The sequence below is a fragment of the Blennius ocellaris genome (genome assembly GCF_963422515.1).
Source record: "Blennius ocellaris genome assembly, chromosome: 16".
NCBI lineage: Eukaryota > Metazoa > Chordata > Actinopteri > Blenniiformes > Blenniidae > Blennius > Blennius ocellaris.
Genome location: NC_137665.1, coordinates 1432361 through 1502934, shown reverse-complemented (window position 1 = coordinate 1502934; position 70574 = coordinate 1432361). Strand labels below are relative to the sequence as shown.

Genomic DNA, 70574 nt, shown 5'->3' with positions numbered 1-70574 from the left:
AAAAAAAAAAATAATAATAAAAAATCAGCACAAAGCACAAGATGAGAAGTCACGTGACCGTCGGGTTGAGATCAACTGTTGCTTTCCGGTGGAGGTGTGACGCAGCAGGCGCTTCGTCACCGCGGATTTTATCCAGATGAGTCCCGGTGTGACTCCGGTGTCCGTCAGTGGTGGGGGGGGGAACCCCGCGGTGGGAGGCACCGTGAGGGTGGGGGGGGGGGGGGGTTGGGGGTGGAGGGTGGGGGGGCTGAGCACATAAAAACTGCGCACCGGCGCAAATGACGGCTGAGAAGAAGAAGAAGACCTGCGGACACACGCGCACCTACTGACACGCAACACAGACATGGACTCTCCAACAGGTACGTCCGGGCCGTGAACGCCTCACGTGTCTACTTCCGTCAGGTGGGGTTTAGAGGAGGGTCCTCACCTGCGTGTGTGGGGGGGGGGTAGAAAACTTTGCGGAGGATCCAAACAAAAAGTGTGCGTGCAAAAAAAAAACCAACAATATTACGCGCGCACACCTGCACGAACTTTCCCTCTAGAACTCACATTCTGCCATCAATGGTTCAATTCAGAACCTCGCGAATAGTTTCTGCATGAATAAATGACGTTTGACGCTCCAGCGAGGAAAAGCAGTTCCCTGGAGAGCGGAGTGATCCGGGCGGCGGTAACGCGCAGTTTGGTCTGTTCTCCAGATGTTAAAAATGGAATATTTCAACGGGGGACTTGTGAAAAGGCAGAGAGGACGCGTGTCAACTCGGGACCGGTGGAGGTTTCCTGTCCCCACGGCGACGCGTTGCGCGCGGCGCGGCGCATCCACACTGCGGCTTTACGCACGGCTCTGACGCCGCTGTTTATATGCTTACTCAGCAATTAGACTGATTGTTTCTCACCTCGTCACAGAGTCTCATCAGCGACTTCTGCTCTGTCAAGATATTAAGTGTGTGAGAAACAATCGGGCTTCGATTCACCACTTCAACCATCCGCGTCTCCAAGACGCGCCTGCGCAAGCATCAAAGCCGGCGTTCCGTTGCGCGCACGTTTTTGGTGCGAATGCCGGCGTTTATAAGCGGGCTGCTGTGTGCAGGCTGCATGGTGCCGAACCGTGCCGTACCGTACCGTACCATACCGTACTATAGTGGACCCTACCGCTCCAAACCTGTTTATATGTGGATTGACGTTGTGGAAACTGGGGTATATTTTGGGGGCAGTGGTGGAATTGAGCAGACCTGGGTCCTGAGGTTCAAAGGTTCGAATCCCACAGCTGACCCTCGACCCCCCCCCCCCCCCCCCCCCCCCACACACACACACACAGATTCTACAAATAGAATTTGTCAATTGAGATGATTGACAAAATATGACAAGTTATTTAGTTATCTGAGGTTCTTAAAGTTTCGTGGTGAAAGAAAATGTTTGGGAATTCCAGTTCCTGACCGCCATCTATGCCCGAGTCTCCGCTCTCCTGATTGGTCGGTTTGGATTCGGTTCAGTCTGGGAGAGTCGTCTCGTGATGTCATCTCGATGACATCACTGCATCGCAGCCAGCAACTTTGTCGTCGTCGTCGTTAATCCAACCTGAAGCTTTTCGAGTCATCAATCCCAAAAAGTTGCTGTCCTAACGAATCACCCCCCCCCCCCCCCCCCCCCCCCCCCCCCCACAGCCGCCATGCTGCTCTGCTTCCTGCTTCCAGCTCTGGTCCAATCAGCTCCGCTCGCATCGGCGCCGCCCGGCGCCTCGCCGGCCTTCAGAGAGGCGGCCGACCGAGCCAAGCTGCTGCTGGAGAAAATCCTCCGCGACGTCCCGGCGGTTCACGCGGCAGCCGTCACCGCCGAGGTAACCGAGGCTTCTGATTGGCTGCTTCCCGTCGCCTCCTTCCCCTTTCCTTTTTTTCTCCTCGTAACGAAGTTTGTTTGTTTGTTTGTTTTGTTTTTCCCTCTCCCAGGGTTTGGCTCTGGACTCCAGTCAGGCCTCCGGCCTGCAGATGATGACGGTGTCGTTGGGAATCGGCCCCTCCCCCGTCCTCAAGCCGCTGTCCCAACACTTCACCATGGTCAGTCCACGCACTGGCTATTTCAGCCGACTGTGCACTTTTCTTCTTCTTCTTCTTCTTCATCTTTATTCTGTTTTAGTAGAACGGGTGGATTTTTTATTTCTTCGTTCGTTCTTCTGTGATGTTTTCTCTCTGACCTTTTGGTGTCAATGTGTGTGTGTGTGTGTGTGTGTGTGTGTGTGTCGCCCCCTACAGGACATGTTAGTGGGCCGTATGCTGGCCGGCTGCAGGCAGTACCAGGGGCTTCTGGGAGTTTTGTCGGACCGACTGAGCGGGCTGACGGGGCTGAACGCTGACCTCAGAGACCTGCTGGCTCATATCGCCAAGGTAACAACCCTCAACACACACACACACACACACACACACACACACACACACACACACACACACACACACACACACACACACTTGACTGGCCGCTCACCGCTCTCCGTATGCTTCAGCTGCAGGAGGTTGCTGAACTCGCCAGAACGGATGAAGCCGCCGCCTCGGACCTGGCGTCTCGTCTCCACGGCGACTACGAGGTGCAGGTGGCCGCCCACGTGACCTTGACGCAGCTGCGCTCCTTCTGCCGCGACCTGATCCGCAGCCTGAGGACCGTCGCCCCCCAGAGGCCGCGAGCCGCAGGGGCGCACTAAAGCCCCGCCCACGCTAAGCCCCGCCCCCCCGTCTCCCCCCCCACACACACACACACACACACACCGACAGGTTCTGCATGTAAGGACTCGCTGGAGCGCCGGTATAGTGCAGCACACGGTGAGGGGTGACGGCGGGAGCCGCAGCGCCCCCCCGGAGGCTTTCGATGAACTTCAGGGCGCCGACCTTCAGACGAGGACGTCTAAAAAAGTTTTATTTATTTTTTATAAACAAAGTCTGTGAGGACGCAGGATGGGACAACGAGCAAGACGTTTACCCAGAAGAGCCACGTTCCAGATCCCAGCAGGAGACAGGAAGTAGCGTTAGTCTGGAAGTATAACGCTGTTTATCGCGTCTCCATGGCAACCACCGAGCGACTCACGAAAAAAACCCTTGTCTTGAAGACAACTCTGGTTTTTACGTAAAAGATTCAAGTCGTCTGTGAAAGAAACGGCAACAACATGAATCAACCAACGTCAATACCATTTTTTTTTTAAAACAACAAAGTTCAACTTTAAATTGTAATTTAAACAGTAAAGCTCAAGTTAAATTGTCACAAAAAAAACAAGAATAATTATCATACATTCTAGGTATTTATTTAAACCAAATATTGCAACACAAACTGATGCAGAGCAACAAGTTTTGAAAACTTAATTAAGTTTTCACATTTAAAAAAGAAAGTTTAACGTTAAGAAACGTTAGAAAGTGACTTGTATATTTAACAGTTATCAAAACAAAAAGACATTTTTTTTAAAATGTAGCAAACGTTTGTGTATTGCAGTTAAAAATATTGTTTTTGAACTTTTAGAAAAAAAATCCAAAAACGACAAAAAGAAAAAGAAGAAGGATCCTTGAGGATCTTTTAGGACCTCGAAGTTCCTGATGCAGAATCGACTTCACATTGAAGAACCACGTCTTGTATTCTCATATTTTGGGATTATTTTGAGAGAGACTCTGTTTTTGCTGATGTTTGTTTGTTTTCCTGTGAAAACATCCTTTTGTGGATTTTGTTTGTTGAGAAGTTCTCTTTGGGAAACGGTGAAGCACATTTTCTATTTTATTCGGGCAAATGGCAGAGCCTCGTGCCCCCGAGTGTTTATGTCTGGAGCATATTTATTGCTTATTTATATAAAGTACTTTATTTATTTTTTAATTTGTCTCAGGTCGTTACATATGATCAGGAGTGTTACTCCTTGTGCCTTTTTTTTTAAACTGTGTTATTTAATAACGGTTTTAATGGTTGTAATTATTTATTAATTATTGAGTATTTATCCACAGAGATTTTATGGTTCGAAATATTTTTCTATCTGAAATAAAACAATGTGAAAATTATGTTTTCCGCTGTTTTTTTTAAAAAAAAATTCAAAAATCTAAATTCCGTGTGTTCGTGCCCCCCCCCCCCCCCCCCCCCCCCCCCCCCCACCCACGGATGACATTGCAAGCGACCCGACGGAAAGCACCCAAACTCTTAAATCGGATGTGTTACTATGGCGACGACAAACGACAACAACAGCAGCAAATATTCAAAGGTTTGTTGTTTATTTTTCTGAAACTTTTCATGTTTTGTTTTTTTTTCTTTGTTTTTGCTTTTGTTTTGGGTTTTTTTTTTTTCCCCCCCCAGGCGAGATGTGTTGGTCCTTCAGGGCACCCATACTCAAAATGTAAACAAACAAACGAACATAAACATCAACGTAAACCGGTTTCCGCCGCGCTTCTGATGCGATGAGCCGTAGCGTCACTCTGACTCCGCCCCCCTCGGCCCCGCCCATTTATATTTCTCCCCATATTTTCTCACCTGTGTCACCCTCAGTTAACACCCCCCCCCCCCCCCCCCCACCCACCCACCCACCCTCTTCCAGTCCCCCTTTCTTCCCTCACTGCCTCCCCCTGGTGGTGTGTTCAGGTCCTGCGCTGCTCCTGGTCTTTCCGCCTCTGTTTTTCTTTCTGTTTCTCCAGTTTGTTCAGAGCTTTCTTCTCCTTCTCGGCCGCACTCTGGACGTCTTTGATGCGCCGCTTCAGCGCGCTGCGGTCCGACGAACTGAGCACGCCCAGACCCTGCAGGGGGCAAAGGTCAAAGGTCACATTGCGTACTCACAGGTCGACGAAGGACGACAAAGAAGATTTAAGACGTTTGATTGAAAATCAACTTTTTCCATCGTAGGCCAGTGATTTAGATTGTCCCCCCCCCCCCCATCCTGCTGCTCCTCCCCACCGTCCTCCTGCTGCTCACTTTCAGCTTGTTGCCGTCCAGCTGCAGCAGCTCCTGTCCATCGATGTCCCGCGCACTGAATTCTGGGACGTATTTCTCCATGTTGAGTCCCTGCAGCCACTGACAAACCTGTTGAGTTGTCCAAGAAGACATGAGGGAGGACGACTCCTCGCAGGGCTGAGGAGGAGACAAGAGGACGGAAGATTTGTTTTTCTAAAATTACTTTATTGGGCCTTTATTTGCATACAATAATTTAATTATTTATATTTTTGTAAATGTGCCCAAACGCAGAGAAATATCCCCGTTATTTCAGAAATCCAGGTAAACGTGGCCTAAGTGTGACGTGGTTATTTTATTTTCTTAAATTGCTTCTTGCTTCTTGCCGTTCCAGATATTGGTGATACGTTTTGTTTCCTTTCATTGAGCATTTCATTTTTTTCCGGCACACCAACAGACCTTAGATATTTCTCTGTACCAACGTGTCTCCGTCAGAACAATGCAGGTCTGCGCTGCTCTGGCTTGTACTTGTGGACACAATCGGAAAAGAATTCTAAAAATAAAATACCTTCCCCGATAATCCACGAAAACTAGCAACAATTCAAGAAAGGGAATTGATTCCCACTATCCAATACCGCCCATATCAATGTCAATAATACAGACATCAATAGTACCAACAGCTCCTCCACCACCAACATCAATAATGTCAACATGACCAGCAGCACCGCCGCCACTCACAGGAAGTGGAGGGCAGAATGACCCTGCGCCATATTGCCATCGTGTCCAATTACAGATCTTGGCGGTAGAGGTCTGGATGTCGCAGACGACTTTGTGTCGTGTGGGTAGAGCAGGTGAGAGCGTTACCTCGTCCGAGGACTGCGACAGGGTGTGGTATGGGTGCGAGGCCCTGGAGGAGGAGGACTCGACAGGAGGGGAGGTGGAGGAGGAGGTGTGGGGGGGGGGAGTACTCCTCGCTGAGGGCCGACTCCTGCAGGTCAAGAACACAGAGGCAGAGTTTCAGACACGGGAGAGTTTGTCAAAGGGATCCTGGAGTTTGACGGACCGACCGGGGGAGGAGGCGGGGCTACCTGGGAGTGGGACTTGCGGGGTCCGTGGGAGCCCAGCGGGGGGATTTTGGGCGAGCAGGGGGGTGTACCGGACGACGAGAGGGACCCCCGTCCCTCGGTGAACCAGGAAAAGGAGACGAAGGATCCGGAAGAACGGGACGGACTCTCAGACGGCTCCCTGAGGATGAAGGATTGGGTGGGGGTGGGGGTGGGGGGGTGAGGGGGTGAGGGGGTGGGGGTGGGGGGGGGGGGGGGGGTCAGGACCGGCTGAGGCTTCTGACAAGGGTAGCGACGGGTGATGGACTAACCGGCTGCCCACTGAGAGACGGTTCGATTTATCCTTCCTCACCCGGATGTAGGAGCGTCTCAGCGTCACCCTGAGGGACACAGATTGAGTCCAGAATCGTGTGTGTGTGTATGTGTGTGTGTGTGTGTGTGTGTGTGTGTGTGTGTGTGTGTGTGTGTGTGTCTCACCCACCCCAAGTCCAGGAAGCGTCTCTTGGTCTTCTTGTCGAAGACGACCGTTGGACTGCGCTGGTCGACTGGACTGGTGTCCCGACTTGTATCAGAAACCAGAACTGAGACACACACAGACAGACGGACTTCACTGATTGGTCGAGGGGGGATGGTCCAGAACTCTGCTCACTCGGGAGGGACGGGAGCCGAGGATGTCCACACCTTCATTGGGCTCACGTTCTCTTTCGAGACCAAACCGCCTGGAAAACGTCACGCGGTTGCACCGGCCGCTGGCTAGGGGGCGCTGTCGCCCCAAAAACGAAACTCTGACCAGAGAGGAAGTGAAGAAGAAACACGGCTCATCGATTGGTCCGGAACCGAAACCGGAAGTCCCCACCTCTTTAGCCCGTGGTGGCTAGGCTAGTTAGCTCATGACTAATGGGTATTCACAAGCAACCGCGATATAAAGTCTTCTTTTTTTTTTTTTTAACTACCCAGAATGCATTGCGCTACGTCACGTCCTCTCGTACCGCCCGCTGGGAAGATCTTTTGTGAAGGAACTGAGACCCGCGTTTTCAAGGCGGATCAGAGATCTCTGGTTTGCTCTGGTTAAGACTTCGTGTCCTCGTCGTCCAAATGGAACAGTTTTTCCCCAGAAGAGAACCGGATGGACCAATTATGTGTGTGTGTGTGTGTGTGTGTGTGTGTGTGTGTGTGTGTGTGTGTGTGTGTGTGTGTGTGTGTGTGTGTGTGTGTGTGTGTACCTTCACTTTCAGGTCTCCTGCTCCTCCTCAGGTAAACCGGCGAGCATTCAGACGAGGGGCAGGATTTGGACGGCGAGCTACTGGGCATCACCAGCGGCTCTTGAGACGTGGCGTTGGTCAGCTGGTGGTACCGTCCCCGCGGGGGCGTGGCCAATGACGCAGCCCCATCCTCTGGAGAGCGACGCCCCTAGAGGAGATCGAAGTCGTCACGACGACGCTCTTGCCCGTTTATCGCGGGCCGCGCCCGTACCGAACTCCGATCGGTCTCTCACCAGCGACGTGTCGAAGGAGAAGGCGGGGCTTCGGGCCGACCGCAGCGAGTCGGGAGACGGGGAGGAGCCTCGCTTCGCCACATGAAGCGGTGAGCGGGCTGAGTGCACCGGACTTTCCTGGAATCGGGAAGAGACTTTAATTTTGGCGTCAACGGTCCCAATGGGATCGAGGGTTCGGGGGACCGTCACCCCAGACCCGTCTCCCTCGTGTCCCAGACGGCGTCGCTCTGGAGGTCGCTCCACCTGACGGTCGCTCAAATAGGGACGGTCCCACACATGAGAGCCCACATTACCTTCTTCTCCAGGTTGTCTTCACCCTCCGTGGAGCTCACGCTGTCACGGTAACGGGATCTGGAGGGGCGCTGCCTCCGGGCCTTGACGGACAGCTGGGCGCGGCCTTTCTGGATGCTGTTGTCCAGCAGCTCCGTCTCTGGGATCGCCTCGTTTAGGTCTGAAACCAACTGCAGTTACTCCGAGGAGGGACTGTGGTCCTCATCATGACCCGACAGTGACCCTACAGTGACCGTACAGTGACCCTACAGTAACCCTACAGTGACCGCACAGTGACCCTACAGTGACCTCAAAGTGAAACTGTCAAGATCTGATAGTGACATTGGATGGATGGATGGATGATGGATGGATGGATGGATGGATGGATGATGGATGGATGGATGATGGATGAGACATTTTAATGATGATGCTACACATTCGTCTTCCTGCCACTCACTGCATCAAGGCTCCATCAAATATTGAACATGCTGACCAAGACACACACACACACACACACACACACACACACACACACACACACACACACACACACACACACACACACACAACACACACACACACACACACACACACAATTTTCTTAAGAGCCTTGTGCTGATTCAACAGTTTTTACTCGGAGCTTTGTGCTTCCTGTTGGTTTATTTCATGAAGGGGTTTCTTGTGTTTAAAGGATTAAAGGAAGTGTATCTGGTCAGTTGTTCTCCCCCTTTATTGCATGTGTGTGTGTGTGCGTGTGTGTGTGTGTGTGTGTGTGTGTGTGTGTGTGTGATGTGTGTGTGCAGTCCTTTACCTCCTCCCCCACACTGAACTGACAGCACTTTATTTCCCAGGGGGCGGAAGGAGAGGAGGTAAACACTTAAAAGCATGGAGGAGGGGAGTAGTGGGGGAAGCCTCAACGGGCAAATTATATGGAGGGAGGGGGTGGAGGGGTGGAGGGGTGGAGGTGTGGGGGGGGGGGTAAAGCCATAAATGGGAGGAGAGAGACAACAATCAAGGAGACGTTGGGACAAGAAACCTGCAGTTGAATGATGATATTAGTGTATTATTACTGACTTTTGCAGTAAACGAACCACAAACACACGTTTCCTCCCTACATTGCTGCTGTCATAATTACTACCGCCTCTAGAGGGAGACACACACACACACTGCACCATAACCTGATATCCATGAGAGCAGCAGATATTATATAGTATTTACTCTACATTCAGCTGATATGAGTGAGTATGGTTCAGAGAAGGGAAGTGGATCTTCATAGATTTGAGAAAAAGTTGAATTTAAATGTGCGTTTGAGGCTCACCGAACACGTTTTCTGTGTCGTCCAGGGTGGTAGACATGACTCAGCAGTATCTGTGAACACAGACCAACATGGAGAAGAAGGACAGAGACGAACATGAGGTCATAGCAACGTTGACCAATTGTAGAAAACGACACGCGTCCGAGGTTTGGCTCAAGTTCTTCTTTTTTTTTTCTGTTTCACTCTAAACTTTTTTTTCCGTCTTTCCACCCGCTTGACTTTTAACACCGAGCCGAGTCGTCGCTCAGATGCTGATTTTGAGAAGCGATTTCAGGCGTCGAGAGTTTTCGGGAGGCTTCGCCGTTCGGCCGTGTTGACGGACGTTACCGTATGGCGGAGTCTTCTGACATGCTCTATAATCCAGATTATAGAGCATCTTCCTCCTCTAATAAAGGGCGACTGTGGCACAGGTGGTAGAGTGGTCGTCTTTCGGAGTGAGAGGTCGGAGGTTCGATCCCAGTCTACACTGGTCTATGTGTCGAAGTGTCCTTGGGCAAGACACTGAACCCTAAATTGCTCCCAGTGGTCGACTAGCGCCTTGCATGGCAGCTCTGTCCCATTGTTGTGTGAATGTGAGCGTGAATGGGTGAATGACTGATATGTGAAGCGCTTTGGGACTGCACTCAGTGTGGTTAGAAGGCGCTATATAAATCTAGACCATTTACCATTTTACCATTTAATCAAGATTATAGAGCATCGTCCCCCTCTAGCATCAGATTATAGAGCATCTTCCTCCTCTAGCATCAGATTATAGAGCATCTTCCTCCTCTAATCAAGATTATAGAGCATCTTCCTCCTCTAGCATCAGATTATAGAGCATCTTCCTCCTCTAGCACCAGATTATAGAGCATCTTCCTCCTCTAACACCTGATTATAGAGCATCTTCCTCCTCTAATCAAGATTATAGAGCATCTTCCCCCTCTAACATCAAATTATAGAGCATCTTCCTCCTCTAATCAAGATCATAGAGCATCCTCCCCCTCTAGCATCAGATTATAGAGCATCTTCCTCCTCTAATACCAGATTACAGAGCATCTTCCTCCTCTAACATCAAATTATAGAGCATCTTCCTCCTCTAACACCAGCCTATAGAGCATCTTCCTCCTCTAACACCAGATTATAGAGTCTCAAGAGTGTTCACCAGTGACTGGTTCCAGGAATGTTCGCCGATGGCAGCTCCCAAAAGCCGTTGTTTTCATCCTCCGCCTTCACCCTCCACCTTCACCCTCCACCTTCACCCTCCACCTTCACCCTCCACCTTCACCCTCCACCCTGCTGTCACAGACACGAAGGTGCGCTGTCGTCCTATTTGTTGAAGCGCCGCCTGACGTCCTCAGAAGGAGGGGAAACGTCTCGCCGAGACCCCACGTCTCCCGAGTCCGGGAACGTACGGAACTCGCTGGAGAGGTCCGGCTCTTAATTCGACGGAGGACACACTCTCTCTGTCTGTCGCTCTGTTTCTCTCTCTCTCTCTCTCTCTCTCTCTCTCTCTCTCTCTCTCTCTCTCTCTCTCTCTCTCTCTCTCTCTCTGAAAAACACACGCACACACAATTTACTGAAAGGAATACAGCTGATTCTCAGACGACTAAAGAGGAAAATGCAGCGTCACACTGAGGTAGAAGAGGGGGAGGAGGTGCAGGGAAGGGTGACGAGCCGGGGAGAGGATGAGGAGAATGAGGAGGATGGAGAGAAGAAGGAGGAGGAGGAGGAGGAGGAGGAGGAGGAGGAGGAGGAGGAGGAGGAGGAGGACTGTGACAGGAGGAAATATGTGAACAGATGGAGGCAGATTGAAGCGGAGAGGTGGAGACAGGAGGCGAGGTAAACACAAACAAACTAATAGACGCACTCACCTCTGTGTGCGTCTGGCTGCATGGTATGTCACCCTCTCTCCCTCCCTCTCTCCCTCCCTCCCTCTCTCTCTCTCTCTCGCTCTCTCTCTCCCTCGCTGCCTCCTCCAGCAGCTGATCAGCGACTCCCAGGGTTCCTCGGAGCGTCTCTGCAGCCGCAGGACGGAGGACGGTGTAGTTCCCTCACACTGAGCCGACAGACGGAGGCTGAATGCTGCCTCACCACTACTCAGCAGAATACTGCAGCCTCCATCTGAGAGCAGCAAGGGCTGCTGGGAGGAGGAGGAGGAGGAGGAGGAGGAGGAGGAGGAGATGATTGGATGAAGGGAGAGGGGAGGGAAATGATGCGAGATGAAAGAGATGCAATGAGTCCAAAGATGTAAAGACGGCTTGGTGTTTTGATTTTGATTTAATTTACCGATAATACAACAACATCTCATCTTCAGTCACAACCATCGCCACTAAATCATTCTCACCTTTGCTTTTCTGCTCAGGAATATCCGACGTCTACGTCCAGCGCTGCCCCAAACCGACAAAAAAACAAAAAAGGAGTTACTTTCCACAGCAACAGTAAAATTCTTCTCCTGCATCCTCGTCTTCTGAGCTTCTTTATTTGCTGACCAAGCAAAACATCGTTCTCCAACTTGTGAACATGTGTTTTAACAGCTTCTCTACACACGCAACCATAATCCATTACTATCCACTATTATCAAGGAAATATAGATATATATATATATATATATATATATATATATATATGTGAAATAACTTTTTTCATTGAGCTCTGGCTAAAAATTCCTGTTGTGGTTTGTTATAAGTTAATTTAAATAAAACAAATGGACGAGTCACTGTTTATAATCTATTATCAGATTGAGAACTTTCAACAGGGAATTTCTTTCTTTTTTTTTTTACAAAAGCCACTAAACTAGAGACGGTGATTCGTTTATTCCTCTCGAAGATTGTGGGTATTGTTTGTATTTGTGATGTTTTTGCCATGAAGCCTGTGGCGTTCCCCCTAACATTCCAGTGCTGGACTTTCTCTTTCACTTCGCACGTCTTTTAAAAGACGAAGCCCAAGGAGGAGTGGTGGGTTTCGCCACTGGCTCACCTGTGCTGCTGCGCTCCAGGTAATGCAGGAACATTTGTCTCTCTTCACTGATGTTTGATTCCAGTCTGGAGCTCCGGACTGAGGAGCTGCGACATTTATCTGAATCAATATGCATACGTGAAGAATTTATCCCAATCTATTTGTTTTATTTGCTGCTTTCAAATGATTCTTCTTGTATAAAAATATTAAATATATATACTCTATAAGCGTCACTGAAATACTCTATGATTAAAATGTGCTTCTGTGCCTGATAAATATTAATTTCCTTGTTTAAAGGCTTAGGCGGCGATAATGTGTGATATAAAGTTCATTTGGATTTGATAACAACCGGATCAAATATTTCATATTCTACACCAAGACATAATTATGTCCCTGAATTTATTCCAAACATAAGATTCTTTGCTCACTGGATGCATTTATTAAGTGCTGCTCTCATGTGTTATTTTACAAAATAGTAAAACGTCATTGTGTTTGTGTGTGTGTGTGAGGGGTTTTCCAGCCACCATAATAAAGAAGCGTGTACTTTGTTCTGTTGCCTCCTGCAGTTTCACTTTCAGTTTGCTGATCATCTTCAATCAAACATGAACAACGATCAGACAGTGAAGAAGAAAGAGGAGGAGGAGGAGGAGGAGGAGGAGGATCTCGCCTTCCACCTGATGTGAGTCTCAGGATCACAAACATCCTCACACTTACATTTCACTGCAGGAATCAGTTAACAAAGGCACACAGCTGCATTATGATACATCTACGATGACAATCTAATCTTCAACCTCGTGGTTCGATCGGGATTTAGCGATCAGCTGCTTCTGTCTGTGTGCCGATAATCTACCTTGACTGATGTCCAGGTTATAGACTAGGTCAGGGTGTCTCAGGGAAATACACCAAATATGTCGGACACTACTGATAAAAACGCCGTTCCGGTCCGGTTAATACCCTCATGTCCAAATCTTTCATTGATCACTGTGAGGGCTGGACGTTAAGGCTTGTCTGAATGTCCGGGGCTAGTAAAAGCTTTGCTCGGGCAACTGAATCATCGACCCACATTGCCCCAACGGGCTCGTGGGGTTTTTTGGGGCGATATTTTGACGGGGGGGGGTTTTTCAGATTCAACCTGCTGAGATTGCAGATCCATGAAGCTTCGCCTGCTTCACTGTGTTTCCCTGCCGCTGCTCTGCAAAACGTGGACTGGATTTCCTGAACGGAGGCGGGTCTCAATGAGACGCGGAGTGACAAGTCGGGAAATCCATTCCACAGTTTGCGGCCAGCGAGGAGGCTAGGGAAATTAGCATTGCGGCTATCCAATGTATGGAGGATGATGACGTCATGCAGACCCCCACATTGTTGACATGGAACTGAAATACTTTGTACTGCTTCCCTTTCTGACCTTCTACTAAACATGATTACTGGACCAGTGTCCGGTAAGAGATTTTGGCATTTCGCGATGCCTGGTGTCTTCATCCCAACGACTGATGTAACTTGAGCTCACAGGATAAACTTGAAACTTCTCTTGTTATGTTTGAACTGTGTTTGTTGAATCTGTTGCCGTCTCTTCAGATTGATGCTCCACAGGATGGTGCGCAGCGTGGTGATGGGACCGCTGCTCAAGTCTCTCGGTCAGCTGTTGATGACGCTGGCAGTGGTGAAATGCACCAACGTAACAGTTCTGAAGTGGCTGGGGGACAATTTAGAGTCCGACGACTTGTCCAACCTCGCCGAGCTCTTTCAGTTCTTTGAAGAAAAGATCAAAGAGGAGGAGAAAAAGAACCACGACGACAGAGTGGACATCATACTGGTGGCTCACGGGGCCATCAGAGGCGCGATGATCCCGGCCTGCTGTCTGTTGCCTCTGCCGTCCGTTACCGACGTGGTTCTCTATTCTCCCTGGAACTGCGGCACCTCTCCCGATCTGATGTACGCCCTGGCCACAGGAAGACTCAGACCGTCCCACAGAGTTTTTAAGAAAGACGGCATCTGTCAAACTCCTGCTTCTGTCAAGCTGCCCAACAGGTGGAACTCCATGAAGGAGGTCGGCGAGAAGATGATCCCGAACATCACGGTCAGCCCTTTGCTGCCCAACGACGGCGCGTGGAAACGCTACCAGACTCTGCGGCAGAAACACGGGTCGCCGGGGAGAAACCGCATCGTGATCCCCTTCAAGTTCCCGGAGGTGACCGTTCTGACCGTCCCGTTCTCCGTGGTCAACCTCGCCCTGTGCCTGGCGCTGCGGTCCTCCAGATTCACAGCCACCGTCCACTTGGTCACCTGCCTGACCGACAAGTCCGACGGCCAGAAGTTGGACCCAGAGTACCTGAGGAGCCAGTACGCCTACACCCCCGACAACACCGTGATGACGGTTTCGCCCGACATGTTCACTGAATCCTGGATTGACCGTGTGAGACGCTTGTTTGGGTAAAAGTCTCACATCTGTCCGTCTCTCAGCTGGACTGTAGCATAATGTCTTGTCTTTTGAAAAATCGAATATGAAATGAGAACGGCCGGAGTGAGTTTGGCTCAAGATCGGAAACTCAGCAGGCGACTCAGCGCTGCCACCATGTGGTTGTTTGGATGACCGTTTCATACTTTGTGGATAGAAAACTGACAAAAACACGTAAACCATTCAGGAAATGAATATATGTAATGATTCTAAAAAAATTACGACAATTATTTCGACCATTAAAGCTTTGACTCTGACAAGGTTGTGAAGATGCAGGAGATTTTCTTGAAGAACTCACGACTTACAGAAGCTAGAAAACACAGTATTTTATATAAACTAAAGGGAAAAATAAACAAGCCTTTCTTATTCTGTTATTACTGCGATGATGTCGACCAAATGTTGAGAGAAAAGAACAAAATTCTGAATGAATCTGAAACTGGAAATTTGAAACTAAAACTAAATGAGGTTGAAGCCAAAGTTTGGAGGATCTAAGACGTTTCCTTGTGGAACTCCGCGACTCGATACCGTGATGTTTTACTGAAATATTCCAGTGTTTTTGTTTTTTGTTGTTGTTTTAAAAGGGATGAACTTCTTCCTGTTTGAGTCCTGCTGTTATGATGAATCTCCTGTACAATACTGTGTGTTTGTAACGTTGACTTTAACTGGACACAGAACAAAGTCACAGATTGACTTCTGTACATAAGATAATATTATTAGAAATCAACCTGATCTTTATTAAATGTGTTCGTTGTGTCTGTTTGGTCGAACGTCACTCGAAAATACAAAAAGGTACCTTATAATTATAGTAGCAGTACTAGTTATCTATTTAACACTCTCTACAGCACACACAATATTTGTATTCAATAAAAAAAAGAAAAAGTATTACATGTACATGGTTAAAGCTGTAAAAGTGCTTTGGTTTCTGCACAAATGGATCTAACAAGCTGTTTGGTCTCCTTGAAAACATTGATCTCGGTTCTCATGCCAACCTGGGTAGTAAACAAACAAAGCTTGTCTTTTTTTTTTTACCAACATTTTTTGTCCCTCATTTCAGAAAGTCAAACCCATATATGATATCGGCTCATGGCACACAGAGTGAAATATCTCAAACCTTTTTTTTTTTCTTGAAATGTTGACAATTATGGCTCACAGATGGTGAAAACCCTCAGAAAATCAGAATAATGTTCATTTCCATGCACCCTTTGGCAGTGGGCCAAGTCCTGCTGGGAAAAAATTAAATCAGCACCTCCATAAAGCTTGTCAGCAGAAGGAAGCAAATAATCCAACATCCTCATCAAACAAACGACAGAAAGTGTGTCAATGCGGCACATCGTCATGGTGAAACGTGTGAAACCCCTGAGAACAGCTGCACTGCCCACACATGGCCAACAGAGGGCAACGCTGAGCTACAGTTTGAGAAGCAGGTCTGTGGAGAGGAGGAAAGAGGAGGAGGAGGAGGAGGAGGAGGAGGAGGAGGGGTACAAGCTGGGACAGGCAGGTCATGGAGAGGAGGGAGGAGAGAGAGAGAGAGAGAGAGAGAGAGAGAGAGAGAGAGAGAGAGGAACCTGTTTGACGGATTTAGACTCGCCCAGTCAGGAATACAAGAAGGGGAAAAAAAACAGGAGAACCATGATGGTTGGATTTGACTTTTACTGCAGGTAATATGTCACAAACTATTAATCTTTCTTTCTATCTATCTATCTATCTATCTATCTATCTATCTATCTATCTATCTATCCATGGGTGTGTGGGGTCAGTCGTACTGCTGGTTTAGGTTGAGAAACCTCAAAGATTAAAAAAAAAAAAAAAAAAGTATTATTGTAAACATGTGTTACGGGAACAACCGTGTATGTGTGTGTGTGTGTGTGTGTGTGTGCGTGTGTGTGCGTGTTCTCATTGTAGATTCGGGTCTCATTAAAGTCGAGGACAGGGTCCCCACAATGCCACATTGCAAGAAAGAGTGTTTACTGTGGGTGTCCGTGTCCCACACCTCCCAGGTGTTTCACAAGGAAACGTCTTCCTGATTTAAAAACAAACAAAAACAACAACAAAAAACCTGCCTGTCTGCTGGTGTCTGTGTATAAAATGAACCAATGTTGAGGGACGAGGAGGAAGAGACGGCTGCAGTGTGTGGACACAATGTGAAGCAGATACAGTGGAACACATGTTCAGGATACAAAGTACCGTATGTCCTCAAATACTTCAAAGGTGGTAAATAAACACTGTTTCGTATTCAAAGTACATGAGCAAAAAAAAAGGGTTTTATTGTTCTATTCTGGAGAAACACATCAGTGAGATGGAAGATTCAAATACGTTATTATTTAAAAAAGGGAAAAATGTGTCAAAATCAATCATTTTATTTCAGAAGCATTGATGTTCTGTGTTTGTTCAACATTTTCACTGTGAACATGAACATAGTACTTTTTAATACAAGTTTACATTTTGCTACAATGTGGATATAAAATAATTGAAAATAGTTCATGAAGTTCATTTTTAGGAAACTTTTCCAAATGTCCTCATATCTCTATCTATCTATCTATCTATATATCTATCTATCTATATATATATATATAAATTCCCTTCCCTTCTGGACTATATATAGTATTTTATGAAATTTGTATGTTCTCTTTTACCGCACCCATTTTATGTACAGCACTTTGTGATTTTTATCTGTGAAAAGCACTTTATAAATACACTTTACTTACTTACTTGCTGTGCTCAATTATTTTAAATCATTCACAGTATTTAAATACGATTAAGATTGATTTAAATTTTAATTGAACAAAATTGATGATGATGATAATAATAATAATGCTGTTCCTAATTAACCTTACATTTTTCTTACATTGTGCACGTATCTTTTGATTGCAAAGTTACGTAGATGTATAAAACAAATAAAAATAATGATGAGCTGAGATTTAACGTATGAACTTTACACTCACTGGGTGCTCTATGATGACTATATTTTGTATTTACAGTATAATAGATATATATATTTGCTGTTACATGATGACATCTGTAGAATGATTTGAAATATTTACTTTAACTTCCTTCTGAGCCCAGAGAAAGTAATATGTCACACTCAATAAACCTGGCCATGGGATGTAGGGTAGGAATTATTATTATTTCATCAGAAAGGTCGATATTTGAATTTAAAGTCCTGGATGAAGTCCTCGTATACAAGCCCTTTCAATAGGAGAACACTTTATGGCGCGTTCACACAGCCCCATGAAGATATTTTGATCATTAAACAAAATAAATCTGTGTAGTAGACACTTGCGTAGCACATACACATGACAAATAATGTCAAAAAGTTTCATGGATCAACTTACGATTTAATATATGTTTTCTAATAATTGGCATTTATGTACTTATGCTGAATTGTCTTTATTTTAGAGCTTTTGTTTCCCTTTCGCACAGCTCCTGAAGCACATTTATATAGCGCTCTTACACAAACATGTTTCTTCCGTCATGTTTTGCTCGTGTCAGAGAAATCTGCTTTGAGGCCTTGAGAATCAGCCGCTCAGGAGCCTGTAGTTTAACCTCAATGGCAAAGAAACTTCTTGTTTTTCCGTTGCTCACTGTAAATTGTATTACTGGGGATGCTCGTTACTTGCATATTCTGGATACTCAAATATTCTGGACCGTCCTCTTTGCCAGGAGCAGAATCGACCTTTAATAATGGATGTTTCTCGCTCACTCTCTTCTCCAAAAAGAATTCCGTCCACTCCGTCACTATGAACTCGGCTCAACACGAGGCTTCAGGGCCTGTAGTACACCTGCCAGGCCTCGAGGGGAGCTGTGACTCACCAAAGGCACCAAAAACGCAGAAGAAGACAGAGCACGTAGGTCCTCACGTTCCCTTCATTGGGTTTAGGGTTCCCCTACCAAGTCGCTGTCCATCCTTTGACGGCATGCAGAGATATCTAAGCGAGTCCTTTCGGGTTTCTAAGTGCCGTTGACAGGAATCCCTCTTTGACGAGTCCCCTGAGGCCTCGGAACAGGTCTAGATCGTGGTGCAGCAAGGTGTCAAGGATCGTCATTAACATTGATTAACGCTGATTCAGGACGATATTTCTGAGCCAGGTGGCCGATCGGCAACAGGATGTGGCGAGTATCTGAGACTTCTTTCCAAACTGAATGGTTGAAGCGTCGGACGGCCCACTGGTGCAAAACCTCCAGTGGGTTTAGGGTTCCTCAAGCGAGGAGTCAGAAGAGATGCCTGGGAAGGTCCTTGGAGTTCTTGAAGCTGGTTTGAAAAGCGACAAGAGGACATTGTGGAAGCCTTTCGGTAAAAATTTAAAAAAACATGTTCAGGATGAGGTTTGACGTTCCTTGAACCTATTACATGAGCGCCAGATAAAGACGTGGATCACCCCCCCCCCCCCCCTCCCCCCCACAAAGAGCTTGTGCAGACATGTGAGTGTCTTGGTTTTCCAGGACTTTCAGGACTAATGGAAGTTGGCGTGCTGTTGCAGCGTGTTGCACGAGGACGCAGTCCTGCAGGAGGAGTCCGCAGCTCTGGGTTATTTCTGTTTGTGGAAGTCGCAGTGCGACCACACCCACTGCCGCCGCTCGCAGGGTGAAGGTTCACTCTGCCCGGGAGGCTCGCCGCGATTGGCCGCGCGGCTCACGTTGTCATGGCGAACGCCGTCCTCCTCCTTCTCCTGCCTTTTAAAGGTTTCCCTGCCCTCTGATTGGCCGACAGGGTGTGTCCTGCACACAAAACCCTTGACTTTGGTCTGAAGACTGACAGCTGGGCTCTTTTAGGTTGGTTTTGTTTTTTTTTTTCTTTTTGGTTTGACGCTGTGCGGTTACAGAGGCCGCGTGTGTGTACGTGTGTGTGTGTGTGTGTGTGTGTGTGTCTCACATACCAGCCTGGCGGGGTGGGTGTGCCTCAGAGACAAGCAGAGAGAAAAGTGGAGGTGGTTGAATTCCAGGATCGCTCTCACGAGCCTCAAACACACCCGCTCAGGTGCGTTTCAAGAAGTCGGCTTTATTTTCTAACCTACATGATTTAGGCCTTGTCGTCATGCAAACGCACTAATTAGGAACTGAACACAAAACGCCAGGATCCTGTTGTATATCATGTTTTTTTTACTGGGTTTTTTTTCCCACTCCTGATGCAGCTTTGACCTCAAATCTGACCCCCTAAAACTCGCTCAAATTCAGAATGCTCTCTCACCAAGTAGCAGTGAAACGGCCACCATAGGGATGTCATAGAGAGATCAAACCAAAACTCAATTGTTTGTCTCATTAAGACCGAAGAATCACGATACGCCTGACCTCAATCCAACAGGAAGTCCGCAATTTGCCTTTCAAAATAAGACTTGCAAATGCCATTTGGAATATTTTATTCTTCAACGAAAAGCATGAATGATGTGCAGCTATAAAAATGTGGCAAACCTTTTTCAAAGTGAAAAATTAGGTGGATCATAGGTCTATAGATGTTGTGCAGATAGAATTCCTCAACCCCCGCCCTGCTTCAGCATTTCAACACATCAGGATGAGTCAGAGAATTACGGACCAATCAGAGGCCCCCCTTTCAAAACATATAGACCACATGGGATCACTCGACCAATCACGTCGCTCCTTGCTGGGCGTAATACAAACAGATGCGAGTTGTGTCGTTGAGACCACATTTTTTTTTCAGCAAAGCATTTTTATTTATTTATCGGTTTTTTTGTTGTTTTTTTGCAAAATGTGGACAAAATTAAATCAAATCTTTGTTTTTGTCGACCAGTTGAGATTGTCGAGTCGCAGCACTTTGTGGGATTCGTCGCTGTGCCCACTGATCACCTGATACGTACGTAAAGTGAACAGATGAACTTCATTTCCCGGTTTGTTTGTTTGTTTGTTTGTTTTTGTTTGTTTTTTTGTGTGGATGTGAACTCTGAACGTGACACTGGCCGCCGCTGGACTAAAGTCCGAACTCACAGGCTGGAGAAACGTCTGCGGCGCCGAGCTCAGACTTCACACTTCAGACTTCAGACTCTTGTTTGTCTGTCGATCACATTTCTAACAAGTCTTACTATTGTTTCTGCACAAACGCAGGAAACAGACACACACACACACACACACACACACACACAGCAGTGTGTTGCCATTGAGGGGGCGGCACTGTGTGGGCGGGGCCTCCAGCAGACAGGAAGTGCAGGCGCTTCCCTGTGTAAACAGAGCCGGGCCTCCTGCTATTGTTCTGAGCGGCTGTGTGCCTGGCTCAGAGGCTGCTGGGCAGGAAAGGGTCAGAAATATCAGAGGCTGGACTTTCTTCACACCCTCGAGTGAGTCAGTCAGTCGGATTCACTTCTATCATTTCTCAACGCAACACTTAATATGTTGACGACCTCAAGTGTGTGCTCTCTTTTAGCCCCTCCCCTTTTTGACGTCAAATGGCATTTTGCCGAGTCAACAAATAAGCATTGGCTCTTAAAGTCTTGACATTGCAATAGAAAGTCACTCGTTATCAGCTCTCAAACCAACACGGACATGGACGTTGGGTGTCAGATGCTCTATAATCTGGACGGGAGCTGAGATTAACAACACACACACACACACACACACACACACACACAGCTATGCAAAATGTACAGTGAGAAGGTTTCCTGTTGCAGTGAGGAAGGCCGACCTCGTTCAGGACTAATGAGTCTCCTCTCCCAGTAAACAAGAGTTTAGTGAAATATTAACCATTAAGATATGTTTGGCCAACGTTAAAGCTACACACACACACACACACACACCTCGGTTTGCGTGTCGGAAATGTGGTGGAAATGTGAAACCCTCTGCTCTGGGAGTTGCAGGTGATGTTGTGCTGCTGGTACCACGGTGGCGGGCGAGGCAGCGAGACGAGCTTCAGATCGGAGCTTTGACTTGTTCTAACAAGACGATGCACAGAAACGCATAACTGTCATTCCTCCGAACGCCTGCCTGTGTTTGTTCTGTGGCGATGCGTTCAGGGCCTGACCTGCTCCGTTGGAAATAATAATTCCGTGTATGACTCCGAGGTCTGTTCTTTTTTGTTTCTGGTCACAAGTGACGACAAGTAACTTCGTGTCTGGAGTTTTTGGGTACGTCCTACACGAGTCGTGAGTCTCTGGAACTCCTTCATCGGTACATTGAAAACAACTTTATTTAAAAATCCAGTAAATACTTCTTCTGAGTGTTTGAGCTGCTCACAGCTCTTCTGCTTGGGTTCAAACGAAATGATCTGATTGGTTCCTGTAGTGAAGTCTGTCTGTTTTCTGTCTTTCCAAGGAGGCTCCACATCTGGTGTGACCTTTGACCCTCGAGCTTCGGAGTCATCTCACCTGCGACGGGCCAGAGCAGCCCGGGGACGTGAACATGGCGGCGGGTTCCTCGGCGCTGAGCAGAGGTCAGAGCCTTTTGGTTCAAATCAACCTGTGAGAGAGGAAGGAAGGAAGGAAGGAAGGAAGGAAGGGGTACGGACTTCCTGTTCTTTTCTTTATGCTCTTCTCAACACTGTGTTTTAGGTTTGGGTCTGGTCCTGGTGGAGTTCCAGTACGAGTACGAAGGCCGGGACGGGGACCTGGTCTCCATCAAACCCAACGAGCGCTACAACCTGCTGGCGAAGACCAACGACCACTGGTGGCAGGTTCAGAGCGACAGCGGCTCCAAGCCCTTCTACATTCCGGCAAAGTATGTCAAGGAGCTGCCGCCCATTTTCCCCTCGCCTCTGGACTTCGCTGACCCACCAGCTCCGGAACCGGCATCACTTCCTGTCGCTGCTCCAGTCCCTGTCCCCATACCAGTCCCAGTCCCTGTCCCAAAGCCTTTAGAGGAGACCAAACCTAAAGCAGGGGACGAGGTGATGATCCGCCTCCGTCCGGACTCCTCCGCCAGGCACCATAAGAATGAGAACCGCATGTCTACGTTCGGCGTCCCCCTGGAGTCCTATGACCTGACGCCGTCCAGGAGTCCCAGCAACGTCCCCGCCGGTCCCACAGAAACCGGCGTCCCAGTGGCCAATGAGACCACTCACATCACTGAGGGCACAAAGCAGCTGCTTGGGCTACTGGAGAACCACAGAGACTCTGGGAATGCTCGGGTTCCCAGCTTCAGTCCAGTAGACCCACTGCCCCCATCGCGGACCCACACCCAGCCCATCCCGGTCGACGTGCCCATGGTTCCACCGCACATTAAGGGTAGGTCTACACAATGTCCCCGGAAGCCCCGTTTCAGGACGCCGTGGACAAAACGGGATTGACGTCAGACAACGCAGGGGGGGGGGGGGGCGGGATGCGCAAACGTGATCGGTCGTGATTACCGCGGCACCGTGCCAGAGTTTTAAACTGTCAAAAACTTTGCACCGGCGACCACGGTGCGGTGAGAAACTCAGTGGCTCGTAGCAAAACGGAATGAAAATCTCAACACGTGGCGCCACGTGATTGGCTGTAATAGAACTTGGAGGCAGTACGTAGTGGAAGTGACATTTAGTGCGCGTTCTGTCACAGTTGCTTCGCGTTTTATCATTCCGCGCCACACTTTGTCACGGTATTCACGGCAAAGCTACGGTGTGTACGGTCGCCATTTCATCGCGTTCAATTGTGGCTTGTCCCGGTGTGTGACGGTTTGTGGACCCGGAGTAGAACGCAACAGTCGGGGAGTTTCATTCCAGTCTGAGCGATCGACGATAGAACAGCTTCTACAAGCTATGCCACCGAAAACAGAAATCCAGAGGTATGCAAAAGTCTCAGGATGTATTGATTACCTTCACTTCCGGTGGCCCTTTGGGGCACAAACGTGCTTCAAACATCCACATTTCACCCGTAGAAAACCTTGACAGAACGGGAAAAACGTGCAAGACGTTCCTCAGAATTCCCCGAAATCTCACGGCGCTCTACGTTTCGGGCAAACGGGGCAAACGGGAACATAGTGTAAACCTACCCTAAAATCCTCAACACCCCCATCACAGATCCACATGACAAGCAGGAGCTCCCCATAGAGCCGGAGGAGGAGGAGGAGGAGGAGGAGGAGGAGAAGGCAGAGGAGGAGGTGGAGGAGGAGATCCTGCAGGAGGAGCTGAGCACCGAGGAGAGTCTGGGGAGTGCAGAAGAGGAGGAGGTACGCAAGGGGGAGGACTCGCACCACATTTACGAGTCAATCCAGGATCTGAACCTGGATCTGGAGGCTCTTATTGGGGATCAAGCCATTCCAGCTGCGCCAACGGAACCTGCGCCTTCTCCACCGACCACACGGGTAAGAAGCCCCCCACCCCCCCCCAACAGGTTAACGATGGACTGCCCTCGGAAAGAGCTACCTGATCGATGGATGTTCAGTGTCAGATTTAACCTATTTAGAAATGGAAACAAGAAGGCCGTTGCTGGGCTAATCCCCCGCCGGAGGGCTTTATATTTTCTCACAAAGCCAGCTCTAAGGCAGCACACTTGGTACACTAGAGGGTGTTCCATGGGTCCTAGTAGATAATTATGTAGAATCTGAAAGGTCTTCTTCATAAGCTATGTCAAAATACGTCTCCAGAGCCCAAAAGGTGTTTTTTATGCACTTAGTGACCCTGTGACCTGATATGCAAATTAGGTCATGGTCACCATGGTGCCCCTTCCCCCTCTGAGATGTATCCACATGTGAAGTTTGGTCACTGTGGGCCCAGGGGTTGCCGAGATATAGGTAGAAACGTTCCAACGGACGGACGTACGAACGTACGGAGACCGTTTCAAGATCCCCCTTCGGGGCCTATCGGCCACGGCGGGGGATAATTAGCCCATAAAGTGTTAGAGGTCCTTTTAACCGTGGCACACGTTTGTGTACCTGCCATGGTTTTTACCTTTAAACCTTTATGACGACGACGCACGCTCCCAAGTTTGCTCACTGGCCTGAAAACCTTCCTGAAGCTTCACGTGGAAAGACGTGACGCCTTTGCCTGCTTGGGTTTCCTCTCAGCGTCGTGAGATATCCAGGCTTCCAAAAGCATCTTCGCCCTCATGGGAAAGAAAACATTTTGTATACGTTAGTTACATCATCCACAGGTAGACATGTTTGCAGTTTGACTGCTGAAAAATCAAGCTTCTTTCTAACTTTGGAACTCAGAAAACATCACGCTGAAAATAAGTGGTGAGAAGAAAAGGCTCCGGTGGTTGGAGGTGCGGCTGACAGGAATCAGGATTCATGAGGAATAGGACATTAATGGGGCTTTATTTGAAATGATCAAAACAGTGTGTGTGTGTGTGTGTGTGTGTGTGTGTGTGTGTGTGTGTGTGTGTGTGTGTGTGTGTGTGTGTGTGTGTGTGTGTGTGTGTGTGTGTGTGTGTGTGTGTGTGTGTGTGTGTGTGTGTGTGTGTGTGTGTATGAATGGGGTGGCAGGATGTTGTGACGTAAGAGCTGGTAGGATGTGTTCAGAGTCTGTCAGGAAACTGCGGGAAGAGAGAAGATGACGCTGCAGCGCCACCTGCAGGATGGAGCAGAGAGAGAGAGCGAGAGAGAGAGAGAGAGAGAGAGAGAAACTGGTCTGACTGGTTTGTCACTGAGCCTGAACTCGGTTCTCCGCCAGCAGTTTGTTCCTCTGAGGGAAAAGTTGTGGAGCCCAAAGAGAAAGTTTCTTCCCTGAGTGGAGTTCTGAGTCACAATTTATGATTCGCTGCTGTCAATCATGATTCCAGGATATAGTGGTGAAAGTAATATCTGCAGAGCTGTGAATATAGAAATGACAACATTTGGACTGTAAAATGCAGAAAAATTGAAATGGGATTTTTTGTTTTTGATTGAATTTGTTGTTATTTTGAATATTTCCAGTTATTTGTCTATGAATTTGCCTTGCTTTGTTATGGGAAGTGCTGCAGTTTGTGTGGAAGCTGTCATGTGTTAATATCTTCGCCTCAATGAGTTTACGTCAATCCTTCAGACTGATGTTGGCGTTATGACGCAGCGTTTCATGTATTTCAGACACATTTGGCTGCTTTTTCACAGCCACTGTTAGACAAGCGTCAGATTAATTACGGTGTGATATTTGTCTAGTTTTAGACTCATTTTGTACATTTCATCAGCCATGTTTCAACTCGTTCTCCACTAGTTGTATTTGGAATATTTTATAGCCACAAACTGAACATATATGAGGAAGAAAACAACCACTTGTAGTTGTTTTCTTGACCTCCAGAGATTCTCCATCCAGCTGAGCATGTGTGGGATGTGCACGACAAAAAACCCCCAAAACATCCTAACTCTCGGCACTTGGAGGATGTGACGATAGCGATAACACATCTCCTGATTATTCCCACCGTCGGCCAGCAGATGGCGACGCCGAGTCATTTTGCGCCTTTGTTTACAGTAAAACTTGCAGAAGCAGAAATCTGGATTTTCTCCCTGGTCGTCCGTACGTGGCCGGAGATTCAACAGTCAAAATGTTTCCTGCGAGCAGCAAACGGAAGCGCGATCCTGCCGATAACGTCACTCCGAGTCCAGCTGTGAGAAAACAACACAGAGGTGCTGGGGTTGCTCTACCGTGACGGTTCTAGAGACGTTCCTCCAGGGCGATCCAGAGCCGCTCAGACGGACCTTCCCACAATCCCTCGGGTGAATTCCTTGGGGAGGTTCTGTTTGTGCTCCGGAGGCATGCATCCTGCATATATCCTTGAAAATGCCTTGAATATTGGGTATTATTATGCTCCAGACAAGGATTTGATTGTATGACGGAGACAGGAAATCCTGTGAGATAGAACATATAGAGAGGAGAAAACATTTCATTGCAACCGATTCTTCTCTGGAGTTTCGCGATAAATTCAATTAAATGAAAATCCCAACATGAGCGAGAACAAAACTCCGACTCATTCCATCAAAACGCACATTTTACAGCTGAACTCAGTCGAGAAATGGAGAATAGGACTCCAGACGTGTGAGAGTCACAAGAGGAACCGACCACAAACATCTGGACAGCTGCTATCTTTTAATGTGCAACACATCAGGAAGTCAAACATTACACAGAAATTACTGGCGCGAGGCGAGGGCGATGTTGATAAAGGGGCGGAGCTCCGACCTGCAGGGGAACACGAGCCGCCTCACTGCTGCTCCACAAACTGACCGGGAAGCGTTAGAATAACAAACTCAAGATGCATCATGGGTAAGTTCACTAAATACTGAGTTTGAACCTGTTTCAAATGGTTTTATTCTCCTTAAAGCAGCTTGAGACCGAAGTTTTCAGGGCAACAGACAGTTTGATTGTGTGAATTGTGTAAAGAGAAACTGACGTATGACCCCAGCAATAAAAACTGTGAGTCAGCTGAGTGACGTGAACTCTCTAAAGTAGAATAAGTAAATGTTAAATATTTACTCCTCACAAAGGTTTCATACGCGACGCTGTCTCTGGGTTTACAGCCACTTTATTGACAGTCGGAAAACAAATGGCAATATTCACTTTTTATGGTTTAGAATTGCATTCCAGTGTGTGTGTGTGTGTGTGTGTGTGTGTGTGTGTGTGTGTGTGTGTGTGTGTGTGTGTGTGTGTGTTTATAAAACATGGGAGGAGTCTTCCTGTTGAACAGACTCTCGTTAGCTGAAGTTTTCTCTGCGGCACAAAGTTCAGCGAATGAATTCAGCCCATTGAACTATGTACTGCAGTTACCATGGTAACCATCCCCATCAGAAAAATGTCCCCCCAAAAAAAGTAATAAAAAAAAAAAAACCAAGGTAAAATGTATTGGAAGTTTTGATGACACAAATGATAATGATGTTTTTTCTGCAAAATGCCTCATTAAGGTTCTCTCTCTCTCTCTCTCTCTCTCTCTCGCTCTCTCTCTCTCTCTCTCTCTCTCTCTCTCTCTCTCTCGCAGAGCTCTCTCGGCCACAACCCGCCCATCTATGCCAACGTATCGATGGTGAAGAAAACATCTCCACCGAGCTCTGAACCCCCGTCACAAACCCCAGAAGACCCCGCCCCCCCCTCCTCCGCCACAGGCCACACCCCCTCGTCCGCAGGCTCCTCCCCTGGCGTGCTAGGCCCCGCCTCCCCCGTCAGCCCTCCAGTTGGATGGCAGGTAATGTGATCTGTCATTGGCTGGAGAGTTCTTTAAAATTAAAATGTAAAACTTTCGTAAAATTCCTGACATGGAAAACAAAATCCAGTTAAAAATATTAAAAGCAAAACTTTAATTGTATAAAATAACTCAAAAAGATTGTTTTTTTTTCAGTGCAATTAGCAAAAAGCTTATTTGATTCAAAAACTTTTAGTACTAAGAAAAGTTGAAATGAAGTGAAAGTGGAGTCGATATTAACTGAATTAGTAATTTCATTTTCACTTTCGTGATGAAAGATTCTTTATTTTCATTTTCTACAAACTCAATGAAACCTGATGCTGCAACATAAACGTCCGTAATCTTTCATTTTATCATTTGGGATCAGAGATTCAGGCTGTGATGAAAATGTACCTCGGAATTTCTCTTTATTCAATTTAAACCTATTTTGAGCGTATAAATGTTGACATACGGCCGTCGTTTGTGTTTCCTGTTTCCGTGTTTCTCCGAAACGTTTCGCTGTGTTTGAGTGGAGTTAAAACTTGCTTCTCAGCCGGGAGTTCAAATGACAGCGGCTCAGTGAGGCGATTAAAGTTTCATCAGGAGGAACCGGAGCCGAGCCAACGCCAGTAGGCCGATAGTTCAGCGCTCTGCTCAATGGCATCCCGGCAGCAAGTTTGAAAATGTGAATTATTGAAACAGCTTGACTGTCGTGTAAACGACTCTGTTTGAAGTGTGTTGGAAACGAGTTCTGCTTGTTGTTCACGGAAACCTTGTTTCTTTTTTTTTTTTTTATTTCAGACGCACACTGACCAGGACAGTGGGAAGGTGTTTTATTACCATCCGCTAACCAGGCAGACCACGTGGTCCGCCCCCCGCCGGCCCCCCTCCCCATCCAGCCCACACATGGACCAGGGCGGGGGGGACGACGGGATTCCACCCTCCCCCGTGGTCGTTCCGCCTTCACCTCAGGTACCAGCCTCCACCTGATCGTGTAGGAAATACCACCTGATCGTGTAGGAAATACCACCTGATCATGTAGGAAATACCACCTGAACATGTAGGAAATACCACCTGATCATGTAGGAAATACCACCTGAAAATGTAGGAAATACCACCTGATCATGTAGGAAATACCACCTGAACATGTAGGAAATACCACCTGAACATGTAGGAAATACCATCTGAACGTGTAGGAAATACCACCTGATCGTGTAGGAAATACCACCTGAACATGTAGGAAATACCACCTGATCATGTAGGAAATACCACCTGAACATGTAGGAAATACCACCTGAACATGTAGGAAATACCACCTGAACATGTAGGAAATACCACCTGAACATGTAGGAAATACCATCTGAACATGTAGGAAATACCAACTGAACATGTAGGAAATACCATCTGAACGTGTAGGAAATACCACCTGATCGTGTAGGAAATACCACCTGAACATGTAGGAAATACCACCTGAACATGTAGGAAATACCATCTGAACATGTAGGAAATACCACCTGAACATGTAGGAAATACCATCTGAACGTGTAGGAAATACCACCTGATCGTGTAGGAAATACCACCTGATCATGTAGGAAATACCACCTGAACATGTAGGAAATACCACCTGAACATGTAGGAAATACCACCTGAAAATGTAGGAAATACCACCTGATCATGTAGGAAATACCACCTGATCATGTAGGAAATACCACCTGAACATGTAGGAAATACCACCTGAACATGTAGGAAATACCACCTGAACATGTAGGAAATACCACCTGAACATGTAGGAAATACCACCTGATCATGTAGGAAATACCACCTGATCATGTAGGAAATACCACCTGAACATGTAGGAAATACCATCTGAACATGTAGGAAATACCACCTGAACGTGTAGGAAATACCACCTGAACATGTAGGAAATACCACCTGAACATGTAGGAAATACCATCTGAACATGTAGGAAATACCATCTGAACGTGTAGGAAATACCACCTGATCGTGTAGGAAATACCACCTGATCATGTAGGAAATACCACCTGAACATGTAGGAAATACCATCTGAACATGTAGGAAATACCACCTGATCATGTAGGAAATACCACCTGATCATGTAGGAAATACCACCTGAACGTGTCGTTGCTGGTCTGTTCTCTCCAGAGCGCGTCTGTCTGGGAGCAGCTAGTGGACGACGTCTCGGGGAGGTTCTACTACTACAACCCCACAACAGGAGCCACATCCTGGACCATCCCCGACCTCCCACCTACCTCCCCACCGGGACCCGAGACCAGGACCAGACCCGAGGACGGTCCGGTACGAGCCTCCGTCACATCCCTTCCAATACGTGCCGCTGTTCTTTTCTCGAAACCAAAAAACTCACTAAAACCTTTAAAACGTGTCTTATCAGCTCGTCAGACTTTAATACACGGGGTTTTGTTGTGTTTTGGTTGTTTGCAGCCGCCGCTGCCAGAAGAAGACTATCCCGGCAGCGTACACAATGACACCGACAGCGTCTTTACAACGGTAAACTATAAACACACCATTTCTATGTGACTGAAGAAACCCAACAGGACTCATTGGGTCGTTTTTGGTTTAAAACTTGTATCCCCCCCCCCCATCATCTTCAGCCGTCGGCGGGTGTGATACCCAGAGCCCAGCTGGATCCCAACGGCCCCCAGTCCAAGCAGAAGGAGGTGGAGATCAACCAGTTCAAGGCTTTAAGACCACCTCAGCTTCTTTCTTTTTTCGATCATCTAAACGTTTGTTCGATTCTCGCAGTTCCTGAATTTGCCCAAGAGGACGGTGGGAAACGGCGTCTCCGAGGAGGGAGCGAAGTCGCCGGGCAGACCCTGGAGACACAGCCTGGCCGAAGACGTGAGACATTAAAACCAAAAAAAAAAAAGAACGACGGGAGCGTGAGCCAGTACGTCGACCCGGGAGGATTCAAAGAGGGTTTTTTTCCTTTTTGTTTTCAGACGTTCTCTCCGGGGCACCACCGGAACGTTTCCGACTTGACGGACATGAACAGAAGAAACTCCCCCGACGGTCCACAGGTACCCTCTTCTCCCATCGGCATCCGTTTCTCTATCCAACATCGACCATCCTCTTCCTACTCATTCATTCATTCATTCATTTATTCTTCATTCATTCGTCCATTCATGCTCAGTTTGCCCATTTCTTTCCCTCGTCCGCTGTCCTGTGACGTCACTCTGTCCTCCCTCGTCCAGCTCTCTAGTCGCTACGGGCTGAGGAGGAATCTGTCCGACCGGAGCACAGACTCCCGTCAGCTTCACGTAGGTCCGGAGCCCCGGCGGGCGTGTTGGGCGGCGACGTCTGTCCTTATTAACAGACACTAACTTCTGATTGGTCCGTCGAGAGAGAGTGGTGGTGGTGGGGGGGGTGGGGGGGTGTGGGCGTCACAAAGAGACGTTCAGATCCCAGTTCTGACCCCGAGCCTTTCCTCCTGTCGCTCCACTAACCTTCTAACATGGCGCCCGTCAACGCCGTCGGCTCGCTTCTCTGCTGTTTCTGTTTTTGCTTCTATTGGCGCCGCCGCTGGTTCTCCCGATGCTCCCGTCGCGGGATCCAGTGGTTCTATTGTCGACTTATTCTCCCGTTCGGTTTGGTGGTTGGTTCCCATTCTTTGGATCGTCGGTCGTCGGAAAGCTCTTGGTTCTCTGCGGTTTAATCCGAACCGGTTCTCACGCTGGGCGTAGGGTTTCATTCTCGTCACTGTCGCAGTCGGAGCGCCCTCTACTGGACAAAACCACACATTCCCTGGATTTGATCGTAAGCTGCACTCTTAGTTCTTTCTGTGTGTTCTGTGGGATTTCCACTTGTTTTTTTCTGTTGGTTCTACTTTTCCGTCCTTTTGTCGATTTCTACCAAGATTTTCCTGTTGGCTCGATTGTTTCACTGTTAGTCGTACAGCTGGTCCAGTCTTTATATCAAAGATTCCAACGTGACCACTGGGACGCTGATTGGCTCTGCTGAGTTCTACCCATCGTTCTCCGAGGTTGGAGAGTTTGTGTTTCGGGGGGTTTGGCAGGTTCACGCTGTCCTTCAACTCCTCCCCGGGTGTTGGACATTCGCCGTCGACTGCCTCTCGAGGGTGGGGGTGAATCGGGATGTTGTTGATCCTTCCCGATAGCTCGGGGTGGATAAAGTGTGATGGGATGAGGAACGTAGAACCACAACGTCACAAAGGGGCTAAAACAGGGGTGAACGTGAGCTGATAAACTGGAGATCCTTCTGATGGCCTGGAAATACACGCAGATGTTCCTTCAAGAGTGTCGGAGCGGTTTGAGATCTCAGGTCCTGGACGGCCTTGAACAAAAGGCCTTTCAGATCCTGGAAAGTGTTTCAGGTCTCAGGGAGTTTCCAGGACTGAAGCTGGTGGAGAGTCGTGTTTACAGAGGCGTCGCATTTCAGGTTCAAAGACTCACCTCTGTGTGTGTGTGTGTGTGTGTGTGTGTGTGTGTGTGTGTGTGTGTGTGTGTGTGTGTGTGTGTGTGTGTGTGTGTGTGTGTGTGTGTGTGTGTGTGTGTGTGTGTGTGTGTGTGCAGTGCCACATGCTGGAGAAAGCCGGGATCCTCAACAAGACCAGAGTTGCCGATAACGGCAAAAAGATCAGGTGAGGTTGTTTTTGTGCAAAGTTTTTTTCTTTTTTTCTTTTTTCTGCTGTGTCAGATTGTGGGCGGTGATTTAAAAAAAAACAAAAAAAAAACCTGTGTTTGTGTTTCTGTTCCTCAGGAAAAACTGGAGTCAGTCCTGGACGGTGCTGCATGGGGGGATCCTCACGTTCCACAAAGACCCCAAGTCTGCCCCCACCGGGAACGTGGTGAGTTTAGTTTAGTTTAGTTTAGTTTAGTTTAGTTTAGTTTATTAAGAGAACCTGGTGAGTTCCACCTGGAGTTTAGTTTAGTTTAGTTTACTTTAGTTTAGTTTAGTTTAGTTTAGTTTAGTTTAGTTTACTTTACTTTACTTTACTTTAGTTTACTTTAGTTTACTTTAGTTTAGTTTATTAAGAGAATCTGGTGAGTTCCACCTGGAGTTTAGTTTAGTTTAGTTTAGTTTAGTTTAGTTTATTAATAGAACGTGGTGAGTTCCAGCTGGAGTTTAGTTTAGTTTAGTTTACTTTAGTTTAGTTTACTTTACTTTACTTTACTTTACTTTACTTTACTTTACTTTACTTTACTTTACTTTAGTTTACTTTAGTTTAGTTTAGTTTAGTTTAGTTTATTAAGAGAACCTGGTGAGTTCCACCTGGAGTTTAGTTTAGTTTAGTTTAGTTTAGTTTAGTTTAGTTTAGTTTATTAATAGAAGGTGGTGAGTTCCAGCTGGAGTTTAGTTTACTTTACTTTACTTTACTTTACTTTACTTTACTTTACTTTACTTTACTTTACTTTACTTTACTTTACTTTACTTTACTTTACTTTACTTTACTTTACTTTAGTTTATTAAGAGAACGTGGTGAGTTCCACCTGGAGTTTAGTTTAGTTTAGTTTAGTTTAGTTTAGTTTAGTTTAGTTTATTAAGAGAACGTGGTGAGTTCCACCTGGAGTTTAGTTTAGTTTAGTTTAGTTTAGTTTAGCTTAGTTTAGTTTAGTTTAGTTTAGTTTATTAAGAGAACGTGGTGAGTGAAGAGAAAAGACATTTATGTCTGCAGAACAGCGTCGGCATTCATTAAAATATATAACAGCTGTATTTACATGTCTCTTAGCGCTGTAGTGTGAATAGACTCAGTCAAACTGCACAAGCTCAGCTTATTTACTCCTTCCTCTTCGATATCTACTTCATATGTTCCTGAATCCTATTGTTTCACTGTCGACAATATTCATTCAACAGTTCGTGAAGCTCAAACTCTTCATATACATATTATCATAGTATATATCCACCCGACGGCGTTATCGTGTGAGTGTAAGTTCTCACCTGAACGTAAGATATTTCTGTCATCTGTAAACAGAAGTAATGATTTTATCAGAACCTTAATCATGCACATGTGTCCCAATACTGACCCCTGGGGGACACCACGGGTAATTGAGTAATCTTTTTTTTTTTACTAAAATAACTTTTCATCATGTGTGGAACAAAGCGTCTATTTTAAGGGATCATGATGATGATGATGATGATGATGATGATGATGATGATGATGATGATGATGATGATGATGATGATGATGAAGACCTCTCTACGCCCCTCCCTCAGGGCAAAGCCTCTCAGATCGTTCCGGAGTACACGGTGGAGCTCAGGGGCTCCTCGGTGGCCTGGGCCTCCAGAGACAAGTCGTCCAAGAAGCACGTTCTGGAGGTACCTGCCGATTGTCGCGTTGCCATGGCGACAGTAACCTGTAGTCGTTCTGTTACTTTGGTTGCTGTAGGTTTTACACGCCTGCTTGTTACTTGTTCTACCGTGGTTCTCCATTATCTTTTACTGTGGTTACAACGGGCTTCTGTTGGTTTCTTGTCATCTGTTACCATGGTTACGGTGTCTTTCTGAGGGCTTTCTTTCACACGTTATCAAGGTTACAATGAGTTTTTGTGGGGTTTTATTTGTCAACTGTTACCATGGTTACATAAAATTTACATCGGTGGTGAGCAATCTGTTACCATGGTTACAGAGGTTTTCTGTGCTTTGTTCTGAAGGTTTCTGTTGTTGTTGCTGTTGCCATGGTTACGGTAAATTTCTAGCAGTGCGGTGGAAGTTTTAATCCGTTGCCACGGTTACAGCATACTACTGTGGGGTTTCAAGGTCATCTGTTACCACGGTTACATTAAATTTCCATCGGCGGTGGGTAATCTGTTACCATGGTTACAGCAGTTTCCAGTCGACACATTTTGTTTCCTGCTTCCTTTGGTTCCTTCAGTTGAAGACTCGTCAGGGCTGCGAGTACCTGATGCAGTACGACACCGAGAGCATCATCTGTGACTGGCTCAAGGTCATCCAGGACTCCATCAGACAGCTGGTAGCACACACACACACACACACGCACACACAGAAATAAATCATAAAGTTTGTTTTACCGATGTAAGGTAAGGTAAGGCGATGATGTTGTGGCGTTTCAGGAAGAGGACCGTCTCTCGGACGACGACGAAGACGTTTCAGACAAAGAAGACAAAGACAGAAAAAGAGCACGTGAGTAACGACCCCCCCCACAATGTCCATGCGGTGTCCTCACACCACGCCGCAGTAGGTCGCCATGACGACAAAAAGGGAATCTGAACCCTTCCCGCCGCTCCTTCAGCCAACAGGAACTCGTCGGGCCCAGAATCTGAGCAGAGCCGCGTTCGGACGAAGCTGCGGCGTTTCCTGCAGCGGCGGCCGACGCTGCAGAGCGTGAAGGAGAAGGGATACATCAGAGGTCGGGCGCAACGACACGCACTGCTGCATCACAACACACACACACACCAGCTGGCTCTCATTGGTTCTGCAAAATATATACGCTTTATTGCTTTTCCAATTTTGAACGTGTAGAAAATACCACCTGAACGTGTAGGAAATACCACCTGAACATGTAGGAAATACCACCTGAACGTGTAGAAAATACCACCTGAACATGGAGGAAATACCACCTGAACGTGTAGGAAATACCACCTGAACATGTAGGAAATACCATCTGAACATGTAGGAAATACCACCTGAACGTGTAGGAAATATCACCTGAACATGTAGGAAATACCACCTGAACATGTAGGAAATACCACCTGATCATGTAGGAAATACCACCTGAACGTGTAGAAAATACCACCTGATCGTGTAGGAAATACCACCTGATCGTGTAGGAAATACCACCTGAACATGTAAGAAATACCACCTGAACGTGTAGGAAATACCACCTGAACATGTAGGAAATACCAACTGATCATGTAGGAAATACCATCTGATCATGTAGGAAATACGACCTGATCATGTAGGAAATACCACCTGAACATGTAGGAAATACCACCTGAACGTGTAGGAAATACCACCTGAACATGTAAGAAATACCACCTGAACATGTAGGAAATACCACCTGAACGTGTAGGAAATACCACCTGAACATGTAGGAAATACCACCTGATCATGTAGGAAATACCACCTGATCATGTAGGAAATACCACCTGAACATGTAGGAAATACCACCTGAACATGTAGGAAATACCACCTGATCATGTAGGAAATACCACCTGAACATGTAGGAAATACCACCTGATCATGTAGGAAATACCACCTGATCATGTAGGAAATACCACCTGAACATGTAGGAAATACCACCTGATCATGTAGGAAATACCACCTGAACATGTAGGAAATACCACCTGATCATGTAGGAAATACCATCTGAACGTGTAGGAAATACCACCTGAACATGTAGGAAATACCATCTGAACGTGTAGGAAATACCACCTGAACATGTAGGAAATACCACCTGAACATGTAGGAAATACCACCTGAACATGTAGGAAATACCACCTGATCATGTAGGAAATACCACCTGAACATGTAGGAAATACCACCTGAACATGTAGGAAATACCACCTGATCATGTAGGAAATACCATCTGAACGTGTAGGAAATACCACCTGAACATGTAGGAAATACCACCTGAACGTGTAGGAAATACCACCTGAACATGTAGGAAATACCACCTGAACATGTCGGGGAGTTTCATTTGTCATCTGTTACCATGGTTAAATTAAATTTACATCGGTGGTGGGCAATCCGTTACCGCGGTTACAGAGGTTTTCTCTGCTTTGTTCTGAAGGTTTTTTTTATTGTTGTTGCTGTTGCCATGGTTACGGTAAATTTCTAGCAGTGCGGTGGGGGGTTAATCTGTTGCCATGGTTACGGTAAATTTCTAGCAGTGCGATGGGGGGGGGATGGTTAATCTGTTGCCATGGTTACGGTAAATTTCTAGCAGTGCGGTGGGGGGGATGGTTAATCTGTTGCCATGGTTACAGCGCCCCACTGTGGGTTTACGATATGTTAGAAGTGCAAAGCGTTTGTTGCTCACGCCGGGTCTGAACGCGTTCCAGACAACGTGTTCGGCTGCCACCTGGACACGCTCTGCCACCGGGAGAACAGCACCGTCCCCAAGTTCCTGGAGAAATGCATCCGGACGGTGGAGCGCAGAGGTGAGCCTCCACCACACACCCAGGAGCCGCCCATCCAGATGTTTCCTGATGGGCCGCCATGTGTGTGTGTGTGTGTGTGTGCAGGTCTGGATGTGGACGGGATCTACAGAGTGAGTGGAAACCTGGCTGTGATCCAGAAACTTCGACATAAAGCTGATCACGGTACAAAGACGCTCCATTTTTTATTTATTTTTTTTATTTCAAATCAATGCAAGGTGTTTGTTGTTCCTGCTGCTCAGACTCTGTTTCACCGGCCAGAACTTTGCTTTACTTCAAGAATAACAACGTAATGTTCTACATCACTGAAGGTTTATCGGAGAGTCGAACCATGTTGATGTGCTGAGAGTTTAAAACAACCGAATCTCAAAACATGTATTTAAAAAAAACAAAAAAAAAACATCATGGCATTCGATGAGTTACAACGTCAAAGTGATGGAAAGAAAGGAGCTCAAAGCATATAAATACTTTCTGTTTACTTCTGTTTTTGATTTTAAAAAATGTTTTTTTTTTAAGTTCCCACATTTGGAGTCATTTTTATCTTCATCTCCATTTGTTATTAACATTTTTGCGTTTTCAAAAGTTTTGTCCAAAAAAAACTTCTTGGAATTTCTTGTATTTTTATGTCAACAATTACATATAAATGGTTTTTTTGGGTGCATTTGTGTATTAGTTTGTACATATATTAACTGGATATGCTTTCTAAGTGGAGAACATTTTTCATTACACGTTTGTGGCTCTCAGTATTAAAAAAATCAAACTTTTTTTTCCCAATCGAATTTAGTTTTTTGTCGTTTTGGGTCCCGTTTGTTCAGCCAGAACTTCAAAATGAGCAAATAATTGTCGAATCCCCCCCAAAAAAGACACCAAGTATTCAAGTGAAACAGTCATTAATATTGAAATATGGCGGCAAATTGACCCCAGAGTGTTAAAGTTGTTGTTGTTGTTGTTGTTGTTGTTATTTCCCCCCTGCAGAGGAGCAGCTGGACCTGGAGGACGGCCAGTGGGAGGAGATCCACGTGGTCACCGGAGCTCTGAAGCTCTTCCTGCGGGAGCTTCCAGAACCGCTGTTTCCCTTCAGCTGCTTCGACAAGTTCATCGCCGCCATCCGTCAGTCGCCGACGCAATCCCCCCGCCACGACTCCGCCAGCGCTACGTCAGCGCTGCGTCAGTCAGTCGGAAAGTCACAGGGGCTTTTTCTATTTGCTCTCCAGAGATCCCGGACCAGAGCCTGAAGGTGTCCTACATGAAGGACCTGGTCCAGACGCTGCCGCTCCCAAACCACGACACCATGGAGCTGCTCTTCAGGCACCTGCGCAGGTGAGCGGTTCAGAGGGGAGGAGCTTGGGCTCTCAGAGGGGAGGAGCTTGAGCTGTTCAGAGGGGAGGAGCTGGAGCTCTCAGAGGGGAGGAGCTATAGCTCTCAGAGGGGAGGAGCTTGAGCGGTTCAGAGGGGAGGAGCTTGAGCGGTTCAGAGGGGAGGAGCTTGAGCAGTTCCGAGGGGAGGAGCTTGAGCGGTTCAGAGGGGAGGAGCTTGAGCAGTTCAGAGGGGAGGAGCTTGGGCTCTCATAGGGGAGGAGCTTGAGCGGTTCAGAGGGGAGGAGCTTGAGCTGTTCAGAGGGGAGGAGCTTGGGCTCTCATAGGGGAGGAGCTTGAGCGGTTCAGAGGGGAGGAGCTTGAGCGGTTCAGAGGGGAGGAGCTTGAGCTGTTCAGAGGGGAGGAGCTTGAGCGGTTCAGAGGGGAGGAGCTTGAGCGGTTCAGAGGGGAGGAGCTTGAGCTCTCAGAGGGGAGGAGCTTGAGCAGTTCAGAGGGGAGGAGCTTGAGCTGTTCCGAGGGGAGGAGCTTGAGCTCTCAGAGGGGAGGAGCTTGAGCGGTTCAGAGGGGAGGAGCTTGAGCTGTTCAGAGGGGAGGAGCTTGAGCGGTTCAGAGGGGAGGAGCTTGAGCGGTTCAGAGGGGAGGAGCTTGGGCTCTCATAGGGGAGGAGCTTGAGCGGTTCAGAGGGGAGGAGTTCCTCTCACAGGTCGTCCTGACATGTAGAGGATTAAAGTGAAGGCAGCAAATTATGAGTGAAACAAGTAACAGCAAATATCCAAAAAACCACAACATTTTTTGTGAAGGTAGTTTATTTATTTCTCTCTCCCTCTCTCTCTCCCTCTCTCTCTCCCTCTCTCTCTCCCTCTCTCTCTCTCTCTCTCTCTCTCTCCAGGGTGATCGACCACGGGGAATCGAACCGGATGTCGTTCCAGAGCGTGGCCATAGTGTTTGGGCCGACGCTGCTGCGCCCTCAGACCGAGTCGCCCATCATGACGGTCCACATGGTTTTCCAGAGCCAGATCGTGGAGCTCATCCTCAAAGAGTTCCAGACCGTCTTCTGCCAGAGGTAGGAGGAGGAGGAGGAGCCAGCCACGCCTCCAGCCGGACCCCCGCCTCCACCGGACCTTCTACTTCTTCTAGATCTATTTCAGAACCCCCCCCCCACCCCCCAGAACTCCTCCACAGAGGACCGGCTGCACGAGGCCTCGTTTGAGCCACGAACAGGATCCAGGACGTCAAGAGGGACCTCAGTTTTTCTGATTTGCACTTCTTCTCACCTGAACTCAGAGTTGATTAGCCTCTTTCAAATTACACAGCGAATGAGGTACTGCTTGTACTCAGTAGAAATTCAAATTACATGAAATGAACGTAGATTTTTTTTTTCCCATTTTCTTTTCTTTTTAAATTATATTTGTACTTTTTTTTTTCTTTTTTCTTATTCCCACTTTTCTATCCAGATTTAATTTCACCAGACGGCTAAAAAAAAAAAAAAAAAAAAAAACAGATCATCTTTCCAAGCTTGAAGACTTAATTTCTGTTTATTTGGCTGCAAAATATTTTTTGAGTCTGAAGCTGTGACGGCGGACGAGCAGGGGTTTGGTCTATTAAGGCTGCTGGAGCACGAAAAGGTCCTGAAAGAGACGTACGCCACTTCCCACGCAAAGTTTGTGATTTCCACCAAATGTTGCTTCGAACTGAGAGAAAAGAACAAAATTCTGAAAGAATCCGAAACTGGAAATTTGAAACGAAAAACTAAATGAGCTCGAAGCCAAAGTGGGGAGGATCTCAGACGTTTCCTTGTGGAACTCCGCGACTCGATACCGTGATGTTTTACTGAAATATTCCAGTGTTTTTGTTGTTGTTGTTGTTTTTAAAGGGATGAACTTCTCCCTGTTTCAGTCCTGCTGTACAATACTGTCTGTTTTTAGTGTTGACTTTAACTGGATTACAGACACAGAACAAAGTGACAGATTGACTTCTGTACATAAGAGGTTATTATACAGACTTTTATTAGAAATAAACCTGACCTTTATGAAATGTGTTCGGTGTGTCTGTTTTGTCGAACGTCACTGGGAAATACAAAAAAATGCTTCATTACTATTATAGTAGCTTTACTAGTTATCATTTAACTCTCACCACAACACAAAAAATATTTGTAGCCCTTGAAAAGTGACAGTTCTGAACATATTATTGAAGTTTTATTTTAATCAATAGACCAAATATAAAGTGTGTCGGAAATTCAACAAGTGATCATTTTATTGATTGAATAAAAGATATTAAAGAACTATTATTATCATGTGGACTGTCCCTACACGAGGGTGTTTTGGACGATGTCTGTAACTGGATTAATTTAAGGCTCAACATTCCCCCTCCTCAAATATTATACATCATATGGATAATTTGGCCTAGATTACACTGGATTACCCACTAATCCAAGAGAAACTCAGGATGACTCAACGCAGATCATGTAAGTTGCCAAAGCAATAACATGCCTTGAACAACTTTAAATAATCTAAAACTCATATCCCAACTTTGAATGTTATGCAGATGTTGTAAAATAAACGCAGTAAAGTAAATGTTCTCTACTTATTCACCTGGCGGCTTCTTTTCCTTCGATTTCAGTTCTAACCTGGTGATATTTAACATTATATGAGCGATTAGAGGTTGTAAATTCACTTTTTGTAGTCAATTTTCGGACATTTGTAGTTTTTCCCCCCGTCGCGGCCGACGTCACTAACCCGCGCCGCCGTCGCTTGTTCATTACGTGAGAGAGAAGCAGAAAGGCGGGACTGTTCGAGTGTCTCTATGGAGACGATGTGTTGTTGCTGAGCCGCCGAGACACGACGATTCACCGCCATCGTTTCCAGGACAAAGTAAATCTGCTTTTCTTTTCCTTCAGAGGAACAAAGACGATTATTATATGAGCCCGTTTTGGGGTTTTTTATCATTATTTTTTTTTCTTCCGCGCGAGAGGCAGGTCCACGTCCTTTATTCTGAAATCTTGAATCAACTTTTTTTTTTTTTTTTTTTTTTTTTTTTTTTTAAGCTGTCACGCCAGGCCGCAGCGATGTCGTCACAGAGGGACGTGATCGACTTCAGAGCGTTGGAGGCGGAGCTTCAGACGGCCGTGGAGTCCGACCGGAAGTACCAGCGCGAGAACGACACCAAGCTGAGGGCCGTGAGCCAGGGGGTGTCCTACACCCAGTTCAGGTGGGTCCCGGAAAACGACTGTCAAAGACGACACCTCTCAGGATGTTGAAGCCGTGTGTGTGTGTGTGTGTGTGTGTGTGTGTGTGTGTGTGTGTGTGTGTGACGTCAGAGACCTGGTCCTGACCTCCCACCTGAAGCCCCTCGACCCCAAAGACAAGCAAGGAGGTCCCCGGAAACAACCCTGGAACCCCGTTGCCCCGGGCAACCAATGACGGGTCAATCACGAAACATTTAGATTCACAAAGATGTAAATTTGTAATTTTTTATTATTATTTTTTTTTTTAATAAATAAAATCTATAAAACGATTCTTGAAAGTCGTGGCCTCGTTTGTCACAGTAACTTTAATGTGTGTCGTGTTTAACTTGCTTGTTGTTGGTTAATCTCAGCTCACGTCCGGATTATAGAGCATCTTCCTCCCACTAACTCCAGATAACAGCCAAGACATGCCTTTTTTTTGTTTGTTTTTTTCAATTATCTGCATTAACTCTCACTATCTTTTTATGTTTTCTATATTTTATGTTTTCACACAAGATCTTAATCCAGATCCTGTTTTATCGTTTCTCTGGGCTCGACTGTGTTTCTCTATTTGACCAGCAGATGGCGGTAAACGCTCATGACTGAAGCGCCACAGGATCCCTGAGCAGGAACTTATAATAATTATAACTTTGTACAGTACTCATAATTGTTATACTACTTTAAATTCCATAGTATATATAGATGTTGGACGTGAACCTTTTATTGAAGACATTATTATCAATAATAATATATAGGAGTGAGAGGAGAGAGAGAGAGAGAAATGAGAGAGAGAGAGAGGAGTGAGAGAGAGAGAGGAGAGAGAGAGAGAGGAATGAGAGAGAGAGAGAGAGGAGTGAGAGAGAGAAGAGAGAGAGAGGAGAGAGAGAGACAGAGAGAGAGAGAGAGAGGAGTGAGAGAGGAGTGAGGAAAGAGAGAGAGAGAGAGGAGTGAGAGGAGTGAGAGGTCCTCCAGGCAGAGAGGATCTTTGCTCTCAGACTATCAGAGGAAGCAGCAGAGCTTCACTTCTTCTTCCTCGCCTGCAGCTTCTGGTGAGTTTCTGTCGCTTCTCATCACTTTGTTTTATTCACTTTATTTATTCATGAAAACTGGAATCTATTTCTATATCAGTGTTTCTGCACAACATTCGGAGACACACTTATTTTATTCATTTAAATCGTGTGATCTCCGTGTTTCTACACGACTTTTATATTTAACATTTTTTTGTTGCAGTTTAATGAAGAAATAAAGAATTTACTTTGTGTGTTGGATTTATGAATGCAATTATTTGGTCATTGTGGGATATTTTTTTGTATTGAAGCAGGTTCATTTTCCTCCTTTTCAAATGAAGTCTGACACAAAATCATGTTTGAGTGTTTTGTTTTGTTTTCTATCAGACTCAGGTCTCCAGGTCCCCCAGGTCTCCAGGTCCTCAGGTCCTCAGATCCCCAGATCCCCAGGTCCCCCAGGTTTTCCAGGTCCTCAGGTCCTCAGATCCCCAGATCCCCAGGTCCCCCAGGTTCTCCAGGTTCTCCAGGTCCCCCAGGTCTCCAGGCCCGAGCCGGTGTGAGGTCCGTGTGCCACCATGAAGGACGAGACCTTCACGGAGGACGTGATGAAGGTCCTGGAAGAAGCTCCGGCCGCCCGCAAGGCTCTCCAGGAAAACTACCACAACCTGGTCCAGGTGGCCGACTACTGCTACCACAACTACATCCAGGTACCGGCAGGTGGTCACATGCTGCTTCCTCCTCCTCCTCCTCCTCCACCCCCCCATTGAACCCTGTCCCTGTCCCTGTCCCTGTCCCCAGGCCGGGGACAGCAGCTCCAAGGCCTTGGAGGAAACCAAGAAGTTCGCCACCCAGTCCCTGGCCAGCGTGGCCTACCAGATCAGCTCGCTGGCCGGCAGCGTCCTCAGCCTGCTGGACGCCCAGACCAATCAGCTGCTCCGCATGGAGTCCTCCATCAACCTGATTGGACAGGTGAGCCCCGCCCCCCCTCCCGCACGGGGAGGAGGGTGTGTGTGTGTGTGTGTGAGGCTGAATGAAGGGATGAATAAAGGATGAATAGAGTCTCTGTCTCCAGCTTTGTGTCTCTGCTCTGGTTCCACTGAATCATCTTGTTCACACGTAAACAGACTGTGGATGTGGTGTCCTCACTGCAGGGGGCGCTCTCTGTGTGTGTGTGTGTGTGTGTGTGTGTGTGTGTGTGTGTGTGTGTGTGTGTGTGTGTGTGTGTGTGTGTGTGTGTGTGGAGGTTCAGTTCTGGGTCTGTTTACACCCGGGGTGTCAAACATGAGGCTCGTGGGCCAAAAGCAGCACAAGAGGCTCTAAACTCTAAAGGTCAGAAGGGGGAGTTTGACCCCCCCCACTGACCCCCCCCCCCCCCCAGACGGTGGACATGCACAAAGAGAAGGTGTCTCGACGGGAGATCGGCGTCTTCACGGCGGTCAAGCGAGTCCCGCGCTGCCACAAGATCCTCCCTCCCTCTGCCGCACAGCCCCGCCCACCTTACAGCCGTCGGCCAATCAACTACCAGCAGCTGGACGGCGTGGGCCACGGTGTGAAGGTAGCACACACACACACACACACACACACACACTCACACACTCTGTTTATCTGAATTAATGACATAATTATCTCAGAATTATGAGATAAAATAAATTATATAAAAAAATTGGCTGTTTTATGAATTAATGACATAATGATCTCAAAATTATGAGATAAAATAAATACTAACTAGAAATAAACATTTCTTGTTGAGAAAGTTGCTTCTTTTATAAATAATATATATAATTATAATATATATATATATATACACGCCACACGTCACTTTTTATATATATAATGTGGCACTGCATTATTTTTACATACTGTTATCTATTATCTAAGTAATAAAGTTTAAATTATCGTTAAACGGGGCCATTTATTTACTTTGTCGTCAATTTCTCATTTTCCGAGACACTAAGATTTGGGATTTTTTTTATTCAAAATTTATCAAATTCTTGATGTTTGTTAAGATTCTAATATGTTGGTGTCGCCCTTTTAGAATCTGATCACCGAAATAAAGGATTTCTGGATTTCTGGCTCTGACGCTCGGCGTTCTCTCGCTCAAACTCTCAAAAGAAGAAAAACAAAAGTTTTTGTTGTTGTCGTTAATTCTCTGCTGTCGGTTTCGCCGTGCGAACGGGAAGCGGTCGTGTTTCAGTGGCGACCGCAGAACAAGAAGTGAGGCTGCAGCACAATTAAACTTCCTGTACAGCAACGTTTGGTCTGGCTGCAGTACTTCACTCTATAAATATACTTACAAGTTGCTTAATTTAACACAAGTTCAGGCTTCGTGAGCGGGAAGAGAAACAATCGGCTCAGTCTGGAGCTTTACTGCAGTTCACCCCGGAATCTACTTCTAAATACTTCACAATACATTTAAACTACTTGGAAATAACGACGTTTGAACTCTTTTGAAGTGTTTTACGCCTTTGAAATGACATCAAAGTGTTTTTTAAAATACAGCTTCTTTGATGCTATTTCAAAGTGGTTCATACTGAAGACAAAGTCTCTGTTTGACACGTCTGTGATTGTATGTAAGTTACCCGTCACTGGCCTCCAGGGGGCAGCACTGCACGGTAGACCCGCGGCCCTGGAAAGCAGAAGAACCCTGGATGTCAGGAACATGAATGACGTGAATAAGTCTGGGTCCCCAACACAGAACCCTGTGGAACTCCAGGGACTTGTGGGCAGGCAGCTGAGAGGAGCTCCGGCTCCTGACTGGAAATACTCGGATACATTGTTTGAGTGTTAATGGAAAATAGTAGTATTTCTAATGTTTCCTTTTTAACACCAGAATTCAAAAAGCAGAATTCACTTCTTCTTTTTTTCTCTACCGATGATGTAACCCACCTCACACGGGAAGTGTGTTTTCCTCAAAGAGGGGAGTTTGGCATGGCCACACACACGCACACACACACACACACACACACACACACACACACACACACACACACACACACACACACACACACACACACTGCAGTGGCCTTTGTTGACCGTGGGAAAATGGTTTGAGAGCCTAATGAGGGCTGCTGATGCCTGAGAGGCTCCACACAGAAGCTGACAGGGGTGTGTGTGTGTGTGTGTGTGTGTGTGTGTGTGTGTGTGTGTGTGTGTGTGTGTGTGTGTGTGTGTGTGTGTGTGTGTGTGCGCATTGCAGGTCTCTGGGAAACAGGCCGAAAAGACGGGAACCATCCGGAAACCCTCGGTCAGGTTCGTACCCCCCACCCCCCCTCACCCCCCCCATCCCCCCCCCCCCCCCCCCCCACCACCACGTCCTGCCAGTCCCTTGTTCACTGTCTTCTGCCTTTCAGGTCCAACAAGCCTCTGGAGGCCGTCCAGTGCCCGGTGGCGCCCCCTGCTGGCAGGTAACAAGCATTGTGAAGACGAAGTTTGTAGACCTCCTGAAAGGGAAACGTAGACTGAAGGGTTAAAGTTAGTGATGACATGAACCATGTGAAAGAATTTAAAGGGGCGGTGCTTGACCTCGTAGGAGTTCCCCTTTTTGTCCACTGGGTGGCGGCAGTGAGTCACTGTAAATCCAACTGGAGAGACAGGAGTTGATCCTTTTTAATAAAGTTTATTCAAAGTGGCTTTAGTGGAACTTGTCGTGGATTTGAAACAGAATGATTTTTTTTTTTTCTTTTGCTTTCAGCTCCAGTTTTGGGAAACCTGTGGCTCCGCCCTCAATCCCGACGGCCTCTGACGTCATCACGCCGCTGCTGGATGAGGCCCCGCCCCCTCCTCCTCCTCCTCCTCCTCCGTCGGCAAATGAGGCGTCGCCTCGGATTGACATGGCCGACTCTTTGGCTCCGCCCCCTCCTCCTCCTCTTCCTGATGCAGCAGTAGAAAGCAGCGTGGCCCCGCCCCCTCCTCCCCCGACACCTTCAGAGGCTCTGACCAACTACAGCACTCCACCCTTGGCTCCGCCCATCGCTCCACCCCTCACACTGGAGACAGGTGTGTATATTACACTAGAATGCACAGTTATATATTATATATTATATATTCCATGATCTTGGATTAACTGACCCTGGATCAGGCCATCTGGGATTCTTATTACAACAAAAAGACATAATTGGGTTAATTAATTAAAAGGAATAATTAAAATGTTGATGAACCAAAACAAGAATATTGATCTAAAAAAAAGAACTGATTGATGGATTGAGTTAAATAGTTTTTATCTGTCGTCTCTCCTCAGTGGTGGAGGAGAACAGCCTCCCGTCTCCCTCCCCTCCTCCTCCTCCTCCTCCCCCCCCTCCTCCTCTTCATCCCGAGGATGACGATGGCTTCCCTCCGCTCCCCGGCGACGCCCCGGGGCTCCTGGCTCCGCCCCCTCCACCGCCGCTCAGCCAGGAGGAGGACGGTACAGTTGTCATCTCGTTGGAATATTTTTCAAAATATAAAAGTTGGCATTCTCACTTTACGAGAATATTGAAATTTTTTTTTTTAAATGTCGTCGTCGTCGTGTAAACGGGACGTAAAACAACACGCAAGTGAGACGCTGCCTCTCTTCTTCCTCGGTGGTGTTTTTTTCTCGGCCGCCTCGTTCCGCGGCCGTCCACCAGAGGCTCTCCTGAGCCGGAGGAGCCGCCGCCGCCGCCGCTGCTCGCCACCCGCCTCCCGCTCTCTGTCTCTGAGGGTCCGCTCGGGCCCCGCCTCCCGCTGCCGCTACGCTCACTCGCTCTTCCTGCCCGCCGTCCAATCACGTAAGCCGTGGGCGGGGCCTTGAACCCCGGGGGGGAAGTGCCTGCGAAGACGGACGACCACTAACTCAGATGGTCTCTCTCTCTCTCTCTCTCCGCCAGTCATGATCCCCCCTCCTCCCCCCTACCCTCCCCCCCACGCTCCCCCCGCCTCCTCCTCCTCCTTCAGCCTGCTCCCCCTCTCCGCCTGCTCCTCCGCTCCTCGGCTCTGCTTACCTGCTCGACTCGAACACCTGGGTAAGAGGTCTGGTTGTCGTTCTGTGACGACGCTCCAGGTATTCCGTCGTACTCGTTCTCGTCCGGCCTTCGCGGCGCCGCCACGAGTCTGATTGGTCCGTACTGCCGTCGCTCACGGGATTCCCCCTCCGGCAGATCTGGAGATTCCCGCCCCGCCCCCTCCTCTCCTATTGGACGAAAGGATCGAGTTTGATGACATCATGCCGCCGCTCCCGCCTCCAGTCGACTATGACGCCAACGCCCCCGAGCAATACCTGGAGAAAGGTAACCAGTACTACTGAAATCACCGCTCCCAATACTACAAGTACTATTAACTCATACTACTACTACTACCAATACTGCAAATACTAATACTATTATAGCTCCCATCAGTACTCCATTACTGCTACTATTTTAACAACTGTGCATTTCAGACCCAGGCCTTGAAGGCCTTGAAGGCCTTGAAGGTCCACCACTGTTGAAAATACTATTACTACCACTACTTGTACTACGACGATTACTACTGCTATCATTAAAAACAATATTATTACTACTACTTAGACTATTCACTAATACTACTTCTAATACTAGCAGTAGTAGAACAACCAACTAAAACTAACACTACTACTTATATTACTAATTAATATTACTACTACCATCGCTAACCAAGACCACTACTATTACTACTACTACTGATCACTACAACTAATATTAATACTGCCATTACTAACCGATACTACTACTCCTACTACTATTGATACTACTACAACCACCATCACTGTTACGAGCTTAGCTCCCATTACTACCTCCATTGCTATCGATACTACTATTACTTCTACTCGTATCACTGTGACGTCCGCCGCAGCTCTTACTACAGTCCACTACTAACTAGTACCAGCACAAGTTCCCTCGCAGTACCGCTACATTAACGAGTTGTACTGCTCCTGGCAGCCGCTCCGTAGCGGACGTAGTTTGGTGGATGTTCTGCGACGGCGTCCTTGCTCTGTGTGTCCAGTGGTGGCGCTGTATCCCTACGAGGCCTCGAAGCCCGACGAGCTTTCCCTCGCCGAAGACGACGTTGTTTACCTCACGCGTCGCCTTGACGACGGCTGGTGCGAAGGCGTCGTCAACGGCAAACGAGGCCTCTTCCCTGAGAACTACGTCCAATCAAGTGGTTAGCTGAAGGCCCCACCCCCCACCCCCCATCACCGGTGATGTCGTTGCCATGGAGATGCTTCCTCTGATTGGGTGAATGATTACTGTTGTGATGAACTGGATAGTTTGACACTTTAACGCGAAGCACCTTGAACAGGAGTAGTTTCTCACCGACTAACTCGTTAAAAGTTCCAAGATCACAGCGGAGAATAAAGTCTATTTTCAAAGTGCCTGTTGTTTGTGTGTTTGGCCTGCAGGGGGAGACATTGTCAATCATACCCACTGTGCCGATGTGGTCGTCCCCACGGGGGAGCGGCTGGAAATATAAGACAACAACTTTAAAACAGATGTGAAAATAACACTCAACACTGGAATCAGACTTTTTCCTGTTAAGACAGGAGGACCTCCGAGGTTTCTGATACAGATCAGATTAAATTTTCAATAACATAATTAATAACGATCTTTGATGATTATTAATCATTATCGACAGCCAACCACAACATAAATAGTTCCTTATGAGGTAAGAAATCCCTTCATCCACAACGCTGCAGTGATCTCATCTTGGAGTTGCTCCATCTTTGTCAGAATATTACCCAAACACAATGATGACTATGATCATCCAGGCGGGATCACATTTATTTGAAGGTATAACAGCCTGCAAACACAGAAGAACAACAAGAATAACAGCCGATCTCACAGAGCAAAAGAGCATTACTGACCCCTACTGACCAAAGTGGGTATCGCGCCAAAAATACCTAAACAAAACAGGCGAGATTCCTTTTAAATGATATTAATCGGAAAAACAATAATGGGGGACCGCATTAATCAAAACAATTCTGGACATTACTTTCACTACTGGACAGTCCAAGGGTGCCACACTAGCGTGTGAGCCGTTAGCTCATATAGACGCTAGCTCGCCTGTGAGGGCGCTACATCACTGTGAAACACTGAGCAGAGAGCGTCTCTATAGCAACCGATGCTGATCTGCTTTGATCTCCATGAGGAGATCCACTTTGTATGGGGCAGTTTTTTTTCAGTTGTATTGGGTTCATTCTGTGACGATTCACACCTCGCTCCTCACGGACCTCCTCCACACACCTCCTCCACACACCTCGCTCCTCACGGACCTCCTCCACACACCTCCTCCACACACCTCGCTCCTCACGGACCTCCTCCACACACCTCCTCCACACCTCCTGCAGGTAATCAGCTAATTGATTGCTCCCAACTCTTAAGCCCTGCAGTGAGGCAGAGGATTGTCTATTGTTTGTCTGTTGTTTGTCCTCCCCGGGGTGTGGGTGTCCTCCCCGGGGTGTGGGTGTCCTCCCCCGGGGTGTGGGTGTCCTCCCCAGTGTCCTCCCCGGAGTGTGGGTGTCCTCCCCGGGGTGTGAGTGTCCTCCCCAGAGTGTGGGTGTCCTCCCCAGTGTCCTCCCCGGAGTGTGGGTGTCCTCCCCGGGGTGTGAGTGTCCTCCCCAGAGTGTGGGTGTCCTCCCCAGTGTCCTCCCCGGGGTGTGAGTGTTCTCCCCGGAGTGTGGGTGTCCTCCCCGGGGTGTGGGTGTCCTCCCCCAGGGTGTGGGTGTCCTCCCCAGTGTCCTCCCCGGAGTGTGGGTGTCCTCCCCGGGGTGTGAGTGTCCTCCCCGGAGTGTGGGTGTCCTCCCCGGGGTGTGGGTGTCCTCCCCCGGGGTGTGGGTGTCCTCCCCAGTGTCCTCCCTGGAGTGTGGGTGTCCTCCCCGGGGTGTGAGTGTCCTCCCCGGAGTGTGGGTGTCCTCCCCAGTGTCCTCCCCGGGGTGTGAGTGTCTTCCCCGGAGTGTGGGTGTCCTCCCCGGGGTGTGAGTGTCCTCCCCCGGGGTGTGGGTGTCCTCCCCGGGGTGTGGGTGTCCTCCCCCAGGGTGTGGGTGTCCTCCCCAGTGTCCTCCCTGGAGTGTGGGTGTCCTCCCCGGGGTGTGAGTGTCCTCCCCGGAGTGTGGGTGTCCTCCCCAGTGTCCTCCCCGGGGTGTGGGTGTCCTCCCCGGGGTGTGAGTGTCCTCCCCGGAGTGTGGGTGTCCTCCCCAGTGTCCTCCCCGGGGTGTGAGTGTCCTCCCTGGAGTGTGGGTGTCCTCCCCGGGGTGTGGGTGTCCTCCCCGGGGTGTGAGTGTCCTCCCCAGTGTCCTCCCCGGGGTGTGAGTGTCCTCCCCAGTGTCCTCCCCGGGGTGTGGGTGTCCTCCCCGGGGTGTGAGTGTCCTCCCCGGAGTGTGGGTGTCCTCCCCAGTGTCCTCCCCGGGGTGTGAGTGTCCTCCCTGGAGTGTGGGTGTCCTCCCCGGGGTGTGGGTGTCCTCCCCAGTGTCCTCCCCGGAGTGTGGGTGTCCTCCCCGGGGTGTGAGTGTCCTCCCCGGAGTGTGGGTGTCCTCCCCAGTGTCCTCCCCGGGGTGTGAGTGTCCTCCCCGGGATGTGGGTGTCCTCCCCAGTGTCCTCCCCGGGGTGTGAGTGTCCTCCTCAGTGTCCTCCCCGGAGTGTGGGTGTCCTCCCCGGGGTGTGAGTGTCCTCCCCGGAGTGTGGGTGTCCTCCCCAGTGTCCTCCCCGGGGTGTGAGTGTCCTCCCCGGATTGTGGGTGTCCTCCCCAGTGTCCTCCCCGGGATGTGGGTGTCCTCCCCAGTGTCCTCCCCGGGGTGTGAGTGTCCTCCCCGGATTGTGGGTGTCCTCCCCAGTGTCCTCCCCGGGGTGTGAGTGTCCTCCCCGGATTGTGGGTGTCCTCCCCAGTGTCCTCCCCGGGGTGTGAGTGTCCTCCCCGGAGTGTGGGTGTCCTCCCCAGTGTCCTCCCCGGGGTGTGAGTGTCCTCCCCGGGGTGTGGATGTGTGTGAATATGCCCGAGAGTCGGTTTGGTTTAAACCAAACTTCACGTGTTTTCATGTGAACCCTGACTGAACCGTTCACCTCTACGTGTTGCTGGGACCCTTCGCTCTGACTCGGTGTTGCTGGGACCCTTCGCTCTGACTCGGCGCTGCTTGGCAACGCCGCCGCCGTTCGAGCGTCGAGTGTTTGTGTTGGCCGTCCGCGGGGAGTCGGTGTGTTTGGAGTGGACGCCGCGGAGCCGTAAACAGACCCGACTCCTCTGCTCCTTCAGATCCCGGTGTGATTTGCCGAGTCATGGGTAGTCACCGTGGACGGTGTGGGGCGAGTGGGGCCTCCACTTCGCCGAGGGAGTCCCTGGAGACGCAGGCGCGGAAATTAAATCCATCGGAAAACCACGAACTGCACTGGACCGACCGGCGGAAGGATTCCGGTGTGGACGTCCGGTGGACGAGGTGATTAGCGGAGGGGAGGAGGGGGGAAGCTTTCAGACGACAGGAAGTGGCTCGCTTTCAGCAAAACAGGAGAAATCACAACTGAAAGAAAAGTTCTGGAGGTGGGAATTAAATGATTACCGTAAACCTCGTCACCACTTTGGGTTGTAAACATTTAGCTTTACTTACAACTGCAAAGTCACAACGGAGGCAACGGAGGCAATCTCTGAGGATGGACGTGGACAAAGACAGTTCTGACACTGACACCATCATGGATCTGATTAAATAACGTCTTTAAGTGAAAAGGTTTCAGTTTACACATCGAAAACGCTGTGGAAACTGAAGAAAACGCAACTTTTCTGTAAAGCTGCTCCCGATCCTGGTCGCCTCGGCCAGAGTAAACACTCCTTCTGCACATGCTCAGTAGAGCCAATCAGAACTGAGTTTTCTTCATCGTGTCATGACTCCCAGTCCATAATCTCCTTGACTTGGTTGATTTATTTTGACAGTCACTGTAATAACAATCCAACTTGGTAGTTTTATTTTGACAGTCACCATCATAACAATCCAACTTGGTACTTTTATTTTGACAGTCACTGTAAAAACAATCCAACTTGGTACTTTTGTTTTGACAGTCACTGTATTAACAATCCAACTTGGTACTATTATTTTGACAGTCACCATCATAACGATCCAACTTGGTACTTTTATTTTGACAGTCACCATCATAACAATCCAACTTGGTGCTTTAATTTTGACAGTCACCATATTAACAATCCAACTTGGTGCTTTAATTTTGACAGTCACCATATTAACAATCCAACTTGGTACTTTTATTTTGACAGTCACCATATCAACAATCCAACTTGGTACTTTTATTTTGACAGTCACCATATTAACAATCCAACTTGGTACTTTTATTTTGACAGTCACCATCATAACAATCCAACTTGGTACTTTTATTTTGACAGTCACTGTATTAACAATACAACTTGGTACTTTTATTTTGACAGTCACCATATCAACAATCCAACTTGGTACTTTTATTTTGACAGTCCACGTAACTCAGCTATTTAAAGTGGGTGTCACACGCTGTAAGGACATTTTATCATGTGATATTCAGAGGGGCCCTCAGGAACAGTGGTCGTGGCCCCCAGCAGCCTGGTTGCATAACGCTGCCCCAGTAACTTGTTTTCCTCCCGAGAAGGAAAACACCTTGTGACTCATCGTCCAGCGCACCGACTGATCCTCCACCTCCATAACAGGAGTGTCAGTTTCATGAGGGGGCGGAGCTACCTGGGATCAACAAGCAGGCTAAAAGTGGCACACGGAGGAATTCTGCTCATATTTCATTGAGTTCAGTCGGTGTGCTGTAGGTTGCCGTGGCGATGACGCCATCTGGAGTCACCTGATATCCTGTGATTGTGTGTGGCGGTTCAGGAAACATCCCAGTGATGATGGTGATGGATGGATGAATTAAAGTCCTCCTCTCCTCCATCTTCACCTCCTCCTCCTCCATCTTCACCTTCTCCTCCTCCTTCACCTCCTCCTCCATCTTCACCTCCTCCTCCATCTTCACCTCCACCTTCACCTCCTCCTCCTCCATCTTCACCTCCTCCTCCTCCATCTTCACCTTCTCCTCCTCCTTCACCTCCTCCTCCATCTTCACCTCCTCCTCCATCTTCACCTCCACCTTCACCTCCTCCTCCTCCATCTTCACCTCCTCCTCCTCCAGCTTCACCTCCTCCTCCATCTTCACCTCCTCCTCCTTCTTCACCTCCTCCTCCTCCTCCATCTTCACCTTCTCCTCCATCTTCACCTCCTCCTCCATCTTCACCTCTTCCTCCATCTTTACCTCCTCCTCCTCCAGCTTCACCTCCTCCTCCAGCTTCACCTCCTCCTCCTCCTCCTTCACCTCCTCCTCCTTCTTCACCTCCTCCTCCATCCTCACCTCTTCCTCCATCTTCACCTCCTCCTCCATCTTAACCTCCTCCTCCATCTTCACCTCCTCCTCCTCCTTCACCTCCTCCTCCATCTTCACTTCCTCCTCCTCCTTCACCTCCTCCTCCTCCTTCACCTCCTCCTCCTTCTTCACCTCTTCCTCCATCTTCACCTCCTCCTCCTCCTTCACCTCCTCCATCTTCACCTCGTCCTCCATCTTCACCTCCTCCTCCTTCTTCACCTCCTCCTCCTGGTCGCTCCAGAAACCTCGTATTCAAAGTTTCCAGCTCCTCCTTGATTCTCCTCCATTAGAATATTGGATCCAAGGAGCTACATTCAGAATCTGCTGTGTCTGTGTGAGCTGGACTGGCTCCGCCCACACATGACCATCTATGGGAGGAGGAGGAAGTTCTTCCTCTCGTGGCGCCATGTGCCAGAGCAGAGCTGCCTGATTGTGGGAGGAGTCAAAGGGGGAGGAGCCTACCTTGATTGTGATTGGCTGAACCCCCCGATGACACTATATAGGGTTTGATTTCTGATTGGCTGCTTGGAGCGACACACTTTTTAAAACCTGGAACAAGGAGAGAGAGAGAGGAGAGACTTTCTTCTTCTGGGGCGTCGTTCCAGATGTGGAGACCAGTAGAACTGTTTAGAAAGTCCATCTTTACACAATATGAGCCCTTTCACTGAGTCTGTTTTCACAAAGATGCTCGGATGATTTCTGGTTTGAGATCTTGGAGGAAACTTTTTTTCAAAAAGCTCCACGTGAAAAACGCCCGAAGTGATGAATGAATAAAAACAGAAGGTCAACTCTAACAGACGACAAACTTTTATTCCTACACCAAAATAAAACTTTAAAAAGAGAGATTTTTTTTTTTTTTTTTAAGGGGAAAATCTTTTTAATCAATATTCTGTGGATATAATAAATATGAAGCTTCAGCAGCTCCTCGTTCGTCACGTGGCTTCCTGCAAAGCGCTCGCTGAGTCACTGCGAGTCCCGGCGGTGGATTTGCTCACAGATTTGCTCACTTACGTGGCGCAAACAGAAGCAAAAACCTCAGAACCTCTCAGCTCCCGCAGGACGCATCGATCCGCTCGGCGGTGAGCATTAGCTGCTAGCGGGAGAGCGGGTCGCAGGTCGCCCGGCTCCTCCGCTTCTCATAAATACAGGATGGGAGGAGTGAAAATGCAGGAACGGTGATGGATTCTGCGGTTCTCTTATCGAAACACGACGCTCGCAAACTCGCTAATGGAGGCAAAGCCTTGTTCAGGAATCTGAACCGTCACTCTCCCACCAAAACCTTTTATCCACATTTCGTGTGCCTCGCTATTTTACTTTATCAACTATTATTAATGTCATATAGTGTATTGTTTTGGGTGCAAAAGATATTTCTACTCTTCCATCCCATAGAAAGTGTTTTGTTTTGGTACTTCTGCTGAATATAAATAAAAACACAACACTTTTGTTTTCGCTCCTGTTTTTCATGAGCTGAACTCAAAGATGTAAAACGTTTCCTATAAACACAAAAGACGTATTTCTCTCAAATATTGTTGACAGTGTGTCCAAATGTGTGTCAGTGGTCACTTCTTCTTTGTCCAGACCAGGGGTCAGTGACCTTTAATGATCAAAGAGCCATTTGGTCCTGTTTCCCACTGAACACAACACCCAGAGAGACACACATTTTATTTTGACAGTCCCACAGGAAGACCCTGCCAGGACGACATGACACACTAAACCTTCTTCACTGCTGGTTGACGACTTACAACTAATAAACTAAACTACATGAACTAAGCAACAAAAACACAATTACTACCGACACTACAAACCTAACATAACCCCCAATAATTACATTTAAAACACCACAAACAGAAACTCCCATAATGCATTGCAGCTCTCAGCTCCTTTATCGCTCCACATTATTAAAATGGAAGATAAATGTGTGAGATGTGGATTGTTAGAACCATGAGTGTGATGGTGTGTCTTTAATGTCCTGTAGTTGTTGTGTGATTCACTAGAATGTTCCGTCACTCTCAACAAGTCTGTAATGAACCTCCTGGAACTGTGGGCTTTTACTGTGAAAGGTACAGGAAGCTCCCAGCTTCAGACACCCAGTTGAGCCGCTGCATCTCCAGGAACCAACGTTGTTTTGTTTGTATTGCAGTGCTGTGGTGATGTCAGTGTATTAAAACTAACAGGAGAGCGCACGTTATGAAAAATGTCACGATTGGCGCGGAACACACTCAATCTGCTGGTTTTCCATTCAACGCTTCTCTTCAAAGCTTCAGACGGAGAAATGAGAGTTTTCTATAACGAGGGAGCACATGTGGAGGGTTTAATGGACTGATGGACTTTAACGGTGCCAGATGACGGAACAGGTGTGAGACTGAGTTGGTTGGAAATGAGTCAAAAGGAATTTAAAACTGCTCCAACTTGTACCTTTTTCTTTCTGCAACATGAGTTTTTATGATCTGCCCACTTTTCACTGAAATTAATCAGGAACAGATTTAATCTTCAAAATGAAGTCGACAGAGCGTTTAGAGTAATCCTTCAAGAGTCATGCTACATTTACAAAAACTGCTCCTCATTGCACTAAAATTGATTGAATTGAATATGAAGAGTAATGATCAGGAACAGCAAACATTATAAGCCTGTTTTAGGTTCTGTTTCCACAACAATGAAGCTCCGAGTCACTGAAAATGCAACTTTTTGAAAACAAGTCCCAAAAGTAGAACTTTTTGGAAATGCTCCGACTCTGTCTCCATGGAAACTAGAGTGAAGTCTTTGAAAACACTCTGTCTCCATGGAAACATGGAAAATGCAACTTTTTGAAAACTGTCGGTGTCCGTGAAAACGTGACAAAATGCAACTTCTTGAAAAAGCTCCGACTCCGTCTCCGTCTCCATGGAAACGGGGGAAACGCAACCTTTGCATTCAGCCTTTGCGTTCAGTCTCGTTTCCATGGAGACGGAGTGTGTGCAACACTCCATCTCCATGGAAACGAGGCTGAATGTCACTTTTTGAAAACACTCCGTCTCCATGGCAACAGGGTGGCGCTATAGGCCATGAGCACTGAGAGACATTTGGCTCCAAATGACGTCTATGAGCAGATTTTTTTTTCATATCGTCTTTGTATTACCATTTCATTTGTCCATCTCTCTTTTCATATTTATTTATTCACTTATTTGCCAGCTCACATTATTTGCTCTTGTGCTCCAGAAAAGCTAAAGACTCAAACAACACGTCTTCACCCACACCGTCACTTTCTGTGCCAGTTGGAGTTTAAAGCTGCCGTCAATCGCTCTTTAACGAGCGGCAGGTTGTTCTCATTAACCTGACGTAAACCTGGAGGCCTCTCATGTTAGTCCTCATCGCACGCTGCTGGGAGATTGGGATCTCACCAGACCACAGGAAGTTGGTTCATTTCTCGGGAAAGACAATTTTCATTTGTTAGGATATCGTGACGGTTGGATTCTGACCCAGGAATGTGACAGAGCTTCTCACCCAGTAGGACCTTTTGCCACAGAAGACCCACGCAAATCCTCCCCGGCTTTCTACTCACAAGACTCTTCCCCCAGGCACTCAGCCAGTCAACGATTGGGTGAAGCTCTCAGGATTTCACACCTTCGAATCCCCAACTCTCATCAAAGGATTTGGAGAGGCCTTCACTCCTCAACTCCTCTGCTGACCCGACCACGAGGGTCAGACCTTCCCCTGGTCCAGGGACCAGCACCCAGAGTCTGATCTCCCATCAACCAGGGAAAACCAACCGGTTCCTCCGGGACGGACCAGGGAAACGACGCCTCACAGAACTTCTTTGTGTTTTCCTCAACCAGCAGGAAAACCATCACAGACCTGAGCGACCAGCTCCTCAGTCTGGACAAAAGGAACAACCAGGAGCTGCAAAGAAGGACTCCTGAAACATCAACTTCATCTTCTTCTCCTCAGCCTGCAGAACCAGCAACCACAGTTAGCAGGAGGTGCTAACTACAGGAGAAGACACCAGCTTCCCTCCAGCAGGACAACAACTGAACTCCTTCAAGGAAGTGGGAACAACAACTGGGCTTTACCTGAGATTAGTTAAACCTGATGCTATGATAGAACTGTTTAACTTTATGAAGATGTGTTGATTCTGTTACAGTGATTGAGTTCTATAGATAATGATATTAGGAGCAGTGATCAACCTGTAAACCAACGCTAGCTCTGCCACAGGGTCTGCATGCTAATCTTTTCTTTACTAACTAGTTAACTCACAATCCTACACATATCACATCAAAGACAACATCACACCGTAACTGAACACCATCTGACGACTCTTGACGTTTTACAAAACAAGTCTCATTCACATCAAGTCATTCTAGAAATGGTCCTTTAGCAGAGACGCACAGGAAGCAGACGCTAAAGACTAGCTTCCATTGTTCCATTGTTCTCCAGCACATGGTGGAGACCCAGGACAGACTTCCTGCTCTCTGATAACCTCCATTTGAATGTAGTTTCTTGTGATCCGCCATCTTGTTTTGTAGTTCTGTCACACATCTCACACACACACTCCCTCCACCTCTCTCTCTCTCTTTACTGTTAATTCTGGTAATTGTAATTAATGTAACTGTTAATTCAAATTCCTGATGAACTGTTTATTATATCTTATGAGACTGATAGAACTGAATTGGCTATCATTTCCTGTTTAGACAGGTGGTGCTCCGAGGTTTCCAACTATCTTTGATAATTATTAATCATTATCGACAGCCAACCACAACATAAATAGTTCCTTATGTGGTCAGAAATCCCTACAACGCCAACTGAAAGATTTGTTTATTTATGTGACGATTTGATCTAGGATGTTAGTATATCAGATCCAGAGTTCTTACATAACGAGGCGGTGACTCAGTGTCGGGTTATGATTTTTTTTGTTCCTGATGTGTTTGACAGGACTTCTTGCAGTAGATGGACGATGTGATGGACTGGAGGTTTATGATGTGTGGTGTGTTTTATTGACTAGTGGTGTCGTCACCACGTCATTTCACTCCGTCATCACAGCACACTGGGCTCCGTGGGTCTGATCAATACGAGCTCCGTTCAGATTCCTCCGCGGCCGCATGGAGCTGACGTCTCGTCTGTGTGATTTAATCGTTTGCTGTTTGTCCAGCTTCCAGATGTTTGTCAGTGAGAGTGCTGAGTCACTGAACTCTTATTCCCGTACGAAGGGCATCCCAGCTCCAATCTAGGACGTGTCTGGTTTCCTCCGCAATTCGTCGTCGTTTACAGGACAACGGCTTTAACTAGTGTGAGGAAACAGTTTGTTCCTGGTGAACTTTGACCCAGTTTGACCAAAACCGCAGCTGAAACCAACAAGTTGTTGGTCCCACTTGTGGAGAGAAAAGGTTTGATTACGATCTTTGTACTTGTAGGGTTATGGTTACTGCACTGCACTGCACTGCACTGCACTGCACTGCAGGGCAATACAGGGTGTTCTCTAATGAAATAATATTTATTGAGGAGAAATTAATATGTCACAATAGAATCTGACAAGTATATAATATGATTTGACAGGACACAACAACATAACATAACAATATCATATCATATCATATCATATCATATCATATCATATCATATCATATCATATCACATAATATAATATAATATAATATAATATAGTCAGTGGGGTGCAGTCAGGACTAGCACTCCTCGCCCTGTCAAAAATTATTATTATTATTTTTTTATTTTTTTTTATTAAAAAGTGATTCTGAAATCTGTGTCTGGGATCAATTAGTGACTTTAGCAACTTTATCCAGGAGACGACTGGTTCTAGTGTGTGGAGCTCAAATCTCCCATGTCCATTAAACGCATCACAGCTCCTTTCTGCCGGGGCTAGCAGAGGAAAGCGTCGCTAACCTCTGATTGAAGCTGGACGCTGCTATTGGGTTAAAATGTAGTGACAGGACCATCAGCCAATCAGAGTCTGATGTGTTATTGACAGACCGCCTCAGGACCAGCAGAGGTTCTAGTGCTGGTCTGGGTGTCGTCATTGAAATGAGCTTGACCGCTTGGCTCATGGGCTCATGGGCAGGCGGTGGCGACTCTGTTATGATCTGCTGCTCTGGAGTGACGGAGGCTGATTGAACATCAAGAGCCATGATACGATAACAGACCTGCTTCAGGACCTTTTTCAAGACGTCTGTTTGCAGAAGAAATAGAAATTGTGAGTAGAAGAAGAGCGACACCAGAAGTAGACGAGCTAAACTCAGACCAACAAAGTGTTTGTCAGAATTTTACTGCAGGAGGATTTAATCTACAAGTGATGATGAGGCTAGTCTTTATTTTACTTTCTCTGGATTAGATTGGTGCTGCTGTTGGCATTTGGTGCAGTTTTTTTATTATGAAGTGATGTTTCCCACAGACAAACCTTTTGATGTATCGGACCTGATACTAGTATTGCTATTGTTATCGGTGTGAATTATAATGCATTTTCCCCCATCTATAAATTGTGCAAACTGTTGATTTTGGTCATTTTTGAGTCCAAAACGAGCCTGTAAAGTGTTTTGTCGGGTGTCAACAAAGGGTTAATCCCTCTCTGGACACCTCCAGCAGCAGACGTGGGAGGAGGATAAAAATCACGGCTTCCTTCGGCTGAAGGATGTTTGATTTTAATCCCAAGTGGAAATTCTGGGTGACTCTGGCACGCTGTGTGGAAACACGGAGAGATTTAAACATCCTCTGGATTCCGTGAAGGACAAACGACGGCGACGGCATTAAAAATACTTTTTAATAAAAACACGAGTAGGTGGCTCTTCTGGGGCGTTCGGCCCCGCTTGACCTTGTGAGGATTGTTGGGAAGAACAAAATACGTAAACTGACGGATCTTTTCGGTGGAAGTGACTGTGAACGAATCCCAAATAAACAAGGGGGTCGAAAATGCAAAGAATGTGTAGAAACACTTCAAAAAGTCTCTCGGTCTTCTTACATCTGCCGAATCAAACGTCGGTGAAACATTCAGGGATCGTAAATCTGCCGCCCAATCAGACTGGAGCAGATCAGCAGGAGCCGCCGGCTGTTTGGACGTCCAGATAAGATCGTGGAGGAAACGTCCTCCTGCTGGTTCATGAACTGAACCACAAACAACGACAGCGAATCCAGTAAGGAAGGTTCATGTGGGTTATTCAGTAACATGAAATAACAGCACACGTTTCAAATCACAGAGGTTCTAAGGTTCTGCAAACACAGATCCAAACAAGGACAAATATCTTTTACAAGCATGTTGAGTAACAAAAGTCACTAAAGTCCCAAAGGGAGCAGTAAACTGACATACGTTTATAATAATTAGTGTGAATACAAGACTTTCACACTGTTGAGATTCTGTTTCTGTTTATTCTGGACGTTTTTCGAATCGCTAAAACTCTGGCAATCTTCACCCGTTCGTCACCATTCAAATATCAAATCGTGCAGCTTTTTCGGCACTTTCCGGCTGTGTTCCGGCTTTTTGAAATCTCGTCAACTTTTTGAAATATTTCAACTTTTGTGCAACTTTTTTCCAATGTTAACGGATGGAGAAATTTTTAACTCGCTATAACTTCTTCAAATCTTCACCGATTTCAACCATTCAACTTTTAAACTGTTCAACTATTTCAACTTTTTGAAACTTGTGCAACTTTTTGACACTTTTTCAACTTGTTGTAACATTTTCAACTGATACTTTTTCAACTTTTTTCAACTTTTTCAACTGTTTGACACTTTTTCAACTTTTTGAAACTTATTCAACGTTTTGAAACGTTTTTAACTTTTCAACTTTTTCCACTTTGGTTAACTTTTCCAACTTTTTTCAACTTTTTCAACTGTTTGACACTTTTTTAACTTTTTCTACTATTTCAGCTTTTTGAAACTTGTGAAACTTTTTGAAAATCGTACAATTTTTTGAAAATCGTGTAACTTTTTGAAAATCGTGCAATTTTTTGAAAATTGCGTAACTTTTTAAAAATCGTGCAATTTTTTGAAAATCGTGCAATTTTTTTAAAATTGTGCATTACAGTTTGCCAGCAACATTCACACTATCATGCATTTGCCGCGGGAAATGCAGATCATCTAGTAATAATTGACTTTTTTTTTTTTTATAAAATCTGTGTTGAACCTATTAAACGATCCTATAAAGCAACATATTTCATGATTTATAGCTCAAAATTGTCTTTAAATGTTCTTACTGTGATTCTGTAAAAAGTCACATGTTTACATTTATTTATACAAATTCTGCAAAATCCCACATAAATAGCAGAGTTTTCATGCTGTTCAATTGGATTTTTTTTTATTAAATCCGTTTGGAAGAAACGAGAAATTTTCCACATTTGGTCGTTTTCCTTGATAAAAAGTTGAAATGAGAGACTCACCATGACCGTGTTTCTTTAAACCAGCAGCTGGTCGATGGAATCCATCAGAATTTCCTCTCCTCTGGCAGTGATGATAGAATGTTAGAGGATCTGGATGGTTTTCTTTATTAAAACCTTTTGTTTCCTCTCTGTTGTGTAAAATCTCTGTTTTGGGTGTTTGTGTGCTGGTCTGTGCTTCACAATGAGGTTTAACATGAACGTGGAGCAGAATTTGACACGTTTGAGGTCCTTCAACATAATTATTTGGATTTTCTGATGGCAATCCAACACGCCGCCGCCGCAGGATTAACGTCTCGCCGTGTTTGACGCGTCCATGACAGTTTTATGTTGCCGGCGGAGGCGAGCGTCGCTGAGGCCTCGCAGCTGTGAAGATCAACTGTCTGACCACAAAAGGAGAAATCCAGCAGCAACAATCACAGAGAGATGAGAATCGGATGAACTCTTCCCGTTCGCGTTTCATCATGTGGCAGCTTCTACGGAAGCTTATTGCATTTACGTAAAAAAAATACAAACAAAAGAACTGATTTTCTTTTTTTTTCAGAAAACATTATCTCATTAATTTAGAAAAACAGCCATTTTTCTTTAAATCATTATTTATTTCTCATAATTCTGAGAAAATGTTCTAAATTCAGGAAAAGAGTCCATTTATTTTTTTCATGTGGATGCAATACCGATGCTAACTAGCTTCAGGTCGCTACATCACTGTGAAACTGAGTAGGGAGCGTCTCCATGGCAACAGATGCTGATCTCCTTTGATCTCTATGAGGAGCCTCTCATCCTCTTTGTATGGGACAGCTTCTAAGCAGTTTTTTGGGGATTTATTTCGAAACGTTTCGCTGCTAACATCCCAAAATCTATTGGACTGGTTAATAGTTTTTGTGAATAGTTGGAAAAATACACACAAACATAGAAACCAATGAATATTCACAGATGAAAACATAAATCTTTTGTTGGTGATGGTAACGAGTCTTCAACTGCTCTAAAATACATACAAATCTAATCTAAAAGAAGTGGGTAGTTTTTTTTTTTTTTTTCAGAAAACATTATGTCATTAATTTAGAAAAACAGCCATTTTTCTTTAAATCATTATTTATTTCTCATAATTCTGAGAAACTTTTCTAAATTCAGGAAAACAGTCCATTTATTTATTTTTTTCATGTGGATGCAATACCGATGCTAACTAGCTTCAGGTCGCTACATCACTGTGAAACTGAGTAGGGAGCGTCTCCGTGGCAACAGATGCTGATCTCCTTTGATCTCTATGAGGAGCCTCTCATCCTCTTTGTATGGGACAGTTTCTAAGCAGTTTTTTGGGGATTTATTTAGAAATGTTCGCTGCTAACATCCCAGAATCTAATGGACTGGTTAATAGTTTTTGTGAAAAGTTGGAAAAATACACACATACATACAAACCAATGAATATACGCAGATGAAAACATAAATCTTTTGTTGGTGATGGTAACGAGTCTTCAACTGCTCTAAAATACATACAAATCTAATCTAAAAGAAGTGGGTACTTAGTCTTAAAAAAAAAAGTATCACGAGTCCAAAAGTGTGTGAGTTACTGAAAATAAAAAGTACTCATCACGTCGTATGTAATAAATGGACAGATTTACATTAAAGCCACAAATCTGAACAGATTTTCTGATCAAAGTGTTAAAAACGACCGTAATGTTGAGGACGGCGGTTTCCTGCTCCGCCTGCAGGACTTTTTAAAGGAAGGCGTTGAGTGACGGCCGGGAGCCTCCCTGTTTATCTCCCCGGGGATCTGCCAGTCCTATTATTAACGCTGAGCGATCGCATCACGGCGGCTCCGCCAACGTTTATTGTTCTCACAGAATGACTATTGTTGCTCCTCGGCTGTTTGGCTTTGTTATCTGCTTCCTGTGGCTCAGGATCGGAATCACATCACTTAACACCACGGCTTTATTTATTTTTGTTTTATTTATTTATTTATTTATTTGAGCAGTACACATTCTGCTCGAAAGGAGTGGGTTTATCAACACGGACCAAACTTACAACACACACACTCACACACACATGCACATATACGTTGATCCTACTTCTTCAATGCATTTCTTCTTCTCTGTACATTTCAAAAATCTTTTGTTTGTATTTATATTTGATGCCCAAACAGGTTGATGTTTGGACGTCGTTTCAACTCCAATTTGTTCCACAATTGAACACCTTTAACTGTCGGGCTAAAACTTTTCAGTGTTTATGTTTCTGAGTCCTAAAGTTTAATTTATCACGTATTTCATAACGACCAGTACGATCTGGAACCTTCTTTGTATTTGTCTTGGTAACAATTTGTAACTTGCTTTATAGAACATCTGGACTGCTTGGAACTGGAAAGTAGTTACTATGGCCGTACTGAGCATGTGCAGAACGAGTTACTATGGCCATACTGAGCATGTGCAGAAGTAGTTACTATGGCCGTACTGAGCATGTGCAGAACTAGTTACTATGGCCGTACTGAGCATGTGCAGAACTAGTTACTATGGCCGTACTGAGCATGTGCAGATCTAGTTACTATGGCCATACTGAGCATGTGCAGAAGAGATGTTTACAGCCGTGGCTGCAGCTTTTCTGGGGTCTAACATAAGCCTGAGTGTTCAAGTTGTGTTTTCTGAGACTCTCTGAAAAATGGAGCCTCAATGGCCTTAATGGCTTCCTGCTGTAGAAACACAAGTTTAATGGTGGATCATCACGCTGTGTGGACTCCATCTTCATGGAAGTAGGAGAAAGAAATGCAAGTTTTTGAAAATGATGTGACTCCATTTCCATTGGAAAACGGGAGAACATTTACGAAAATGCTGCTCCGAGGTGGAAGCAGGTGAACAACGGCTCTTCTTCATGTATTATGATGAAACAAAATGAGCAACACTACGACTTCACCGTCCAGGACTGGACGGAGGTTTTGGTCGGTTGATTTCCACTGCAGCAGATGTGGAGACGGTCGACGTTTTGCCTTTTGAAAAGCTGCTTCCTGCAGCCGTCCGGCTGGACCGACGCTCCGTCCCGCCGGCACCAGGTGGAGGGAAAAACAGAAGGAGAACAAGGTGTCCACTGTTCCGCTGGTTCCTGTGTGCAGACGCTCCTCCTGGAGCTGCAATCCATGACCCACTTCCTGTTTTCACTGCTTTTTGTGGAGATGTTTCACATCAACAGTCGCATTTATAGCAACCGAGTTCACGACGGGGAGCAAAAGGGGAAAATAGCCTGGAAATATCAACCCAAACATGATTTTCTCTTCTTTAAACGAGCTACAATCTCAGTCCTAAAAAGGTAATTAGTCAGCAATTAGTTGAAAATGGGGACTGGGTGATGAAAATAACCTTAAAATTCACAACTTTTTTTGCTTATTTTTGTCGTCTGAGTTTCTCTTTGTTGTTGTGAAACCTTAAAACTGCAATTCATCTGTTTTGAATACAAAAACTCCCCAGAAAATTACAAAAAATACAAAACATTTAGTTATTATTTTCACCGAATTCTGTCAAAGATGTGACAGAACGTTTATTAATTGGTGGAAGAACCAGGTGATTCTCTTGCCTGTTGTCGGCCAGACTGAGACTTACAGGCAATAAATAGTTAGAAGTATCGATGCCCTTTTTTTTTTTTATACACTTTATTACCAAAAATGACTGGAGTTCATTTATAGGAACTTTCCACTGACTTAACAGCCCCAAAGGTTCTTTATATATTTAGTCCTGGAACGAACAGGAAGCTCGCTCCTTTATTTTGATGGGCTCACAGCACTTTAAAATGTCCATCAGCACTTTAAGATCAAGATATTTGCACATATATAAATGAATTTGCACACAATTGTTGTTTTAACTTATTTATTGAGTCGTCTTGTCGATGGGTCCGGCCCCCTGTGGAGAGGACATGTTGAGGAAGGTTCCGGGCTGAACCAAGAGGAGGCGCAAGGCGGGGGGTTGCACATAGTTTTACTAGGGTTTACAACTTAGTTTACTATTTAGGTGTTTGGTTTTAGAGGTATTGGTTAATGGGAGTTTTCTTTCATTATGGTTTTGGTTTGGAGGATTTTAACTCAGTTTTTAGACACTAATGTTAACTTTTAGCACCTATGGAGTTTTTAATGGTTCCACCCAGTTGAGGGAAGTGTATTTAAGGCGCCTTTGTACGTCATTCACTGTTCTGCCGCTGGAAGAGCCACACTCCTCAATCCTCCAATGCATTTTTAGCACTTTGTAAGTTTTTGTTTTGGGCACGTGTGAAAATAACTGAAGAAAGATGTGGACCACCCGCAGAGCTGACTCCTCACTGCTCAAACCGCTCGTCAGCCACTAGGAGGCCACGTCGGAGATCCGAGGCTTAACAGGTAACGTGTGTGGCTGCAGTACCTCAATGTGTCCAGTAGGGGAAGTGTGGAGTCTCCAGTCTCTTGCTGGGGTTTCAGTTTGAGGATTTTATACACATTTCAAATCCACCGTTAAACAGATGTGGAAACGGGTCCTGGCATTAAATGGGCTTAAGTCTCATTTGTAAGACGGCAATTCTGTGTCACTAAGAAATGATGAATCTGAGCGTGTAGAAGTTCCCTTCATATGCAGACGACACGTCACTAAACATCACGTCCCTCCATTGCGGTGAGAAGTGTCTCTTGGTCTTCTGTCCTCGTGAAGCACCGTGGGCTTGAAGTGGCTCGTCGCTCACTGAGCTGAGTTCTCTCAACATTTGTTGATTCACGTTAGGAACTCTCAGAAAACAATGCATTTCATGACTCCGATTAAAAAAAAACAACAACCCGTCTGGAACAAATAGAAGTGTCTGGAGGCCGACAGCAAACAGGAAACACTGGTTTTGATTTCCCCTCATCAGGACCCTGTTTCATTTCAAAGGTCCTAACAAGAAGAGGACGCAGGATTCCTGCAACGGGCCTCCGGCGCCACGACCTCGAAGCCTGACTCACGTACAGAGACGGAGAACTTAAAAACAACTCTTCTCTCAATATGTGGGGATCCGGAGGAGATTCTCTCTTGGTGAAGAACCAGTGAGAAACGTTTGGCAGCAGTTGGAGTTTTGACACTACGACTTATTAGAGATGGAGTTTATTTGAGAATTGTAGTACTATTACTCATACTAGTACTAGTACTCCTGATTACTATTGGTATTATTATTATTATTATTACTGATATATATATATATATATAGTTATTGTTATTTTATTGCTCCCATATTGTTATTGTTATATTATTGCTACCATTATTAGTAGTACTATACACGAGTATATATTACTATTGCACATTGTTATTATCTGTATTATTATTATTATAATATAATGCCTACTTCTAATGGCTCTGCCACTGCACCTTACTATTTATTTATCTTGCTTTTATCTCGTCTTATTTCTAAGTGCCCATGTTCCGTTCTGTGTTTTACTTTATCTCTTATACCCAGATATTTTTATTTTTTACTTTTATTTCTATTCTATCGTATTTTATAATATTCGTATGTACCAGATTGCTGCAACAAGACAATTTCCCTTTGGGGATGAATAAAGTAATTATCTTATCTTATCTTATCTTAAAATATTCAAGCAGAACTAAAGTTAGCAACTTTCCAAAAGCACTCAGTCGCCATGGAAACAGAGGAAAACAAACCTTCTCCTGGTCACCATGTTGGTAGTAACTCGTCCTCTGCACGTGCTCAGTAGAGCCCGTCAGAGAAAGTGGTGTCATGACTCCCAGTCCATTTTCTCCTGGACTTGGTACTTTTATTTTGACAGTCACTGCAATAACGATCCGATTTGTTACTTTTATTTTGACAGCCACCTTGAAAACAATTCAACTTGATGGTCTGTCCACGTGTGTGTGTGTGTGTGTGTGTGTGTGTGTGTGTGTGTGTGTGTGTGTGTGTGTGTGTGTGTGTGTGTGTGTGTGTGTGTGTGTGTGTGTGTGTGTGTGTGTGTGTGTGTGTGTGTGTGTGCAGTACTAACAATAGCATCCACTAGTAGCCCAACATGAAAACGACATTGATTTCAGTGTAAATGCAAAACTTTTTGAAACACAAAAGCAAAACGATCCGTGTTGACTTGAACCTGGACCAGCGACTCGCTACATCCATTTGTAACTTGAAGCTTCCTGAACAAAGCAGATGTTTACAGTGGAGCCCGGATCATCCCACTGATAGAACTGCTGATTCATCGCCTCCAGGTTTGTTTATCTAAAGACAACAAGACTTTCTCCGCTGATCCACGTCCAACATCCACATGGTGGCGTCAAACCCTGAGAGGGAGGACTGGAGGAGGACAGGTCGCCTCTTCTCCCGTCTCTCAGTGGGTGTCCTGGTGGGAGGAGGAGGAAGAGGAGGAGGAGGAAGAGGAGGAAGAGAGGAGGATGAAGAGGAGGAAGAAGAGGAGGAGGAGGAGGAGGAGGATGAAGAGGAAGAGGACGAAGAGGAAGAAGAAGAAGAGGAGGGAGAGAGGAGGAGGAGGGAGAGAGGAGGAGGAGGGAGAGAGGAGGAGGAGGGAGAGAGGAGGAGGAGGAGGAGCACGAAGAGGAGGAGGAGGGAGAGAGAGAGGAGGGAGAGAGGAGGAGGAGGGAGAGAGGAGGAGGAGGAGGAGGAGGGGGAGGAAGAGAAGGAGAGGAGGAGGAGGAAGAGGAAGAGAGGAACACGAAGAGGAGGAGGAAGAGAGGAGGAGGAGGAGGAGGGAGTGAGGAGGAGGAGGAGGGGGAGGAAGAGGAAGAGAAGGAGAGGAGGAGGAAGAGGAAGAGAGGGGGGGGAAGAGGAGGAGGATGAGGGGGAGGAAGAGGAAGAGAGGAGGAGGAGGAGGAAGAGAGGAGGAGGGGGAGGGGGAGGAAGAGGAAGAGAAGGAGAGGAGGAGGAAGAGGAAGAGAGGGGGGGGAAGAGGAGGAGGATGAGGGGGAGGAAGAGGAAGAGAGGAGGAGGAGGAGGGAGAGAGGAGGAGGAGGAAGAGAGGAGGAGGAGGAGGAGGCGTCCCTCAGGGTGGACACAGTCAACGTCTCGGGGAGCGGCGGTGGCTTCACACCTGTCCCGCCGTCCGTCACGCCAACCAGCAGGCCGACTGTTCCACGCTGCCTTGCTCAGCGGCACCAGGCACCAGGCTCACTCGCCTCCCGACCTCCGCTTCAAATTCAGGGAATATTTCACGTGTGATGAAGGAGCTGCGAACGCATGAGCGAACAATGTGGAATTTATAGACTCACTGTAAACTACTTAATTGTACGGAGTGACTTTATGAGCTTTATTTATGGTTCTGCAGAGGTGGGGGCTGAACACGGGGGGTGGGGGGGGGGGGGGGGCTGCAGTCATTCAACTTTGCATAGGATTTATAAATAGATGCATTTTGCATGTAGGTGCTGTGTGATGAGCTGCCGGGAACACTTTTGTTTTCCAACGCGCACAACGTGAAAGACGAGCCGTCGCTAATCCAATTGATTAAAATACGATTTTAACATTCTTATAAGCTCACAGCTGTACGACATTTTTTGTGCACGACGAGAAGTTTGCTGTGTGCAAAATCGCACGACGAAAGAAAAAAACTGAACGAGAGACGACGACGTACGAGATTCCAGGACTTTATGCAAGAATAAAATCGTCATCAGGGGCCTGGAGGTGTTTGTGTGTTTGGAGAGAAATCACAGAAAAAAAGTACCGTAATATCCAGACTGTTGGGCACACTTGAATATGAGCCACCAGATTTAAAAAAGAAAAAGAAATGTCGGAGTTACGTGATGCATCACCCCTGTATTATCGACATGAAGCTCATCGACAGTGAAAAACTTTTTTTGAGAGGAGGAAGAGGAGGAGGAGGAGGAAGAGGAAGAGGAGGAAGAGGAGGAGGAGGAGGAGGACTTCATCACAGTTCTTCGATGAAGGTCTCACTCAACCCAAAATATCTACGATGACGGCTTTAAAACAGAGTGACTCAGCACAACATTAGAAATGACATCACTTCTGGAAGGAGCAGCAGACCTGGGCGGTAAACATGTAGACAGGTAAACATGTAAACATGTAAACATGTAGGTAGCGCCTCCTGCAGGTCAACAAATTCACACTGAGCCTCACTTGGCTCTACAAACACAGACGGTGTTTGTCCCGCCGTCGCTCACGTCTTCTGACACGTTCCTGTTTTCCAGCTGCTCAGCAGCTCAAACTGTTTACTGAAAATATTCCAGTGCAGATAAAGTAATCAGAGTACACTGAGGTCAGTGTACTCTGATTACAGTGTGCTGTGCTGGGAGACGCTCCACTGCAACTGACTTTCCTTCACTGGGGAGGAAAGGTTGACCTGGATTAACACACCTCCACCTCCACCTCAACCTCAACCTCAACCTCCACCTCCACCTGAAACTTGTCCCTGACCTCCACCTCCACCTCAACCTCCACCTCCTCCTCCTCCTCCTCCACCTCCACCTCCACCTCAAATATGGTTAAATTCAGCCTCTTCGTGGTCAAAACTCTGATCCTCCATAATGTAAACACAACTTGGGCGTGTGCACAACTCGTGATGTCACTGTTATTGTCAGAAGCTCCGCCCAGCAGAGGAAATACCAACGTTTATCGGCTATTTTCTCGCAGATTGCCGCGTTTTAACATTTTGACCTTCAGCCAGTTAGCAGGAAAATGTTCTAGAAGAGACACCAGAGAGTTTTGGAGGTGGAATTTTCATTTCACTGGGACTTTACTATCCAGGCTTGGGACACGTCTCAGTTCAATGATGTCCTCTGGACGAAGGAGCAGGACGGCGGCAGCGTCGCTCCTGTCCTCCACGTCGTCTCATCCTTGGTGGCTGCTTGCTGTCGGGACTCCGACTCCCCAAACTCCAACCACAC

The 70574-nt window shown here is 46.7% G+C and overlaps 4 protein-coding genes across 6 annotated transcripts; 3 read left to right on the top strand and 1 right to left on the bottom strand.

Moving 5' to 3' along the window:
- Positions 1 to 1666: 1666 nt before the first annotated feature.
- Positions 1667 to 2689, top strand: csf3a (colony stimulating factor 3 (granulocyte) a; the record flags this gene model as incomplete). Its single annotated transcript, XM_080511853.1, has 4 exons — positions 1667 to 1834; positions 1944 to 2051; positions 2247 to 2378; positions 2495 to 2689. 4 exons carry the CDS (start codon positions 1667 to 1669, stop codon positions 2687 to 2689), a joined length of 603 nt encoding a protein of 200 aa, XP_080367979.1.
- A 1897-nt stretch (positions 2690 to 4586) lies between these two features.
- On the bottom strand, positions 4587 to 9077 carry samd14 (sterile alpha motif domain containing 14; the record flags this gene model as incomplete). The annotated part of the gene is given in 11 exon segments (XM_080511350.1): positions 4587 to 4742; positions 4918 to 5073; positions 5758 to 5853; positions 5855 to 5881; positions 5982 to 6138; positions 6269 to 6337; positions 6439 to 6538; positions 7181 to 7367; positions 7453 to 7569; positions 7746 to 7903; positions 9041 to 9077. Coding segments are annotated over 11 exon segments (1260 nt in total).
- A 6932-nt stretch (positions 9078 to 16009) lies between these two features.
- On the top strand, positions 16010 to 39856 carry LOC308141242 (rho GTPase-activating protein 27-like). Its single transcript, XM_080511326.1, has 23 exons — positions 16010 to 16084; positions 21681 to 21798; positions 21917 to 22588; positions 23359 to 23642; positions 27224 to 27427; positions 28205 to 28375; positions 29567 to 29719; positions 29864 to 29929; positions 30034 to 30099; positions 30185 to 30280; positions 30382 to 30459; positions 30634 to 30699; positions 31972 to 32039; positions 32159 to 32246; positions 33614 to 33715; positions 34272 to 34370; positions 34471 to 34540; positions 34650 to 34766; positions 36421 to 36519; positions 36604 to 36681; positions 37492 to 37626; positions 37731 to 37836; positions 38722 to 39856. Exons 2-23 carry the CDS (start codon positions 21768 to 21770, stop codon positions 38897 to 38899), a joined length of 3027 nt encoding a protein of 1008 aa, XP_080367452.1. The 5' UTR covers positions 16010 to 16084; positions 21681 to 21767; the 3' UTR covers positions 38900 to 39856.
- A 2589-nt stretch (positions 39857 to 42445) lies between these two features.
- On the top strand, positions 42446 to 48368 carry abi3a (ABI family, member 3a). Of its 3 annotated transcripts, XM_080511345.1 has the most exons (11): positions 42472 to 42769; positions 42861 to 43031; positions 43441 to 43617; positions 45259 to 45311; positions 45413 to 45466; positions 45754 to 46058; positions 46300 to 46464; positions 46667 to 46807; positions 46907 to 47041; positions 47177 to 47305; positions 48036 to 48368. In XM_080511345.1, the coding sequence occupies exons 1-11, from the start codon at positions 42638 to 42640 to the stop codon at positions 48197 to 48199; spliced, it is 1626 nt and encodes a 541-aa protein (XP_080367471.1). In that variant the 5' UTR covers positions 42472 to 42637; the 3' UTR covers positions 48200 to 48368. The 3 variants fall into 3 exon arrangements, with proteins under 3 accessions (XP_080367469.1, XP_080367471.1, XP_080367470.1); XM_080511343.1 differs by lacking the exons at positions 46667 to 46807; positions 46907 to 47041 and having other exon boundaries at positions 42446 to 42521; positions 42581 to 42769; XM_080511344.1 differs by lacking the exons at positions 46667 to 46807; positions 46907 to 47041.
- The last annotated feature ends 22206 nt before the right edge of the window (positions 48369 to 70574 follow it).

Bases quoted from the DNA above. Each gene is read 5' to 3' on its own strand.
- abi3a (XM_080511345.1), top strand. From the start codon at position 42,638: ATGAAGGACGAGACCTTCACGGAGGACGTGATGAAGGTCCTGGAAGAA. The intron at 42,770-42,860 runs GTACCGGCAGGT...CCCTGTCCCCAG, and splicing joins GCTACCACAACTACATCCAG to GCCGGGGACAGCAGCTCCAA. The intron at 46,059-46,299 runs GTGTGTATATTA...GTCTCTCCTCAG, and splicing joins ACCCCTCACACTGGAGACAG to TGGTGGAGGAGAACAGCCTC.
- LOC308141242 (XM_080511326.1), top strand. From the start codon at position 21,768: ATGGCGGCGGGTTCCTCGGCGCTGAGCAGAG. The intron at 30,460-30,633 runs GTACCCTCTTCT...TCCCTCGTCCAG, and splicing joins ACTCCCCCGACGGTCCACAG to CTCTCTAGTCGCTACGGGCT. The intron at 34,767-36,420 runs GTCGGGCGCAAC...AACGCGTTCCAG, and splicing joins GGAGAAGGGATACATCAGAG to ACAACGTGTTCGGCTGCCAC.